The sequence below is a fragment of the Amblyraja radiata genome, chromosome 10, assembly GCF_010909765.2.
Source record: "Amblyraja radiata isolate CabotCenter1 chromosome 10, sAmbRad1.1.pri, whole genome shotgun sequence".
Taxonomy (NCBI): Eukaryota; Metazoa; Chordata; class Chondrichthyes; order Rajiformes; family Rajidae; genus Amblyraja; species Amblyraja radiata.
Window position 1 is genome coordinate 38,654,496 of NC_045965.1, and position 72,089 is coordinate 38,726,584.

General features: G+C 43.5%; 2 protein-coding genes across 2 annotated transcripts in view; one reads left to right on the forward strand and one right to left on the reverse strand.

Annotated features, from left to right (window-relative positions):
• Positions 1-11,479, reverse strand: part of faf1 (Fas associated factor 1) — a 278,615-nt gene extending 267,136 nt beyond the window's left edge. The window contains exons 1-2 of the mRNA XM_033028571.1: positions 11,179-11,479; positions 793-861 (exon numbers count right to left, since the gene is read on the reverse strand). Of these exons, the coding sequence (XP_032884462.1) occupies positions 793-861; positions 11,179-11,220 (111 nt within the window). The 5' untranslated portion in view covers positions 11,221-11,479. The remainder of the gene's footprint in view (positions 1-792; positions 862-11,178) is intronic.
• Positions 11,480-32,841: 21,362 nt separating this feature from the next.
• Positions 32,842-36,992, forward strand: cdkn2c (cyclin dependent kinase inhibitor 2C). Its single transcript, XM_033028572.1, has 2 exons — positions 32,842-33,369; positions 35,678-36,992. Exons 1-2 carry the CDS (start codon positions 33,232-33,234, stop codon positions 36,023-36,025), a joined length of 486 nt encoding a protein of 161 aa, XP_032884463.1. The 5' UTR covers positions 32,842-33,231; the 3' UTR covers positions 36,026-36,992.
• The last annotated feature ends 35,097 nt before the right edge of the window (positions 36,993-72,089 follow it).

A 72,089-nucleotide genomic window follows, 5' to 3' on the forward strand; every position in this document is an offset into this window, starting at 1 on the left:
AGTGTTGATGGAGCTATCATATTATAATATAAGCATTATAGCACAGGAGGCTAATCAACCAATTGATCAAATATTAATAAATTAAGAAAATGAACAGAGGAAAATGTATTTTGATGCATGCAAATGTGAAATCAACCACTTTGAACTTGAAAGGAATGGGACAGTGTGCTTTCCAATGGCAAAAAGTAGTGGGTGTCCTTCCGGACAATATATATAAATCATTAAAAGGACAGGTACAGAAATCAATTACAAAGTCCAATTCAATCCCAAGCTTTACAGTAAAAATATGTGGAGATGCTCAGGGCATCCAAGATCAGGCATAAATTCGAAATATTAGCAAACATGTAGAACAGAACAAATTTCAAATGACAAATGACAAATACCATGAGTGCGGCAATTCAGCATGGTAAACCATCCTTGGGTGCAAAAGAAATAGAAGAGCATTTCTAAAATGGTGAAATATTAAGGTGCAAAAAGCAATTAGCAATGCAAGCTCCACAGTGAATTAATTGAATAGAAGATGTCTCACTGCAGTTAGATAAGGCCCTAGTGTGATCCACATGGAATAGTGTACTGGTTTGGTTCCCTAACCAAGGAGAAATATACTTGCAATAGTGAAAGTGTAACAAAAAGTTCGCCATGGGCAGGTGAGGGAGAGAAAACCAACCTATCAATAAATTAATTATAAATGTCAGAGTTTCAATAATTGAGTGATACACCATTATTTAACATTATGAAAAACTTAAAAATACATGCACAAAGATTTCCTGAAGTTTTTTAAATTTTACTTACCACTAAATCCCAATTATTTTGCTCAAGCAATGTAATAGCTTCATCAATATTTTCAATTCCAGTGCATGCCTAAAGATAAAAAACATTTTTAAAAAAGCACTTAAAATGTTTACATCTACCAAATATTAACTTTGCAATGCACAACTTTTACCAATCTATGGCATTTAAGGAAATACCTCTTTTACAAAGGGTGGCACAATGGTACAGTATCAAAGACCGAGGTTCTGTCTGTGTGGAGTTTGCACATTCCCCTTGTGACCTTGTGGGTTTTCAGCAGGTGCTGCGGGTTCCTCCCACATTCCAAAAATGTGCAGGTTTGTAGGTTGATCGGACCTGTAAATTGCCCCTAATGTAGGATTGAATTGAATTGATGGCCGGCATTGACTTGGTAGGCCGAAGAGCCCATTTCGGCGCTATATCACTAGACTAAACTTATTTTTTTTTAATTTTATTTTATAATTTTATTTTGTAGCCAAAGAGTGAGGAAATGAAAGAAAGAAGAGAGGTATAGAAAAAATAAGAAAAATAAAAGGACAAAAAGAGAAAAAAAGTGATATACCTACCTCACCCAACCCGTAATTAGATTTGAATCCAAAGTTGTGTTGTACCATACTATCCTTGTAATAAATCAATGAATGGTGTCCATGTCTTCGAAAAATGATCTGTTTTTTCTGCCAAGACAAGTCTAATATTTTCAAGATGTAGCGTCTCGGACATGTTTGTAATCCATATCTTAAGAGTAGGGACAGATCTTTGTTTCCAAAATTTGAGTATTCGTTTTTTTGCCGTTATCAGGCCATAATTAAGAAAACGTCTTTGAAATGGCGGCAGGGGGAGGGATTATAAAACCCGGAAGTGTAGTCCCTCACTCAGTCTCTGACAGACCCAGGAAGCGAGAGGGTCACGGCTCTCTGAGCTGCGGATAACACTGAACGCATGTCTACTCCACGGTGAGTCCCCTCAATGCAGCTGTAAAGTGGCTGCTGCCCAATTGTTTGCCTCGCCTTTATAAAAAGTTTGTGTCCACAAAATGAATTTTGGTTGGCGGGTGGTTGCAGCCCAATTGTTTGCCTCGCCTTTATAAAAAGTTTGTGTCCACAAAATGAATTTTGGTTGTCGGGTGGCTGCAGCCAAATTGTTTGCCTTGGCTTGGCTTTTAAAATCGTTGCAACAGATGGCTGCCAGCCTAAGAATCCATTTGGCCCACAATGTCTATACTAGCCCTCTGGAAACCAGTACCTTTGGCCCGCAACACCCATACTAGCGCAACAGAACCCCCCCCCCCCCCCCACACTGGCGAGCAATATTGGAATTGGTGGAGGTGGAATATTACGCTGGTGACCAGCCCTCCTGTGTGATGCTGGGACCCAACGGGTCCCACAGTCTAGTTTCGACTGCAATTCTTGAAATGAGAGAAGAGTTCCCATCTCATAAAGATCTCCGAATTTTTTGATTCCTAATCTTTCCCAATATGCAAACGTTTTGTCTAACATGGCTTGAACAAAGGATTATTGGCAATTGGTGAAAGAAGAGGTACATTTCTCAGTTTACGGGTTGATTTCACTTGTCTCCAGATTCGTAAAGTACTGTGGATAATCGGATTTTTCTCATCTAGTGTTTTCTTCAAATTTATTGGAGAGAAGAATCGCGCCTATATTAAAAGGCGAACAATCCTCTCTCTTCATTATTAACCATTTTACCTGTTGGCCTGTATTGTCCAACCAATAGATTACATTTTTAATATTCGTTGCCCAATAATAGTATAAAAAATTGGGGAGAGCCAATCCACCAGTTTTCAACAATTGCTCAGAAATAATTAATATTCCTTGGTCAAAAGATTCTGGGTTGAAGCCCACAAAAAAAACTGAAGATGCAGCCAGGGACTCCATCCAAACCAGCTGCTTTCCACGGATTCATCCTCAGGAAGGCTGGGCTTGCATCTGCCATAGTAACTGTTGGTATAGGTGCACCCAAGTCTGGCAGAGCAGGTAGCATTCCATCACCAACCTTCTGTTCAAAGTGGGCATAGAATGCACTGAGTTCATCAGGAAGGAATTCATTGTTGCCAGTAATACTGCTCGCCTTCACGTTACAGCCCATTAGAGCTTGCAAGCCTTGCTGCAATCTTCGGGTATCCGTGTCACTGGCTTGAGACTCCAGCTTCGTCCAGAATTTGCTCTTAGCTCTGCTAAGGTCCTACATAGGTTTCATGCACCAATCGGGATCGTTTGACTTTAATGCTGCTGATTTGATCTTCACCTATGTGTGAATGTAGCCCAGTCTATTAAATAGATCAGATTCTCCATCACGGACTCCATCTACACTTCACGCTGCCTTGGGAAAGCAACCAAAGTAATCAAAGCTTTCAATATGTTTCTATAAAATTCTCTCTCATCCTTCTAAATTCCAGTAAATATAAGCCCAGTTGATTCATTCTTTTATCATATGTCAGTCCCGCCATCCCGAGAATTAACCTGGTGAACCTACGCTGCACTCCCTCACTGGCAAGAATGTCCTTCCTCAAACTAGGAGACCAAAACTGCACACAATATTCCAGGTACGTCTCACCAGGACCCTGTACAACTGCAGAAGTACCTCCTTGCTCCTATACTCAAATCCTCTTGCTATGAAGGCCAACAAGCCATTAGCTTTCTTCACTGCGTGCTGTACCTGCATGCTTCCTTTCAGTGACTGATGTGCAAGGACACCCAGGTCTCGTTGCACCTCCCCTTTTCCTAATCTGACATTATTGAGAAAAAAATCTGCCTTCCTGTTCTTGCTACCAAAGTGGATAACCTCACATTTATCCACATTATACTGCATCTGCCCACTCACCCAACCTATCCAAGTCACACAGCATCCTCCTCGCAGTTTACACCGCAAACTTGGAGATGTCACGTTTAATTCCTTTGCCTAAATAGTTTATATTGTAAATAACTGGGGTCCCAGCACTGAGCCTTGCAACACCTCACTAGTCACTGCCTGCCAATCTAAAAAGGACCCGTTAATTCCTACTCTTTGCTTCCTGTCTGCCAATTAGTTCTCTATCCATGTCAATACCCTACCCACAATACCATGTGCTCAAATTTTGCACACTAATCTCTTGTGTGGGACCTCGTCAAAGACTTTTTGAAAGTCCAGATACCCCACCACATCCACTGGCTCTCCCTTATCCATTCTACTTGTTACAACCTCAAAAAACTTCAGAGGATTAGTCAAGCATGATTTCCCCTTCATAAATCCATGCTGACTTTGACCCATCATGTCACTGCCTTCCAAATGCACTGCTAATACACCTTTAATAATCAACTCGAGCATCTTACCCACTACCGATGTCAGGCTAACTGCCTATAATTCCCTGTTTTCTCTCTCCCTCCTTTCTTAAAAAGTGGGGTTACATTAGCTACCCTCCAGTCCACAAGAACTGATCCAGAGTCTATAGAACATTGGAAAATGATCACCAATGCATCCACGATTTCTCGTGCCACCTCCTTGAATACTCTGGGATGTAGACCATCAGCCCCTGGGGATTTATCTGCCTTCAGTCCCAACAGTTTGCCTAACACCATTTCCTGACTAATGTCAATTTCCTGCAGTTCCTCCCTCATGCTAGATCCACAGTCCCCCAGTATTTCTGGGAGACTGTTTGCGTCTTCCTGGGTGAAGACAGACCCAAATAACTTGTTTAACAGGTCTGCCATTTCCTTGTTTCCCCATTATAAATACACATGTTTCTGACTGTAAGGGACCTATGTTTGTCTTCACTCATCGTTTCCTCTTCACATATCTCAAGAAGTGTTTACAATAGTTTTTTATATTCTCCGCAAGCTTTCTTTCATGCTCTATTTCCCCCTCTTAATTAACCCCTTTGTCCTCCTCGGTTGAATTCTAAATTTCTCCCAGTCCTCCGGTTTGCTGCTTCCTCTGGCCAATTTATATGCCTCTTCCTTGGATTTAATGTTATCCCTAATTTCCCTCATTAGCCACGGTTGTGCCGCCTTCCCAGTTTTATTTTTACTCCAGACAGGGGTGAACAACAGGGGCGATCGTTAAATCTTTGCCATTGCATCTCCACCATCAACCCTTTAAGTATCTTTTGCCAGTCTATCCTAGCCAATTCCCATCTCATACCATCAAAGTTACCTTTCTTTAAGTTCCGGATCCTCAACTGAATTAACCGTGTCATCTGTAAAAACTGGTGAGAGTTGTTTGGGACATGCCAAACCTCCTAAGCCTTCTAAGGTAGTAGAAGCATTGGTGTGCTTTCTTGGCCATTGCTTCGATAAGGCTAATCCAGGACAAATTGCCGGTGATATTTACTTCTCGGAACTTGAACTTTAAAAACAAAGCCCACTTGGGTACAGAAGTATAGATGAAGACATTTTTTTTTTCTCATTCCTGTTTTGAATATCCAACCAATTATTTTGTGACTATCTGGTTCTAGACTCCCAACCATGGAAAAAATGAACATGTTTTGCTATTCAGCAAAGATGTCACATGCAAGTTAATAAAAATGACAATTACCAATCTTAAACCGGTTTTCACGTTGCTTATCACACATTTATGCAAATTGCGTTTTGAACAATTGTCACTGTTTCGCAATATGGAATTTGAACAGCTGAAACATAGCTTTGACCCCGGAGTACTCAGCTCAATTGTAACACCTGAACTCTTGCCTTTCTCCTCAGTTTCACACCACTCAGCACAAACGGAGATGTAGACAAAAGGATTTTAATCTGCAAAGTCTGGAATGCACTAGTCATTACAATTTTCTTTTGAACATTTTTGGAACAAATGCTTTTGGCACCAGGGATTTATCTACATCATTTCACAGATGTCATTTACTTGGCCAGATAAACATGGAAACATAAAACATAGAAAATAGGTGCAGGAATAGGCAATTCGGCCCTTCGAGCCTGCACCGCCATTCAATATGATCATAGCTGATCATCTAACTCCGTATCCTGTACCTGCCTTCTCTCCATACCCCTTGATCCCTTTAGCCACAAGGGCCACATCTAACTCCCTCTTAAATATAGGCAACGAACTGGCCTCAACTACTTTCTGTGGCAGAGAATTCCACAGATTCACCACTCTCTGTGTGAAATTTATTTTGCTCATCTCGGTCGTAAAGATTTCCCCCTTATCCTTAAACTGTGACCCGTTGTTCTGGACTTCCCCAACATCGGGAACAATCTTCTTGCATCTAGCCTGTCTAACCCCTTAAGAATTTTGTACGTTTCTATAAGATCCCCCCTCAATCTTCTAAATTCCAGCATGTATAAAGCCAAGTCTATCCAGTCTTTCTTCACATGCAAGTCCTGCCATCCCAGGAATCAGTCTGGTGAACCTTCTCTGTACTCCCTCTATGGCAAGAATGTCTTTCCTCAGATTAGGAGACCAAAACTGTACGCAATACTCCAGGTGTGGTCTCACCAAGGCCCTGTACAACTGCAGTAGAACCTCCCTGCTCCTATACTCAAATCCTTTTGCTATGAATGCTAACATACCATTCACTTTCTTCACTGCCTGCTGCACCTGCATGCCTACTTTCAATGACTGATGTACCATGACACCCAAGTCTCGTTGCATCTCCCCTTTTCCTAATCATCCGCCATTCAGATAATAGTCTACTTTCCTGTTCTTGCCAGTAAAGTGGATAACCTCACATTTATCCACATTATACTGCATCTGCCATGCATTTGTCCACTCACCCAACCTATCCAAGTCACCTTGCAGCCTCCTAGCATCCTCCTCACAGCTAACACTGCCCTCCAGCTTCTTGTCATCTGCAAACTTGGAGATGTTACATTCAATTCCCTCGTCCAAATCATTAATATATATTGTAAATAGCTGGGGTCCCAGCACTGAGCCTTGCAGTACCCCACTAGTTACTGCCTGCCATTCTGAAAAGGACCCATTTACTCCTACTCTTTGCTTCCTGTCTGCCAGCCAGTTCTCTATCCACATCAATACTGAAGCCCCAATACCGTGTGCTTTAAGTTTGCATACTAATCTCTTATGTGGGACCTTGTCGAAAGCCTCTGGAAGTCCAGATATAACACATCCACTGGTTCTCCCTTATCCACTCTACTAGTTACATCCTCGAAAAATTCTATAAGATTCGTCAGACATGATTTACCTTTCATAAATCCATGCTGACTTTGTCCAATGATTTCACCACTTTTCAAATGTGCTGCTATACCATCTTTAATAACTGACTAGCATTTTCCCCACTAACCATGTTAGACTAACTGGTCTGTAATTTCCCGTTTTCTCTCTTCCTCTCTTTTTAAAAAGTGGGGTTACATTAGCTACCCTCCAATCCTCAGGAACGACTCCAGAATCTAAAGAGTTTTGAAAAATTATCACTAATGCATCCACTATTTCTGGGGCTACTTCCTTAAGCACTCTGGGATGCAGCCTATCTGGCCCTGGGGATTTATCGGCCTTTAATCCATTCAATTTACCTAACACCACTTCCCAACTAACCTGGATTTCACTCAGTTCCTCCATCTCATTTGACCCCCGGTCCCCTGCTATTTCTGGCAGATTGTTTATGTCTTCCTTAGTGAAGACAGAACCAAAGTAGTTATTCAATTGGTCTGCCATGTCCTTGTTCCCCATGATCAATTCACCTGTTTCTGACTGCAAGGGACCTAACTAATCTTTTTCTCTTCACATATCTATAAAAGCTTTTGCAGTCAGTTTTTATGTTCCCTGCCAGTTTTCTTTCATAATCTATTTTCCCTTTCCTAATTAATCCCTTTGTCCTCCTCTGCAGGATTCTGAATTTCTCCCAGTCCTCTGGTGGGCTGCTTTTTCTGGCTAATTTGTATGCTTCATCTTTTGTTTTGATACTATCCCTGATTTCCCTTGTTATCCACAGATGCACTACCTTCCCTGATTTATTCTTTTGCCAAACTGGGGTGAACAATTGTTGTAGTTCATACATGCCGTCTTTAAATGCCTTCCATTGCATATCCACCGTCAACCCTTTAAGAATCAGTTGCCAGTCTAGCTTGGCCAATTCACGTCTCATACCGTCAAAGTTACCTTTCTTTAAGTTCAGAACCCTTATTTCTAAATTAACTATGTCACTCTCCATCCTAATGAAGAACTCAACCATATTATGGTCACTCTTGCCCAGGGGGCCACGCACAACAAGACTGCTAACTAACCCTTCCTCATTACTCAATACCCAGTCTAGAATAGCCTGCTCTCTCATTGGTTACTCTACATGTTGGTTTAGAAAACTATTCCAACATACATTCCAAGAAATCCTCTTCCTCAGCACCCCTGCCAATTTGATTCACCCAATCTATATGTAGATTGAAGTCACCCATTATAACTGCTTTACCTTTGTTGCACGCATTTCTAATTTCCAGTTGCCATCCCCAACTCCACTACTACTGTTAGGTGGCCTGTACACAACTCCCACTAGCGTTTTCTGCCCCTGAGTGTTTCGCAGCTCTACCCATATCGATTCCACATCCTCCAAGCTAATGGCCTTCCTTTCTATTGCGTTAATCTCCTCTCCTACCAGCAACGCTACCCCACCTCCTTTTCCTTTCTGTCTATCCCTCCTGAATATTGAATATCCCTGGATGTTCAGCTCCCAGCCTTGGTCACCCTGGAGCCATGTCTCCGTGATTCCAACTATATCATATTCATTAATAACTATCTGCACATTCAACTCATCCACCTTATTACAAATGCTCCTTGCATTGAGACACAAAGCCTAAGGCTTGTTTTTACAACACTCTTACCCCTTATACAATTATGTTGAAAAATGGCCCTTTTTGGTTTTTGCCCTGGATTTGTTTGCCTCCCACTTTTACTTTTCACCTTGCTACTTATTGCTTCTACCCTCGTTTTACACCCTCCGTCTCTCTGCTCATGCTCCCATCCCCGCCACATTAGTTTAAATCCTCCATGACAGCACTAGCAAACACTCCCCCAAGGACATTGATTCCATTCCAGCCCAGAACATTACATAACTCCGTATTTTAAGAAGGTGACTAGTGAAAATCAATCATAAAAAAGCTTCAGCAGAATGAAGCATTCCCTAAAAATGTCAACTCCATATTTTGGAATGTTTAAAAATACACTCCAATAAAAAGTAATTGGCTCAATTCCATGCCATTGCAAATAATGCTTTCAAATATGACCACTAGGAGGTGTATTTCCTCTTCTTTCCATTTTGATGAACACTGCCTCAATTCATCACCAACTTACTCTCCAATATCCTGAAACCAATCTCCATTAAACAACCAGAACAGACATAATGATCCAAATTACTTTTTCTTTCTTTATCTGTAAATTTTTGCTAGCTTCCCCAAGTAATCCCATGAAGTGGTGAGGATATTTTGATTCCTTCTCTGTAAATTATCAAAAGTATTAGTCCACTGGTAAAATCGGTATTATAACGAAACAAAGATATGATACATTAGTCATTACCATTAATTCAGTCTAACGCTACACTCTTTTCTCACAACTATATTTTGTTAAAGTCAAATATTAAGATAAGTGTATTTGACAAGGAATTTCAAAATCCCCAGAAAAAATAATATTGCCAAATATATTTAAGATTTCATTTCTAAAATATAACATTGTTTCTTTAAATAAACTGGTACTACATGTAACTGATTTATAATCAAACTTAAATAATTTTTCATTAAAGAACTTGCACTAGAACAATTGCATAAAGCAGTTTACACTGAACTAAACACCAATCTAGAGACTATGCAATCAAATCATACTGCAGTTCGGTCTAACACAATTAAAACAATGGAATGCCACCATCCCATTCCCTCTCCATTGTTCCCATTTGTTACGGATTCTCCACCTTGACTCCAACACCACTGCGATCTCCTCCTTTCCACCTTCCAAGTCCAATTCCTTTCCCTATAAATATTCCTTACCCTACACTGCTGTCACAAATGACCCGTATCCACCCAAATGATCCCCGATGCACACTTGTCCAAATTACCCGACATTCCACACAACCATCAACTCCCCAATCATGCCCATCACCACATTGATCTCTTAGCTCCTTTACCATTCCTCTCCAACCATTATTGATTGTCCCTCAACTGAACTCCAGTCTCCAGCTCCAAAACCCCTAGCACCCCAATTTACCAGACCCCCAACAATCCCGATGCCCAGGTTCTAACCCTGCCAAGCCCCCGATACCCGGCTCATAAAACCTCCACCACCCCTGATCACAGTTCCAAAACCCCCACCAGCACCAAACCCAGCTGCTATACCCCCATCGCCAGAACACTCTGCTCCTATCCACCTTCATTTTCAATCTCCTGCTACCAGCCACCCTCTATCCTATCCCAAAATACTCAGAACCTCTCTTTCATCCACCCAGTCTCAGAAACCAGCGCCTAACCCCCCCACCAACCCCAACTCCTAATCCCCCCACCCAAACCCCAGCTCTCCACCCTGACCCAAACCCCAGCTCATAACCGCCTCCCCCCAGCTGTATCTCCTTAATCCCCCCCCCCCCCCCCAGCTCCTAAACCCCATCTCCACAACCCAACTCGTAACCCCTCCCACCCAGACCCGAGCTCTAACCCCTCCCAACAGCACCCCAGGCCCTAGTTCCTACCCCCCCCCCAACACACACACACACACAATACCACCCCAGGCCCCTGCTTCTAACCCCCCCATCCCCATAGCAATCCCTGGCCCCAGCTTCTAACACTCCCCTCCTACCCAGACCCTAGCTCTGACCCCTCCCCCTTCCAGCTCCCAACTCCTAACCCCCACCCCACATCCAGACCTCAGCTCTTAACCCACCTCCACTACCCCAGACTCCAGCTTTTAACCCTCCCATTACCCCAGACCCCAGCACCTAACCGCTCCCAACCAACCTCATCACTGTTCATATTCTCCAATACCAGTCCTGCATCAAACTGCCAACACCAGTTCCCCTTTCCTAATTCCCCCCACCCGTCCCTTAATCTACCCTTATCAACCCCAACCAAACAATCGCGTTTTCACGTCTGCAACGGGATCTAGATTCTTTCGCTTGTACATTTTCTGATGCTTGACTGTAACTTCCCGTTAACAAATGACCATATAGTTGCCCTGCATTCAATAAAATAAATCATTTAAGCAAATAAACTAATTTGAAAAAAATTTAAACCAAGTATTAATGTAACAATACAGAGAGCTTCGTGCATGACATAGAACGAAGTCAGGCTCTGCTCCTATTGCACCGAGCTGCGAACATGTGGACAATTATTTACATGACAACTAGGTAACCGGACTGAGACATCCGTCATTCAACGGAAAACATACAATAAAGTTCACCCTACATTCGCAATTCGTAAAATGCAACGCGAGAAGAATCGTTACAAACACGAAACGCACCTGAAAGTCGGCGAGAATCATCTCTCGGTCCATGGCCGCCATTGTGCTGCTTCTTTCCAAAGCGCTCGCCGCCCGGGGCGGAGGGAGACGGGCTCTCGGCAACCTCCCAGCTCTCGCCCGTGGAAACAAGCCGCGTCAGTCAATGGTCCAGCCAGGGAATTGCCTCTTTGTCATACTACTGTTTGAAATGATTGCAGCCAAAACTGGCCGCGATTACTTTCAAACAGAATAAACTTCCACCTGATTTTTCCCCCAAAGAGAATGCGCTTTTCCTCGTTCTTTACGGCACTGTCGTTCACAAAATCTGCTTGTCACGCTGTCGTGAAGGGAAATAAACGCCGTGTTTACGGCAGCATCTCCACGTGATGCAGCTGTCAACCGCTCGCCGTTCCACCAGGTGGCCGCTGCCCCGCGTCAAGAGCGCTGCCCCCGGCTGGTCATCCCCGGCTGGTCATCCCCGGCTGGTCATCCCCGGCTGGTCATCCCCGGCTGGTCATCCCCGGCTCTCCATCCCCCGGCTCTCCATCCCCCGGCTCTCCATCCCCCGGCTCTCCATCCCCGGCTGGTCATCCCCCGGCTGGTCATCCCCCGGCTGGTCATCCCCGGCTCTCCATCCCCCGGCTCTCCATCCCCCGGCTCTCCATCCCCCGGCTCTCCATCCCCCGGCTGGTCACCCCCCGGCTGGTCATCCCCGGCTCTCCATCCCCCGGCTGGTCATCCCCGGCTCTCCATCCCCCGGCTGGTCATCCCCGGCTCTCCATCCCCGGCTGGTCATCCCCGGCTGGTCATCCCCGGCTCTCCATCCCCCGGCTGGTCACCCCCCGGCTGGTCATCCCCGGCTCTCCATCCCCGGCTGGTCATCCCCGGCTGGTCATCCCCGGCTCTCCATCCCCCGGCTGGTCATCCCCGGCGGGTCATCCCCGGCTCTCCATCCCCCGGCTGGTCATCCCCGGCTCTCCATCCCCCGGCTGGTCATCCCCGGCTGGTCATCCCCGGCTCTCCATCCCCCGGCTGGTCATCCCCGGCTGGTCATCCCCGGCTCTCCATCCCCCGGCTGGTCATCCCCGGCTGGTCATCCCCGGCTCTCCATCCCCCGGCTCTCCATCCCCCGGCTGGTCATCCCCGGCTCTCCATCCCCCGGCTGGTCATCCCCGGCTCTCCATCCCCCGGCTCTCCATACCCTGGCTGGTCACCCCCGGCTGGTCATCCCCCGGCTCTCCATCCCCCGGCTGGTCATCCCCGGCTCTCCATCCCCCGGCTCTCCATCCCCTGGCTGGTCATCCCCGGCTCTCCATTCCCGGCTGGTCATCCCCGGCTCTCCATCCCCCGGCTGGTCGTCCCCGGCTGGTCATCCCCGGCTCTCCATCCCCCGGCTCTCCATCCCCTGGCTGGTCATCCCCGGCTCTCCATCCCCCGGCTCTCCATCCCCTGGCTGGTCACCCCCGGCTGGTCATCCCCCGGCTCTCCATCCCCGGCTGGTCATCCCCGGCTCTCCATTCCCGGCTGGTCATCCCCGGCTCTCCATCCCCCGGCTGGTCATCCCCGGCTCTCCATTCCCGGCTGGTCATCCCCGGCTCTCCATCCCCCGGCTGGTCGTCCCCGGCTGGTCATCCCCGGCTCTCCATCCTCCGGCTCTCCATCCCCGGCTGGTCATCCCCGGCTGGTCACCCCCGGCTCTCCATCCCCCGGCTGGTTGTCCCCGGCTCCATGTCAACCATATGAGAGGAAATTGAAAAATATTTGAAAATGGCCATTTTTATCATTATTTAAATATTTACTGAAAGTTTAGTTTAGTTTAATGTCACCTGTACTGAGGTATAGTGAAAAGCTTTTGTTGCATGTTAACCAACACTACCTTAGGCATGGTATTTTGAGGAATTAAGCACTGACAATGTTGATAAATTTCATTTGCTCTACTTACGACAGTGGTGGCAAGTTTGGGATATTGTTAGGTTGTTTACAAATACACAGGACTAGATGTTAAAAGTCCAAAGTGCCAAATATCACTTTACTCCCGGTGGTAATGGGAGCCTTCTGCACTCACCTATGCTCCTCCGATGTTGAGAAAGGCTAGGCAGACACGTCATTGGGGTTATCAAGTGGGCACCTACTTTCATCAACGTTTCGCTGATTGAACCCACGACGTCCCCAGTAGGTTCAGCGGTGCATTCTGGCGTCCCAGAGGTAGTAACAGGAAAATAGTCAAATGTGAGGGTCCAGATGAAACAGTACTGATAGGAGATGGTGGATCCAGCTTACTTGTTTATGAACCACAAGTGAATGAGCATATATAGCTTTTTGCTCTGATTGTAGAATGGGAAGAGATATTTCTGAGAGCAAATTATATCATTGAAGACCCAGGGGAGGAGGACATGCTATTGATGAATATGATGTTCATACAAAGTTTCCAGGTATGAATTCCTGAAATCCATTATGAGCACAGAGACAATTGTGCACTAAGCTGGAGTCACAGATGGATTCTTGACACTAGTAGCAGGGCATGCATGCTATTACCTACTACAAGGAAAATACTAATAGCATAAGTGGCAATGATGCATCTTCCAGATGAACTGAATGTCTTTGCCTTCATGAGCCCCCATTCACCTTGACGACCATATGAACAGTCTGTGAGACCAACGTCAGAGCATAGAGAGTGACTCCATACAAAGCATTCTGCCCCGACCGCATACCTGGCCAAGCGCTAAAGATCTGGCTAGTGTATTCAAGGACATCTTCAACCTCTCACTGCTGTGGTCTGAGGTTCCCATCTACTTCAGCAGGACATGGAATGTACAGGTGCATATTATAACCAACAATGGACAATGTTAGTTATAATACCAGCCTCAGAAATGACCTGGATCCACATCAATTTACCTATCACCACAACAGATCAACAGCAGATGCTATCTCATTGGCTTTCCACTCTGCTCGGGACAGTCTGAATGAGAGGAACATATACATCACGGTGCTCTTCATCAACTTCAACACAATAATCCCCACTAAAATCATCACCATGCTCCATGATCTGCCTTTTACATCCTTATGCAATTGGATCCTTGACTTCTTTATAAACAGATCGCAATCAATGTAGATCAGGAACATTTCCTCCTCACTGACCATCATTTAGAGGTACACCTAAACTGCATGTTTAGGCCTCTCTTTAGAACCATGACTGTGCAGCTAAGTGGTTGGGTGATGCCAAAATCATATCCACTCACTGAATGTCAACAAAAGCAAGGAACTGATCGCTGACTTTAGTAACGGGATGTTGGGAAATCATTGTACTGGTTTTCATCGATGTATTGGCAGTGGAGAGTTATAATTCCTGGGCTTTAACATCTTGTCATGGGCCCAATACATAGAGGTTTAAAGAGATGTGACATGTCACTGAATACTCTAACAGATACACTGTAGAAAGAATCTTAACTGGCTGCATCATGGCCTGGTACAACAATTCCAACATACAGAAACACAAGATGCTGCAGTGTAGTGGTCTCAGCCTGGTCCATCATGGGGACAGCCCTCCCCACTATCAAAAGCATCCACATGAGGCACTGTTTGAAGAAGGCAGCACTTATCATCAATCTGGGCCATGCCAGCTTCTCACAGCTTCCACTGGGCAGAGTACAACGCTGCAGTCCCACACAACTATGTTCAGGAACAGCTACTTTAATACAACTGTACAGTTCTTGAACCAACCTGCACAATCCTTAAAATATCAAAACACAATGGACCACCTCTAGTACTACCACGGGCTTGTTTACAAATTGTGTTTTACACAAAGCAAAAACTTGCTTTATGCAGTCATTTTATTTTCGTTATCTTGGGGAATTTATGAAAAAAAAGTTTTTATGTGTGCCTGAGACTATGTGCCTGTGATGCTGCTGCAAGCAAGATTTTAATTGTACCTGTACTTCACAGTACTTGTGCAAATAATTTGACTTGAAAAGAAAGGGATATGAATAAATTTGCATACATCTTTGGCCTTACTAGTATTAGTGCCAAAATCTTTCATCAATATTTTAAGAATTTTGACATGTTAAACCGCAACATCTGAGATCTTCATGTTACATATTAGGTCTATGCAGTCAGAGAATCCAAGAGGTGGAGAACATGTTTAAATAAAAAATGCTGGCCTGAGGATCCAAACCTAAGACGTTTTTGATAACTAATGGTATACAGAGCGGCAAGGTAGAGAATAAGTGAGTTTGGTGTTCCGAAAAGCGCAAGGAACCATGGGATTTGTCAAGGGTTATTTGCCATAAAGAAAACGCGAACAAAGCGCTGGCTGAAGAAACTGTGTAAATTCTTATTTTTATTCATAATTTATGTGTAAAAATATATTTAATCTGAGGAACGGGGGTGCCAGGTAGCGGGTGTAACAGCGAGAGAGAGGGGGCAGATGCGAGTGGGAGATGGGTGAGCGCGCACACAGACCCGCACCTCATCTGCAGCCAGGACACGAACCTGGGTTCCCGGCGCCGCAAGCGCTGCCAAACCGCCACTGGATCATTCCCCCCCCCCCCGGGTGTCCCGTCCCCGGCTGGGGGGGCGGCCCACAGCTAGCCAGCTCCAGCCCAACCCCGCTCCTACTCCCGAGGAAGTCTCTCCCTGATGGGACAGGGACCACCAACCGCACCCCCCTCCCCACCCAGTGGCCGCCGGCCAACCCCCTGGCGCCGGCGAAAGGCGAGCACCAACCATCAATGGGGACGCACACAAAGTGCTGCAGCAACTCAGCTGGATAGGCAGCATCCCCGGAGAAAAGGAATGGGTGACGTTTCAGGTCGAAACCCTTCTCCAGAGATTTTTGGTGGCGGCAGAGGCCGAGCCACCACAGCACCCCGTGACCGACGTATGGCCACCGCCGCCACCAAACCTCTCCTGAGTCACAACACCCTGCACCAGCAGGGCCTTTAATGCCGGAAGACTACAAGCAGCTCAGTGGAACTGATTGCCTATCCCAGCTACGACTGACTCACTGTTTTGTAATGACTCATGCCCTCCACTGAGGGGGCAACCCAACAGCCACTGGACAAGGTGGGAGGCGCAGCCGACGGCCCGCCAGAGCCGAGCTGCGAGCCCGGCCCGACAGCTGCTGCCGCCTTCGGATAGGGACGGGACACCCAGGAGGGGATGGGGACTGCCCAGCAGCAACTCAACAGCGCCCACAGCGGCAGAGACCCGGCGCCCCACCTAGACCACGGATCCCGATCACATGGAGCAGGACGAAGCATAAAGCACTCACCGAAGCATTCAGCAATAAAAACGACAAAATCAGCGTAGCTTTATACAAAGGAACAATAATACAATTAATTCATAGTTTGAAAGCAGCATTTTCTTACCTAGAAGAATCAAAGCTGGAAAATACGGATGAAACGAAGGTCTGATAACACACAGCAGATCTGCTAACGACAATGTTTATGGCGAGTGACCTATGACCTAGGCATGCGCAGTCGGAAAACCGAACTCGCTTATTCAAGTAAAACCAATTGAAACTCTGGATGTGATGTTTGAAGGAGCGTGCAGAACAGCAATAAAATAGAAAGGACATGGAGGAATGTAAAATAATTTCACTAAGGACATGTTTCTGAGTGACCCCGCAGAAGTGATATTTGTGGTATGGTTTTCTTCACAGCCAACCTATACACAGATATTGTAAGGCAAATATGTTAGATGGAAAAGCTGCTGGTCATATGGGTGGAAGACATTGGACGTTTTGCTATTGGCTATGGATGTGATGGAAAGCAAAATGTCTCAAAATGCCCATTTAGGATGATCCAATGTTTGAATTACCACTCAATAGAGGATATTGACCAAATGTGCAGGCCCCTCGAGAAGCAACAGCTGATTGACTTGATGCAAAAAGAATTATAGAATAGTTTTTAGTAACTATTCACATACTGTAATCAGAGATTGAACTGGGTATGTAAATATAATTTCCTGGATACCTGCAGAGGGCGCAATCAACAGCACATCAGTAGCTTCTTTATCGAATTGAATCCTTTATCAATTGCGTGCATTGATACTGTTCCCAATCTGTTGGTTACAATGCATGGTGTGTACCTGAAATATCTTAATTTCTTTTCACCGAGACATTGTAAATTTCTGTTATAAAACAACGTAAAAACCCTCTCCATATTATTGGAGTAATAGACCATGGATTGCCAGTGGAGATAGTTATTTAAAGTAGTTATGATCCAAGTCCCTGGATCTGAAATTTTGAGATTCAATTTGATTGAATGATTTGAGGTAAGAATATTGTGTTTCAAAAAATTGCATCATTTAGCGGTGACAAAATCCAGGAGCCACTCGTGCTGAGGGGTGTACTAGCCCCATTATTTATGTTTGTGGACAGACAGCAAGAGGTCTACTGCTAGTTGCATCTCTGTCAGGGTGATCAAGACTATGAAAAAAAAATTGTAGCCATGTATACACTCTGTGAGAAGGCAAGATATGTTTGGAGAACAGATTATGGCAAAGTCTATGATGTCATGCTAAAATAATCTCTTATCCCTGCCTATCCAAGAGCTTCTTAAATGCCACTATCATATCTGCCTCCACCATCACCGCTGGCAGCACATTCCACGCAACCACCAATCTTGTGTAAAAAAAAAGCTTGCCTTACACATCTTCTTTAAACCTTCCCTCTCTCAACATTGTAGATGTACTGAGGGATCTTGGAATTTAAATTCGTAGCTCACTCAAAGTGGCAGCACCATTAAATATAGTGGTAAAGAAAGCATGATTTACTTGTATTCAATGGTTGGGGCATTGCGTATAAGAGTCAGGAAGTCATGATGAAGCTTTGGTTAGGCCGCATTTGGCATATTATGTGTATTTCTGGTTGCTCCTTACAGGAAGCATGTGGAGGCTTTGGAGAGAGTGCAGAATAGGTTTACCAGAATGCTGCCTGGATTAAAATGTATTAATAAGCGAGTTCGGTATTCCGAAAAATGCAAGGAATCATGGGATTTGTCAAAGGTCACTCGTGATAAACATTTTCAGCAGCTGTGCTGTGCATGAATACAGACCTGCATTTCATCCGTAGTCAGGATCGAACCCGGGTCTCTGGCGCTGCAAGCGCTGTTGAGTTGCTACTGGACCGTCCACATCCCCTCCCGAGTGTCCCATCTCTGTCCGGTGGCGGCCGGAGATGTCCGGGGTGACCCTGGACTGACGGGACACCGGCCCGGAGCAGTGGTGGCCCAGGCATACAGCCAGCGTGGAGAAGAAGCGCTAACTCCACTGCTCCGGGCCGGTGTCCCGTGAGTCCAGGGCTGTCAGTTAACCCGGTGGGACAGGCAGAGTTGACCTGGAGTTAGCGCTTCTTCTCCGCGCTGGCTGTAAGCCTGGGCCGCCACTGCTCCGGGCCAGTGTCCCATCAGTCCAGGGTCCCCGGACAGGAATGGGACAATCGGGAGAGGAAGGTCCAGTAGCAATTCAACAGCGCATGCAGCGCCGGAGACCCAGGTTCGATCCTGACTACAGATGAAACGCAGGTCTGTGTTCATGCAGCAGCACAGCTGCCGAGAATGTTTATGATCTGGCCATGCGCAGTCGGAATACTGAACTTGCTTATTGTAACAAGAAGTTGGATAAACATGGATTGTTTTCTCTGAGCATTGGAGGATGAGAGGTGATGTGATAGAAGTATATAAAATTATGAGGTAAAGATAGGGTAAACAGAATGTTTTTCCCAGGGTGGATATTTCAAAGACTAGAGAGCATAGCTTCAAGGAGGGGAAAACTTTAATGGATGTTGGGGCAAGATCTTTTACACAGTGGTGGGGGCCAGGATTGGTACCAGAAGTGATAGTGGAGTCAGGCACAATAGTGGCATTCAAGATGCTTCTAGGGGGACACATGGATGCAGGGAATGGAGGGATATAGATCACATGCAGGCAGGGGAAATTAGTTTAACTCGGCATCAAATTTGGCATGGACATTGTGGGCCAAGGGGCTTGTTTCTGTGCTGTACTGTTCTATGTTTTTTAACCAAACTTGCAGTAGAGTGAGGCATGTTTTGTCAAGGTTGCACTGAATATCTAAACAGTTCTTATAATTTTAGATTTGTTGGCATTTGTAAGAAAAAAAAGTCATACATTGGATGTGTACATGCCTTTTTTAAATTATTTGTAGCATGTGGTATTACTTGTGATACTTTTTTTTGTATTAGCCACTGAGTGTTATTCACCTTTAACAAGAATTCTAGGATTAAAGATCTATAGATCTTCAGCATGGAGACATTAGGTTAGACGAACTAGGTACCAATGTCTGACTATGGGAGTGTGTAGGGGGTCACCTGAACTGAATTGAATTGGTAGTCTGCCGGGTACTACCCACTGCGTGTCGACCTGGGGGACCCCCAAGGGGCCAAAATATGGGTGCTAAATAGATGAGTGAGGTACCACTTAAATCAACAACCAAGGTGTGCTCACTGCCATGCCTATATCAAACACAAACAGCAGACATTTTTCCTGCTGCAAAAGGCCCGCCAGATCCCCCACAAAGGGCCTAAAAAATGGGCTAGCATATAGACGAGCAAGGTACCACTCAAAAATAATGCCAACTGAACAAGTTGAGTTCATAGAATACAAAATGGGTTATGCCAACTAGTCCGCTGCACTACAGGTACCAGACATCCCAAAAATGGACACCTTAGACCCTGCTGTCCAACTAGGCTAGCCTAGAAATTGTGGGTACCAGTTAAAACCAAGTTTAAATGATCTATCACACCTTGGGGGATATAACATCACCTATGACAGAACAATTATCCGCTGCCTTGGGTCTACCAGACCCCCTAAATGGACCCTTGGGCCCATCTAGGCTAGCCTAGATATTAAAGGTATCAGCTAAAACCAGGTTTAGATGATCAATCACAACCTAGGAAATACAAAATCACCCATGCCAGAATAATCCATTGCCTTGGTCCGACCAGACTCCCCAAATAGTCCCTTAATTGCCCAACTGGGAGGGGGGGGGGGGTCTGATAGGCACAAGGCAGCAGATAATTGCTCCGGTATCGGTCACTTTGTATTACCCAAGGTATGATTGATCATTTAAAGCAAACATTTAGCCCGATGGCAAGCATGCGGTCCAAGATTGACATTTTGGTCCCAAGCTCATTTGTATATGGCCCAATGTATTTTTAAAGTTTACTAGACCAAGTGCAGACCCGTTGGGTCTGCTCCCCCAACACAGCCGTTCCCTACCCGTAGCCCCCACGGGAGACGTGGTCCGCCAACTCAAGCGGCTCAGGAATCAGCAGTGCGGCTGTTTTTAAATGGCGTCTTTGAGGCGAGATGCGGACGCCAGCAGCCGTTATGGTCGCTGGCCAGCAGGGGGCTACAAAATGAGTGAGTGCGGGGGGGGGGGGGGGGGGGGGGGGGGGGGGGGGAGAAGGATTTTATTAAAAATGTGTACATAAACACGAAGAAATTTAATGAGGAGTGGACACTTGGAATGAAAAGTGAAATGTCTACCGAAATGGAAAAAAATCTCGGCGTTTGTGGGTCTGACATTGGCGTAGCAACGAATCAAAGGCTGGCAACCACAGGCTGGCAACCACAAGTCAGGCAGAAAGCCAGCAGCCACACAGTTTTAATATTATATAGATTATTAATGTACTTGTGTAAGGAGTGATTCATTAAAGAATAACAGACTCAAATTTTAACCCTACCCCTAAGGAAAATTTACTTTGTTATATTACATAGTTACATTAAACCTTTAAACCTTTAAATTCAAAAGATATTAACTCCAAAGGACACTACAAAGAAATGAAATTAAAAAATGATCTGCGCTTGGTTCTTGCAAACAGTTGCAATTATTATAGTGTCCTTAAAAAGGTTCTTCTATATCGCTATTTAGCAAGTAAGTAACAAGATAGATCTTTAATCCTAATTTCACTTTATAAGATGACTGTAGAATCAGTTTTAATGATATATTATGAAATAAATCTATAGACAATATATTAAACTCTGGATAAAAAGATCATAAAAATTGAGGACACAGATTAGGCTGTGAATGTTTTACTTATAATATCAACATTGATCATATGATTTTGAGGTAATAGTGTTCGGAAACATGGTGACCATTTTACACATACCATGATCACATAAACATTAAATAAAATTAATGGTAATTTCCCCCCTGACACCCCTTTGTGATGCAGAATGGTCAGTGCTCAGCATATACTCCAATTCCTTTGTACTCCACGCACCCATCTCAATAAGTTCCGAGCCCGCCATGATATTCAGCTCTTCCTCTGTAACCTCCGCCTCCAGGCCTTTTACTCTGGTAAGGCGTCCTCGGCTCCCGTCTTCAACATTCTTCCTCCTCGTGTACATTCCCAACTGCCGACATATCAATCGTCTTGACTTCTTCACTTCCCTTACCCAGTCCAATCTCACCCCCTGTGAATGCATAGCCCTCCGTTCACTCAGCATCAATCCCAACATTGTTATTAAACCCACCAACAAGGGAGGTGCTGGTGTAGTCTGACAAGCTGACCTCCATCATGCTGAGGCCAGGTACCAACTCTTGAACACCTCATACCTACCCTTGACCATGAGCCCACAGACGAACACCAGGCCATTATCTCCCAGAGTGTTACCGATCCCATAATCTCCCCTCCCGTCTCCAACCTTATAGTTCCCCCGGCCCCACAGCCCATTTCTACCTCCTTCCCAAAATCCAAACAGGACTGCTCTGGCAGACCCATTGTTTGACTGGCCCTGCCACATAGAATTAATCTCCAAATACCTTGATTCCATCCTATCCCCACCTTGTCCAGTCCCTTCAAAGGCACCTCACACAGCATTCAACTTTTTAATAACTTTCAGCTTCTGGGCCCCCATTCACTCATCCTTACCATGAGCGTCCAATCCCTCTACCCCTCCAACCCTCACCAGGAAGGCTTCAAAACCCTGTTTTTTGCTTGACAGAGACCCAATCAGTTGCCCTCTACTGACACTCTCCTCCAGAGGGCGGAACTTGTCCTCACCCTCAACGTCTCTTTTATCTCCCCTCTCTTTCTTCAAGTTAGAGGTATAGCCATTGGCGCTCGCATGGGCCCCAGCTACTCCTGCCTTTTTGTTGATTATGTCGAACAGTCCTTTTTCCAAATGTTCTCTTTTACCATCCCCCAACTCTTTATCTATTACATCGACACATGCATTGGGGCTGCCTCCTGCATCCATGCAGAACTCATTGATTTCATTAACGTTATGACTAACTTACACCCTCCACTTGGACTATCTCACCTCTCTCCTCTTGATCTCTCTCCATTACTGGGGACAAACTATTGACTGACATCTACTACAAACCTAAGACTCCCAGTTACCTGGACTACACTTCCTCCCACACTGCCGCTCGCAGATATCTCCAACTCTCACTCTCTGCCGCATCTGCTCCCAAGATGATACTTTGTTATCATAAACGTGATTTCCCCCCACTGTCATACATGGATCCCTCACCAGCTTCTCCTCTGTGCCCTCTAATTCAGATCTTGTTCCCCTTCATCCCTATTGAAGGATATTCTCGTCCTCGCCTTTCACTCCACCAGACTCCGCATCCAACACATCATTCTCCAACATTTCCGCCAACTTAAATATGATTCCACGTCATATCTTCCCTTTTTCACCACTATCTGCCTTCTGCAGAGACCGCTCCATCCACAACTCCTCAGTTCACTTATCCCTTCCCACCCAAACCACTCCTCTCCAGGTACTTTCCTCTGTAACTGTAGATGTAACACCCGTCCCTGTACCTCCTCCCTCACATACATCCAAGGATCCCAACAATCTCTCCAGGTAAGACAGAGGTTCACATTCACCTCATCTACTGCATTCGATGGGTTGGGAGATTGCAACCTTCATGTGGTCCACCCCGTTTCGACGAATGCAATCAACCTGGCGTGCACAAACAGAAGATCGAACAGAACAAGTTGTCTTACAACTTTAGGCTGTGCATGCCAAACTCAAGAAGAAGACTGCATCCGATGTGGCCTCGTTTACATTGGTGAGACCAAGTGTAGGCTAGGTGAACGTAATGCCTATCACGTGCGCTCGGGCTGCGAAAGTTGACTGGATCTCCCGGTAGCTAAACATTTCACCTGTATTCCTCCTTCGGTCTTCACAATATGTTCTTCTATCCTTAACTCACACCTGTTGCCTTCTAATTTCTTGCCTTGTTCAACTATCTGCATACCAGACCCCCCCCCCCCAATTGTATCAACCGATAACACACCAGTCTTTCGCTCCCCATCATAATAAATCTTTCATCAAACTGAACAAGGGTCCCAACCCGAATTGTCGCCTATCAGTGTTTTCCAGAGATGCTGCCTGTGCCACTTAGTTGCTCCAGCATTTTGAGTCTTTTTTTGTAAACCATCATCTGCAGTTCCTTGTTTCTTCATTCTCAGTCATTTTTATTTGCCTGGGTCAGTTAAGAAAAGTACTGGCTAGCACATTGGAAAGATTTTTTTTAATATATAATTTCCAGAGCCAACTGAACAAGAACATATACAATCCTTCAGTTTTGTTAAACTCCATTTGATGTATTGTATTTAGAAAATCTTTATTACAGGCCAGCACTGTTGTCTATTAAAGCAAAGGTAGTTGAGCACGAACAGTGTGTCTCTGGTTTCTTTGTCCAGCCTTGAAACAACATTGCAAGGGACACACTGCTCATGAACTTGTCCCATGAAAAATTATCTAAATTATCAAAGTATGATATTATGTTGGATTTACACATTTTGCAGTCTAGAGAGATTGCTATTATATTAGTAGTCTCTCTTAGGAAACAAGAGAATGTTGCAAATGCCTTGCTGGTAGTGAGTTCACCAGGCAACGTAGGGTGGTCTCCAGGACCTGGTTGGGAATCTCCGACTGACCATTAGATTGTGGATGGAACCCAGATGTGAGGCTGGCAGAGGAGCCAACCAGGAAAATTGAGGTGAACTGCGGACCTGTCAGAGACTATGTCTCGAGGGAAACCATGGAGTCTGATGACCTGGTTTACGATGAGGTGAGTGAGTTCTACAGCAGATGGGAGCTTAGGAAGAGGAAGGAAATGAGCAGCCTTGGAGAAACGGTCCACAATGGTTAGAATGACCATATTACCCTTGGACGGAGGCAAACCGGTGATGAAGTCCAGGGCGATGTGGGACCAGGGACAGTGCGGAGCAGGCAAGGTATGAAGGAGACCAGAGGGACATCTTATTCTGTGCACAGGCCAAGCAGGCGGAGACGAAAGACCGGGTGTCAGCCTCCACGGTGGGCCGCCAGAACCGCTGGCGCAGCAGGTAGAGGATGCGGCCGACGCCAGGATGACAGGCGAGATTAGAGGAATGGGCCCACTGGAGTACTTCAGAGCAGGCGGACACTGGGACAAATAACATTGGGGGGGATCCAGAACCAGGATCAGGGTGATGATGCTGGGCATTGCGAACTGTGGTCTCGATCTCCCAGGTGACGGAGCCTACCAGGCAAGTGGGAGGCAGAATGGGTTTGTGGGAATGGTTGTCCTGGTTGGAACTGAACTGGTGGGAGAGGGAGTCGAGCTTGACATTCTTGGACCCTGAATGGTATGACAAGGTGAATTTAAACCGGGTGAAAAACAGGGCCCACCGGGCTTGCTTCGCCGAACGCAGGTACTCCAAGTTCTTGTAGTCCGTCCAGACTTGGAATGGCAGCTCAGTGCCCTCGAACCAATGCCTCCACTCCTCCAAATGCCAGCTTCACTGCCAGCAGCTCTCTGTTGCCAATGTCATAATTCCTCTCAGCCGAAATGTATCTCTCCAGGCATCGGTCTCAGGAGCAGAGAGAGAGTACAGACGACCGTGGGGTAGAGAAGTACCGGATAATAAGTCAATGGCACAATCATAAGGGCAGTGAGGAGGTAAAGAGATGGCTCGGAACTTGCAGGTCATGATACTCGGATGGTACTTTGGACAGGTCAGGATTGTCACTAGGAGCAACAGACACAGAGATGAGGGGAAGACAAGCGGAACAATCTTCCCTCCAAGTGGAGATCTTGCCAGTGAACCAGTTTACAGTGGGGTTGTGACTAGTCAGCCAAGGTCGACCCAGAACGACAGGAACATGAGGTGAATTTAGCAGGAGCAACTGAATTCGCTCCTGGTGCTTTCCATTAACACAAAGTTCCAGAGGGAGGGTAGAGAGTGAAGCCATACCAATTATTCTTCCATCAAGTGCACTAGCTTGGCGGGGCTCTTCTACTTTAACAGTGGGAATCAAAAATTTCCGAGAAACAGTGATATCAACGAAGCTATCATCTGCCCCTGAGTCAGAGCATTAAGTTTCAATAGCGTGTCTCCAAAGCGTACCCTAATCAGAGTGACTATGGTGGAGATAGGAGGGAAATAAACCTTGCTCACCCATAATCCCTCTCTTGCTGGGGAGCATTGGCCGCACCAGGCCTGGCTCAGCCTGGTGCGGCCAATCTGCATAGGCTCCCCCTCCACTGGATCAGGACTGGGATGCGTGGGGCTTCTTCTCGAGGGAAGTGAGACAATTGGATCATTATGACGAGAGGAGTGTGATGAATAAGGACACTGTTTGAGAGCTGCTGATAGCTTGTCTCGCTTTCGCTCTCAGAGCCGGTTATTTATCCGGATGGTTAAATCAATTAGCGCATCCAGATCAGAGGTTAGGTCCCAAGAGACCAACTCATCCTTCAGGTTCTCGTTGAGGCCATGAATGAAGATACTGAGCAGCAGTATCACACCAACCGCTCTCTAAAGCAGTGGTTCAAAAATCAATAGCGTAATCAGCAGCAGAACGGTGGAGATGCAGCATCCTCTGGGCTGCCTCACTTCCGATTAAAAGGTGGTCGAAAATCTTTCTCAGCTCTGCCAAAAAACAGCCAAAGTCCTGGCAGAAGTCTAGCCGTCTCTCCCAGGCAGCTGTACCCCAGGCTGAAGCATGTCCTGACAGCAGGGAGATGGCATAGTCTACTTTTGAGCGTTCTGCACTGAAGCGGGACGGTTGTAGCTCAAAAACCAAGGAGCACTGGGATAGGAATGACCTGCACGTAGAGGAATCGCAATGGTACCTCTCCGGGGAGGGAAGAACTGGTTCCAGAATGGGCTGGATACGGCTTGAAGTGGACAGAGGCTGAGAGGCATCAATCAATCAATCAATCTTTATTGTCATCTTGCAAGCAACAGTTGTACAGTGCAAAATGAAAAGACGTTTCCCAGGGAATACCGGAGCATTGCACATGAAATTTAAAACATTTCACACATAATAACACTAGAAACAATCCAGTCCCTGATAGAACAGTATAAATAGTTAAAAGCAGGTAAAACAACAACGTTAAAATACAGTAAAACCAATCATAAAAATGTCCGGGGCAGCTGATTTGAGTGGCCAGTGCCAGTTATTAAAGTGTCCGTGCCAAGCCGCAGAATCAGGTGACTGTGAGTACAGAGTGACTGTTTAGCAGCCTCACAGCCTGTGGCAGGAAGCTGTTCAGCAGTCTTGTAGTCCGGGCTTTGATGCTGCGATATCTCTTGCCTGATGGCAGGAGATCCAGGTGTATGTGGAGGGGGTGCAGTTTGTCCTTAGCAATTCTCTGAGCTTTTTTCAGACAGCGGCTCTGGAACAGTTCTTGTACCGAGGGTAGGGAGACGCCAATGATCCTCTCTGCTCCCCTCACTACCCTCTGCAGAGCCTTCCTGTCCGAGCAGTTGCAGGTGGAGTACCACGTATTTATGCAGTACGTGAGTACAGACTCCACCGTACCCCTGTAGAAAGTCCTGAGGATGTTGGTGGGGAGTGAGGCCTGTTTTAGTTTCCTCAGGAAGTGCAGTCGCTGATGGGGCCCGTTTGACGGTTCCAGTGGTGTTCCTGGACCAGGTGAGGCTGTCTGTAATTTGCACACCGAGGAACTTTATGCTCTCCACTCTCTCCGCAGAGACGGGAGGAATTGGCGGCGGTGCGAGGTGTGACTGGACCTAGCTGACAGTGTTTGCCAACTGCTGGTTGGTCACTACAAGTTGGTCTATTCGAGCCTCATGGGCGCCAAGAGTGGAGCCTTGAAGTTGAACAGCCCTGCACAGCCGAGCCAGTAAATCCTCAGGTTCGAAACTGGGAGCACCAAGACCAGAAGGTCCAGAAGACCAAGGTCAGGCTGATTGGAATTGCCTGCCAAGTCCATACTGGCCAACTAATTTATCAGAAGGCCACAAAATGGAAAGGACTCATATGCAGGCTCACCGAGAAGTACTGAAGAAAACCCAAAATCCAGACGCAAATGGAATCGAAAGATATCGACCTGGAACCAAAAGATATAGACCTGGAATTGAAAGATATAGAACTGCTATCAAACCGACAGAATGCAGAACTGATTAGTCAGAACCCAATTGCTGATGATCTCAGGTATTTATACCAAGTGATAGATTAGGGGAGCAGATTAAATGCAGGTGTAACTCCTAATAGCTCAGGGGAAGAGTGTGGAAAGAGTCTCAAGTGTCTGGAGGCGTGGCAAATGTGACAGAAGTAAAGGTTAAACTGAACCACCCAATATGCTCCTCACAATCACAATAATACTTTATTAGCCAAGTATGCTTTGCAACATACGAGGAATTTAATTTGCCAAGTCAGTCTTACAAATAAAAAGCAACAGAGCACACAAAATACATTTTAACATAAACATCCACCACAGTGACTCCTCCGCATTCCTCACTGTGATGGAAGGCGAAAAAAAGTTCAAACCTCTTCCCTACTATACTCTCCTCTGGTCGGGGGCCTCGAGTCCTCCGTTGACAGGACGATCTTGATTCCCGTAGCGTTTGCGCCATCCGCATCGGGGCGATCAGCTCCTGCATCGGGGCAACTCCCCCGCACCGGCGATCGGACCCTGGATCGGGGCTGGTCGAACCTCTGCGTCATTGGAGCTCCCGACTAGCCTCTCCCGAGACTGCGAGCCCTTGATGGAGCATTCCCAGGCAAGGGATCAGCTACGATGTTAAGTTCACGCCCAGTGATGGGGCTCAAATCACTCCATCGATGGTAGGCCGCAGAATTAAAAGAGATGCAACCCAGAAACCAATTGCATCTCCAGCAAGGTAAGAAACTGAAAAAAAAGTTTCCCCCGGCCCCCTCCCCCCACATAAAACAAACGAGAACATTTACACAACTTTTAACACGCAGTAAAAAAGTTTAAAAGACGAAAAAACAGACAAGACTATTGGCGGGGCTGCCAATCGTGCAGCGCCCCTTTATATTTTTCATTAGATAGGGGTTTCAAACTTTCATATCATCATTGATAATTTATTTCAGGTTAGAACAAAGATGAAGATGGATCACCTTGGTTTTGACTGAACAAAATGTGCTCACAGCATGAAAATGAATGTGCTTCATCTTGGCTATATTATCAGGTAATCATAGTGATTCGTATTAAGAGAAACTGAGTAATGTCTGAAGAGTCTCAACCCGAAACGTTGCCTATTTCCTTCGCTCCATAGATGCTGCCTCACCTGCTGAGTTTCTCCAGCGTTTTTATCTACCTTCGATTTTCCAGCATCTCCAGTTCCTTCTTAAACATGCAAGCAAGTTATTTAAGACTGCTTGTCAAAGAGTTGTACATCACAGAAATTGGCCCTTTAGCCATTCACATCCATGAGAAGTAGACACAAATAACTGAGTTGCTGGAATCCTAAGTGAAAAAACACAAAATGCTGGAGTAATTCACCAGGCCAGGCAGCATTTCTAGGGAAAATGGATAAGTTTCTGGTCGGACCCTTCTTCAGACTGATTGTAGTTGTGTAGAGAAATCTGGAAGAGAGGTAGGGCAGGACAAAGCCAGGCAAATGATGGCAGTTTGTTTTGCAGATGGAAGGACAAAGGCCAGGAATGAAAATGAAACAAAAGGCTGTGAGATAAGGAGAGAAGATGCATGAATTGAGTCCAGAGAAAGGGATGTATGTGGAAGAGGACATGGGGTGCGGGGGATGGAAACAAGATGAGGCGGATATTAGGAGAATTGGTGTGCGCTTCCAGCTGGGGTACAGGAAAGAGGGTAGACAGATAGTGGAGTTCTGAAAATCCTTTGAAGCATTATAGGTTTCCATAGATGGAGTATTTTAAGAAGTCTTCACTTTTTAAAGCTACATTCATCCTGCTGAATTTAGCACTTGGGTTTCTGTCTGCCCCTTAGAGATTAACACCAGTTGAATTAGCAGGAAGGCACTGTGTAAGAATTATACAGCATACCCACTTTTTAACTTATTTTATTATGGAAAAATTTAAATTTGAGTACACCCATAACCAGAATTAATACTGGTTTTGTTTTTAATGAAACAGTATTTTTGCAAATGTCCAAGATGAGCTACAAACACTCTCAGAGAATCATTGCAATGGCAAACACGAACAATTTTGTCAAATGGACTAATTTTGACTAATGCCATGTCACAGCAAACAGTTACTATTTCCAAAAAGCAGCAACCAGCAGTGTACTGGCGATGTAAAGCGCCTTGAGTATTAGAAAGGCGCTATATAAATCCCATCCATTATTATTATTATTATTATTATTACTGGCCATGTTGGTAATCCAGCTGCAAAGGTTGATGCTTTATAGTTTCTTAATTGGTTCTAAGTTTTAAAATAACAGCCCATGTAAAATCCATATTAATCTTATGTTCCATGCACAATCTATCAGCCTAACAAGCTGTAATTGTAAAATCACTGGTGCAAAATTGTAAAAATGGGAATCACGTTTTAAACATGTACAGTGAAATAGCACATTATATGGTCTTTCTTTACTTAACCCAGTGTCCAGTCTGAAATTGAATGTTACACGATAGATTGTGTCCAAATGTATTCTCCAATCTACATTTATTGATGGATTTTTGTTGGGTTAAAAGTATAGTGTTCTTCAATGCATAGATACATAGACAATAGGGTGATTTCACGAAAGGTCACTGGATCATAGATCCTCACCCACGTGGACGCAAAATTTAACTGGGGTACAAACGTCATTATGTTTTATCTTTATTAATTTGTTATATAAAAAGTTTTAAAAGTGAAAAATCCATCATTAAAATTGCAAAATCTTCCATGGTTCTCAGGTAGGTTTTAACATGCAAAAAGAAAATGCTTCTGAAGCTACATTTACCATTTAAATAATCGTAAACCATAAATGCGTTTTGAAATGAATTTTACTCAGATGCAAGCTAAGGAATGGGATAATTGTCAGCTGTTATTTGGATAATAATAATAAAATGTCCTGATTTTGTCCAATTAACAGCTGACAATTATCCCATTCCTTAGCTTGTATCTGAGTAAAACTCATTTCAAAACGCATTTATGGTTTACGATTATTTATATGGTAAATGTAGCTTCAGAAGCATTTTCTTTTTGCATGTTAAAACCCACCTGAGAACCATGGAAGATTTTGCAATTTTAATGATGGATTTTTATATAACAAATTAATAAAGATAAAACATAATGCTTTACTTTTGATGAAATGCAGCGAGCAAACGCGATAATTCCCGATATTTTCTATCTTTATATCTCCACGGCCAATGTTTGCTAACCACTTCCGCTGTTGTTGCCCCTTCAGCTCCCTCTTGTCTTTACCTTCGTTTTTCTTTATCTTCTGGACTCTAAAGTAAGATAACGGTGCCTCACGGTCACCCCGACTGGCACAGTTATTTACAGCTCAAAAACGGGCCGTTTTCGCGGTTTTTAACGGGTGTGAAAGTGCGCGTTTCCAGCATCAATAACATGTACCGGAAGTGACGTTTGTACCCCAGTTAAATTTTGCGTCCACGTGGGTGAGGATCTATGATCCAGTGACCTTTCGTGAAATCACCCTATAGGTGCAGGAGCAGGCCATTCGGCCCTTCGTGCCAGCACCGCCATTCAATGCGATTATGGCTGATCATCCCCAATCAGTACCCCGTTCCTGCCTTCTCCCCATACCCCTTGATTCCGCTAGCCCTAAGAGCTCTATCTAACTCAATAGAAAACAGCTAGTATTTCTCCCCGTGATAAATTGACACTTTCAAGGCCATGCCTTGCTAAATTGTAATGCTTCATGCAACTGATGACGTGCTGGTAAATTCATACCTTAAACAAAGGCCCAGAGGTGCATCGCTGAATATAGAAGGATGTCAAGGGAAGCTACATTGCCTTCGGGATAACGTAGAAACAAGGAACTGCAGATTCTGGTTACAAACGACAGTGAGTGCTGGATAGCGCTTATCCATGTTCTCCCGAGATGCTGCCTGGCCCGCTGAGCTGCTCCAGCACTCTGCCTCCGGGATATTAAGAAAGATACTTGAAGATAAGGCAAGTTTAAAAAAAATCAGAGACTGCTGTATGACGTCTCCATGATGTGATGTGGAAGCTGATAATATTTGACATAACATAACCATCTATTGATCTGCTTGAGCTACATTAGCGAATCCATCTCCAGGGATTTGGTGCCGATGTTCTGGGTCCGCTCTGATACTGGCCACGTCGTGTTTCATCTAACTTTTAAGATATAACACTCACAATTTATTTTTAAAGTAGTGTTTTGTTTTAATGTTAAATGCTTGTGGCTTCACATCAGCCTGTGCCTGCTACATATAGATCGCGATTTGCAGGATGCCACATTGAATAATAATCAAGTTCCCTAACCCTTCAGTCGCGGCCGTATGGAGCGGGTGGTGGCCGTGTGTAGGGGATAGCATGGACCACGTCCATTTAGACAACCTGTCAGTCCGAGCAGACCATGTCCAACAAAAGATGGCACCTGGATCAAAGAAGGTGCGCCTTGGACAGGTAGCCAAAAACACGGCAACTTTTACTGGAGCCGTACAACCTAGCCGCACCCATGTAAACGCTCGGCTTCAGAAGTGAAAAGCCCCAACACCCCCGAGCTCCGAGAGAGCAGCAAAAACCTTTAGTTTGACCTTTGCGTACAAAATGCAAATCAGTAGATTAATAAATGGAGTGGGAATGGGGATTGGCTCATTCGAGTTACTTTGCACAATTTTAAATTCCTCCGCGTCCGTTACTGGCATTGCATCAGTGAGAAATATAACGGATTGCTTGGCGGAGATGAAGGTGCGAGCGGAGCGCCGCTCTGTTCTGCGCTCCCGCCGGCTCCCAGCCTTACACCGCAGCTGCTGCTTCCGTTGCGACGCAGTGTGGGCGGCACTCGCTGCGCCCGGGGAGCGCTCATTTTTAAAATTTGATGATGTCAATAAGTTTTTTTCCCCGCAAAACAGTAATCGGAGATCAGCACTTACGGAACCGCTAGTTTTTCTCATAAGGCTGGACGGGAGGGCGGTTCGCGGCGGCACCGGATCGAAGGGCGACTCTCGCCGGTCAGCGCTTGCACTTTTCGCCGAGGCTGCAAACGAGTTCTGCATTTGAAATACGAGCACGGAATGGCAATGAGCTGCCTTCCCTGCCCGCGGCTGCAGATGTCAAAGCTGGCGGACTCGGTGTCTTCTGAAAGCGGCGGCTTTGTGGCATTTTTGTGGAATCTCATTTGACAGAAAGCGGAGGTGGAGAACTCGCCCCCCAAAGCCCGCGGTCCCGAGACAAGCCCGAGTCCGCTGCCCGCCGCAGCCTTTCCTCACACTGGAGCAGCAGTTGCAAAATGGGCGGGAAAACGGCGAAATATTCAAATATTGTATCTGTGCCGGGGTTACAGTAACTGATTCAACTGGTATCTGCGCTGATGTTATTTCGCAATATTTCACAACTGTGGAGGTGAAATACTAGATTTTCCACACGGCGACTGGCAAGGTTAATCGCATTTTGATATTTTATTAACGTCTCTGAAATAACATAGGACGAATTACTGGAAAATGTTAACTTTGAGATAGCTGCCTATCCTTGTGCTGGCATCACGTGTATTATATTGATGAGAGAAAGGGGGCGGATCGGGCAACGTCATTACAAGGGATCGCACATCAATTACTGGAAGGTTAGTAAATAGTATTCACGGAGCGGGGCCGGATTCCTCGTCTCACCATACCTGCTGGCGTTGGAGCCTTTGGGATTTCGACTTTTTGCAGTGTGAAGAATGGAAACAACTGATGGGTCAGTCGGTGACAAATTAACCAGCGCCGCAGCCAAGGGAGACTCGAAAGAAGTTAATAGTTTGCTGGAAAACGGGGTGCAAGCAGACGCGATCAATAAGTTTGGCAGAACTGCTCTCCAGGTTCGTGTTACTGTTCCTATCTTCTTTACTGCGCACTACACTTCCATTCATGAGAAACAAATGCGTGCTGCGTTCCTAGCATTATATTTTTTTAAACAACGTCCATTAGATTTTGTGTCAGTGTGGTCCAGACGGCAGTAAATACAGCAATGACGCATTGCTGAAATAGCTACAAGATATTTGGAAGGTGGGGGGAAACCAAACGCATTTGCTGCGATGACAATACAATCTGATCATTGAATTATCGTCAAACTATAAAAGTTCCCCAATTTTAAATGTGAAATTCCAAAGTAATAAAGTCGCAATTTTAATTTTATGATGCCAGCAATCACATCGTCTCGAAAGATACTTGCATATATTCAAACTATTATTCAACAGTATTGATTTTATTACGTCGGATATACCAGACTAATAACTGCTTTTCTATCAGTATCACGGCTGCTCTTAAGCGCAGATTGTCGAATAGAAAATGTTTGAGTTTTGCAACGTGGACTCTCACCAACAGCACCTTTATTTATTTGTAGACGACATCAGTTAGTTGCAACTAACCTATATTTCCCAGGTTATCATGGTTAATTTATCTGTTTTCAAGTACTGTAACTGCAGCATAGGCAAAAATACAACACTGTAGATGCGATTGTGATGCGGAGCTTTTTGAACATAAATAACACCTTTCTCATATCATCGAAAAAATGATTTTTGCAATAAGTTATAAGTAAGTACATTTTAGCGATTACATTTTAGCCTCTGTTGTAGTGTAATGAAGTGCCGTCGACTTTATAGCATGATAAATATTTAGAAATGTGAAGGCAGTTTATTTTTACGTTAGAATGCACAGTATGCAAAAAAATCGCTTTCCAGATCTCCATCTACCTCTATAAAGTAACACATTTTGTATTTCCATAACACTAACAGGCATTTTAGTCACTGAGGGCAGTGTTAAATAATCTACACCAATATAAAAGATTGAAGGATTTCTCCCCCAAAATTCCAAGCATTTTAGGCATCAGTATTGTTTATATTTTCAATATTAAGATCCATAGTAAATTCAACTTATGTTACTTTACATAAAATATTTAACTAACCTTCAATAAGCCACAATGTTTTGCTTGAATCAAAAATATATTTTATATCATGATTTTGCATTGAGTTAGTTCCATTATAAACAAAATATGCTTACATGCAGCTTTGATCTTCAATTTGTTAGTCCAATACGTTACAATTAAAAACAGTCAAAAAACACTTTGAGCTGTCTTCATAGCTTTCAAGGTGATGAGATCTTCCCCCTTCTAAAAAATGAAATTCAACAGCAATAAAGTTTGTACCTTCAGTTGCATGATAATAATGAACCATATTTTTCATTTAATTTAAGACGCCCGATTACCCCATGTGACATTTCATTTTAAATAGAATTGTAATATTTCAAACCAATCATTGTAAAATTAAATCCGTAAAAATAAAATTGTGCCTCTAACATTATTTTGTCAACACTTGTAAAATTACAGTAAAGGACCGGGATTAGAGTCACAGTTAATATATTTTGTATTGTTCATATTTAAACTATTATGTAATAACGTTTATTGTCCCAGCTTCTAATTCTATTCTACATCGCAACAGTCTAGAAGTCGTGGTATACTCATATTTTAAAACAACTTGCCTTTTGAATAATATCATGGTTATTTGTTTACCCTTTTTCTGTTCACTTTCTACATACACAAACCTAAATGTAATGAACTTAAGAGCTAATGGTGTGTTTATATATCACTGTTTTTCTTCTTGAAACACTTGTTAACAAGTCCTGTTTTAACTATGTGGACATAATATCAAAGCTATAACAACATTTTCTAATTGAAATTGTCAAAGAATTGCTGTAATTGCAGATAATTACATTTGATATGTTTAAAAAAAACACTTTGATTTATCTTTGTGGTCATGGGGAATATTTTCTTTTGAAATATGTTCAGAAAAAAGATGGACATAACGTTGTTCAATATTTCATTATTAAACAAATTTTGTAAAGAAGTGTCAGCACAAACTTTCTTAAATCAGAATTAGTTTGAAGTGTTGAAGCTGGACTATGCGAATCTGGAGGATTTTCTGTTATTCATACAGTGAAAATGATAAAATAACATTAAAAACGGATGATTGTCACTAACTTTATGTTAGTTTATAGACTTATGCCTGCACTAAGATTTTATTGTTGCAGAGAGAATTCTCATCGCCATTAATCCTGTTATGTGCTATTTTTAGGTGTGCACTGTGGTACAATCTCACATTTTTAAAATAATTATTGCCCTCTAACTTCCAGGTCATGCAGATGGGCCATTCTATAATAGCCAAATCGTTGCTAAAAGCAGGAGCTAAACCAAACCAACAAGATCATGGGGGATTCACGCCAGCTCATGATGCGGCCAGGGAAGGCTTTCTGGACACTTTGAAAACCTTGGTGGACTTTGGAGCTAATGTTAATATTGAAAATTCTGAGGGCAATCTACCCATCCATCTTGCTGCACAAGAAGGTCACACCGACGTGGTTACATTTTTGGCAAAGGAATCAAACCTCACATTTAAAAACGAAAATGGACAGACTCCATATGAGCTAGCCCAGATATACAAGAGGACAGAGACTATGCAATGGATGGAACAAAATTTATAGGAAAAACAAAATAAGCAAGAGCAACCTTGTCATATTTATTTTATTTGTTGGCCACCACAGACATGAGTTCACTGATTTTCATTATTTGAAATTCCATTTTTTTAATACTTGTGGAGAGAGGATGTTGTTGCATTCATGCCTTTTTAAAATGATTCCATGTCATCATGCTAAATTTTATTTGTTGTAAATCAGTATTAATATAGAATCAGGTAAACTTTGTTGATGTTGTCTTTAATCATATGATAAAGTTTATTAATGTCAAGGTTTAACATGGCTAGTGTAGCTTTTGACTTAAAACAATCAAGCTAATGGGGAATAATTTATGATGGTTGCAGTAGGCAGATTATGCAAATGTCCTCTGCCTTCCTTCAGCTGTTGAAGGTTGGTCTCTTTGGAACATTGTGGTTTTCATATTTTCATAAATGATCACGTTTCTACATTGTTTTAAACGCTGAACACTGTGTTTGTTTCATTTATGTAGCTTTAATATTCATTGGATGGCCATTGAAGTATTGCTTGATATCATGAGTGAATGCAGAGAAATGTAGTTGTTAAACATTATTTAATGTACTTATTTTTGTTTAATGAAAATTAAATTATAAGCTTTCTATTTACTCAATGTAAATATTGCATTGCTTTCATGGCCTTGAATTGTATCAAGTATTGTCTTCATAAGTTATAAAAGATTAAACCGCTCTTTCGTTCCAATAAATACTTGTGAGTGTAAAGGTTATGTATTTTTAATGTTGTGAATGGAGTACCATTACCTGAATTAATTTATTTAATTACTGTGACAGATAACATAAAGCATTAAAATTTAATGAGACCTTGCTTCCTCTACAAATCCATATGTAGCGGGACATACATGCAATAAAATGATTTATAAAAGTTCTGAATAAGTTAGTAGAGGTTGTCTTTGAAAAGGATTTACGTATGGAATAAAAACATTTTGATTGACTTTTGGTAATTTAGTAACTGTCGAGTTACTTTATTTTGCATTTGATTCATATTGTTTTAATTGGTAAAATTATGTCGTGCAAGCTCAATGATGAACGGCAATCTCAAGAAAGAAACCACGGGTAATAAATGCTAATCTTTTCCACACCAAAACCTCACAATGCCTGGCATTGTAGTTTTAAAACATGGGTATTTTAAAACAAGTGATTTCACTTAATTACACCTTTGTCGAAAGTTAAAATGTTTTAAAACATCACATCAATTTTACGTATTTTAACGAAAATCCTGGAAGATTTAGTTTTACTAAAGTAGGACGGTATCGCTTATATACGCAACCCTCTAAACACATGATGGAAATGCTTGCCGAAGATAGGCTAATATGCCATTCAAGTATATGTATATGCACATAAACTATTCAACCAATATATGAATTGCGAAAAACTATATACGTAATATACAAGACAGTTAGAAGACAAACGTCCTTATCGCAATTTAATCAAAATACAAGCTCTTGCAGTTGCAACATTATATTATTTAAATCATGTCTATAAGAAAGCAAAATCGGAATTTCGCAGCAAATATAGGCGAAAGCGAAACTTTTAGCACCAAAAATTACTTGATAAATTAATTATCGCAAAGTATAAATGAAAGCGATACGAATGTGGTACGGTGCGTAACAATGTGAATAGGACATATTTACATGCCCACGGTGAAAGTGGAGATACTGTTGTAGGCCGACACTATTGCAAGATAAAACAAAGACATAATTAAGGACCATGTCTTGGTACATGCCTCGATTGTTTCAACGTATTATGTTAAAAGAATCTGGTGTCTTTATTGAAACAGCATTAGCCATAATTGTAAAATAAAAATCATCACATGTCTGAAGAAGCGTTTCGACCCGAAACGATGCCTATTTCCTTCGATCCATAGATGCTGCCTCACCCCCGGAGTTTTTCCAGCATTTTTGTCTGCCTTCGATTCTCCAGCATCTGCAGTTCCTTCTTAAAGATCATCACATATTTGCCGAGTTTTTCCTCTTTTTTTCACCCCGGTTAAATATTTTCACTTCGCCCTCTGTTCCCTGACTTTCCACTTCAGGTGTACGGCTTTTTCAGTGTATATTTTGATATTTCAATTCGAAATATTGAAAACAATGCCTTGGAAAACAAAGTTGTAGTTCACCACACCTCCCAGCGTCATACGTTAGACGTTGTGCATCCTGTTGTAAAAGTGCCCACTGATAAAGAAGCAAGTTAAAAACGTTTAAAAAAAAATATTATGAATTAAAGATGCTTTTGCCAATATTACTACAGTGTTGATTTTTTTCCCGTTCAGAAACTGCTCGACTGAGTTATTGGGCATATGGTGGAGACACAAGAGACTATAGATGCAGGAATCTTGAGCAAAGAAACAATATGTTGGAGTAATTCAGCTGGCCAGGCATCACCTGTGGAGCGAAATTGACTGACGATATTTCAGGTTGGGACTCTTCTTCAGAGGACTGATGATCTTCCCTGTACTCCCATCAGTCTGAATAAAGACCCCGACCAGAAATGTCGTCTCTTTCCCTGCACACATGCTGTCTGCCTGGACCTCCAGCAGTTAGTTTTTTTTTGATATTGGGCACATGGTCTCGTGTTGGATGCACAGGTTCATACTGAAACTCAATTCTCGCCTTCTCAAGTGAAGTGCTTGAATATTAGTTTCAGAACCTAGATGTCGTGGGTCGAAAACGGCAGTGTCTACTGGCAGCCGATAGTTTCAGATACATTCAGGGGGGGGAATAACGTATTTGGCATATCTCCTTTCTCACTGCTTGTGGAGTTCAGGGAGCCAAACAAAAATGCAAGTTTGTCAGCAATCGCGTGATCAGTAAATAAAATGAGCCTCGCAGTTCTGAAGTCAATGACCAGAAACGTTCCTGATAGCCGGAGGTTATTACAAGATGGTTACATTAACTGAAGTACGGTGTCGTCTTACAGTTAGCCTCGAGTAACAAGTGACGAATTAACAATCCCGATTTTGGTAATCATATTTTGATTGGTAAATTCAAAATGACTAGATGTGCGATCTCAGTACTTGTATTTGTCAGGTGTATGCCTACGGTACTGTATACATCCTTTTTTTCGGTGAGTTTTACTTGATGAAGGACAAAACAAGAGCACTCTCTTGGTTGTTTGTATTTTTATTTCCTTGATTACTGCATCTTGGTCAACTGCCAAATACCGCGTTGTACGTCTCAAAATCCCAGTCTGCAGCATTGTGGAAACACAACCTTTGCATGAAGAGGGGGAACTGTCACCGGGTCAGTTTGACATGTAAATGGTTGCGCCAGGTCGGCAAAATGAGCACGCCCAAACAACAACGAGCAGTTTGACGAGGACAGCCTGGCAAAGGGCAAGAGACACTCAAGATGGTGAATCTCCTGCAAATCTTCGTACTCCTTCATTACATTAATGAAGCTCATCCAATCCGTGAGAAAAAGCATGGAAACTGCACTAACATTTTGAATTTGATAGGTTTATGTAAGAATTCAAAAAAATAATTAAAACGTTGTAAATATTTCGATTGAATTTATAGTATTTAGCAAGTGAGCAAATGATCTATCCAATCATAAGTTATTTTCTGCTAAAAGTAGTACATTTGACTCAAACAATTTCGTCATAGCCAAACCTATTGCCCACTAACATACAATTTTTGTCAACATTCCTGCAGGATATTTTACCGGAACTGCATACGGAGGTCTACTCATACAATGCAAATTCAGGTAAATTTTAATAATTTATCGCACTATATAGCATTGGTTAAGATTAGATGAGAAGCAACATTGCACATTTTGTATAGATTAGACTGAGAGGAACACCTTACCAGCTGGCAGGACTGGAAGGGCAGGAATTTTGGAGCCTGGGAGCTCAGGATTAAGTTACATATTTTAGTGTTTCTATAAGGGAAAGAAATTGCACCTTCCCCATTCACAAATATTATATGCATACACAGGAATAGGCCAAAAGCGTCTTGACCTTAAGGTACTTGTGACATGGATATGTAGTCCAAAACTCAACCGGGGGGGGGGGGGGGGGGGGTTAAATATGCCACCAATATTGTGGATAATCTACTTCAGTCCCAGACAATGATTGGGGAGAGAAAGGTGAGATTAAGGGATCAAGGAGAGGGCTGGTAAAGTAAAAATAGGAATTGCCTGTATATATGTGGAAATTGATGTGTTTCAGGATGAGTAGCAGAAACATGAAGGAACCAAGGATAGATCATTGGTGGTTACCTGGGGCAATGGCAATAAACCCTACAATTACAGAGACAATCCTGCATTCTAATTTGTACTTTGCTGCATCTGCAAATTATTACAAATTTTGTGAGTAATCATGCTGCAGAATTTTAAAGCAATGCAAAACTTGATAAAGTAATAATAGTTAATGTAAAATGCAAGACCTTAAGATGATTGATTTGGTGGTAAGACCCCTGTCTGATCAGCTTTATCCCAAGGTGTCAAGACGCTAGTCCAGTAACATACAGTAACTTGTGCTATGACATCCTTCACCCATACAATGGTTGCCAGCTTCTTTGGGTCTTTTGAAGGAGTAGATATAACCATATGAAGCTCAATCAGTACACATGGAACTCTGACCTGTCACACTCTACTGCTCCATATCTTTGCATGTTTAATTTGCTTCAAGTCAAATAATATTAGATCAATATATTTTTTTAACTTTTGAATCATATGTAATATCTGGCCCTGGTTAAATCATTAATCTGACTTTAATAAGGAATATTTGCAATTTAAATATTTGAGTATATGCATTTAAAGCTGATGAAATATTATAAGTATTAGACCTGTGCCATTGCAAACAGATACTTTCACAATTAAAAAGTTTTTAAAGGTCATGGGGAGTCTAATTTGTTCCTTGGTGCATCAGCAGATTACTAACTTTGTGAGTAATCATGCTGTAGATGTATACACCAGAAATTTGTGAAACAACAGTTATTGAAGCAATGAATTACATAGTTGGCACAAACTAAATAGCAACTCATATTTCCAATTCTGAAAAGAGATTATTAAAATATTTTTCCGAGAACACATTGTCATTGGCCTTTTATTAGCTATTCATATTTTTTGCTGATCACTATGTCTGCCATGTCAATCAGACATTGTTGGTCTGGATTCTCATTGTTGATCTGGATACTCAGGTCTCAATCCTATTGTTTATGATTTACTTTACAGATGGGATTTTAACTCCCGTCTCTGATTTTAACTCCCGTCTCCATTAGCCCAGAACTCTGGATTATTATCCAGAACATAACTAGAATACTATCATATCCCATATACATATAACAATTTCACACATTGCTTTTGGATTCTGGTGGATTGCTTGTATAATGATAGCAAACATGATCAGACAAAAATAGGGACGGTACCAATATTTTCTCACAATGGAGAAATTGGTGCAGGCATTTCTTCTGATGTGTGGGTGGACGTAGTTGACTCAGTTAGCTCGATGCTTGATATAATAAAAGGAGTTGAGCTGGGAGGATGGGAACCTTTAGTCTGTCTCCAATGATCACAATTGATTTAATATTGCCAGAATACAATCGTACCACAAGTTCAGAGGTTTGTCCCTGGTTGGGTTCATGGCCAAGACTATCCAGGGGTAAAGGTCTCCTCTCTGTAAGATAAGCCCTTCAACATTGTGTCTGATTACATCTTGATAGTAGTTTACACTTGCAGAGTTAGTTGATTTTAGTTGCATAATATTTGGAAATGTTTGCAATCTTAGTTGTGTAAATTGTTAACAAAAGTATTTTCAGTACTTGCACTCAAGTACATTTCAAGCTCTGCTCCATGGGATACATTGTTCCTCTGTCTAGAATAATGATACAGGATGGGGGACAGGTAATGGGGTACAGGGAAGTGTGGGTACCTGTAATCAACAATCTGCAGTTTGTTGGAATAGATTAATAGAAACCAAGGCTGGAACAGTGGTTAAGCATGCTTGATTGATGCTTAATTTTTCTCTTACAAAGGTAATCACAAATCAAAATGAAACACAGTCAGATGGCACAGCAGTGCAATGGTTAGCATTGCTGCCTTGCAGCTTCAACTAATTTCACCCTGACCTTAGGTGCTGTCTGTATTGAGTTTGCATGATCTTTCTGTCACTACACGGGTGCCTCAATTTCCTCCTATATGTCAAAGGCGTGTTAACTGGTAGGTAAATTGGCTACTGTAAATCATGCAAGTAGATGACAGGAAGATATAGCAAGAGTTAATGAGGATGTAAGAGGAATATTGAGATTTGTTGGTTGGTTATTTGAAGGTTGGTGGAGATAAGGTGGGGCCCATGGCCTACTTCTATGGTGCTTAACTTTTGAGAATATTAAGGCTTTAATCAAACAAAAGAGTTGGGGTCTGGAGTCTGATAGGTAGTGGAAAATACAGAAGTAGAGCAGTTCATCTGCGGCTTCTTTACAGACCCTGTTATTATCTTGTGCTTATGGGTATGGGATCAATTGCATAACATGATTTTTGTTCACTAGTTTGAAAGAGGGTGGGGATTACAGGATGTGCAAATTGTCCTTGGCATGATGGCCATACAGGTGATGGAGCCAAGAAAAAAATGTACTGGCGTAGGAGACCCAAAGTTAGGGAAGTACACTCTGTTTTCTGCAGCAAAGTCAACTGTCCCTAACTATGTTGCCCGCCCAGTATCAAGGTTAAAGACATCTGGACTGGAGATGAACGTGTAATGTGAGGAGGATGATCTAGGTATTGTGGTACAAATAGGCATTACACCATAAGTAGAAAAAGATGGGTTTTGCTGTAGGATGATGAGCAGTTTTGGGCAAAAACAGAACTTAAAGGTAAAATTCTCCAAATTATAATTTGCCACATTCAAATTATTAGAGAGCAAATGATATTCGAGAAGTAAATGCATGGCTTAAGGATTAATTCTTCTAATCCTTGGTATTGGTACTTGTATAGGTTTATTATAGTCACGTACCAATAAATCAGATCATACTATACAATCATGCCATGGCCAAGTACAACAGGTAGTGCAATAGAGAAAGATACCAGCGTAGTGCCAGAGAAAAGTCCAGTGTCCTTGAGGAAGGTTGGGAGTTCAGGGCTGCATCTTAGTTCATGGGAGGACTGTTTAGTAATCTGATAAAAGAGGAAAAGCAGCTGTTCCCAACTCTGGTGGTACACACTTTCAAGTTTTTGTATCTTCTGCCCAACAGCAGAAGAAGAAACTAATCCTTTAATGAAAGAGGGTAAAAAAGGTATTTGATTAGGTATGGCTTAGGTAAGGCAATGTGAAATGTAAATGGAGTTGATGGTGGGGTGTCTGGTCTGTATGATGAACTGGACTATAACTCTGCAACTTCTTTTAACACAATGGCATGCATTCTACAATGCATCAGTAAAAGTTAGTGAGAGTCATTGGAGACCTGCTGAACTTCCTTCATCTCCATGAAGCACTAACCCAAGTATTGAGGGGTAAAAAAAAAGCTTTTCCATTGTAATGGGCTTCACTTGAACTGTGATGTGATCGGCAACCAGGTGAATCACATAACTAGGGTTTAAACCAATTGGATGAAAGTAAGGAATTTGGCTGTGTAGAACAGACAAAGAGGGTTTGAGGCCTAGAGTAAATTACCCATAATCACAGTGAATAGTACAATCAGTTTTAATGCCAAGTGGCCCACTCCTACCCTTGCATACTTGGGCATGCTTAGGTGTGGTAGCAGATATTGTGAGAACTCATATGATGTTTTCAATTCCAATGTTTAATGTGCAAGTTAAAGGTTGTTTTAGCAAGACCTTGGGAGCTGTAAACACAGGAGAAATATTCTCAAAATGGAATAGAGACAATCAAAAGTCGCATTCTCCTTTACTGATCCCCTACCTGATGTGGGCGCCTGGGACTAGAGGGAGAATTCTAATTACCAGTAACAAGAGGGCAGCACAGTGGCACAACAGTAGAGCTGCTGCTTTACAGTGCCAGAGATCCAGGTCCGATCCTGACTACGGATACTGTCTGTACGGAGTTTGTACATTCTTCCTGTGATCGCGTATGTTTTCTCTGGGTGCTCCGGTTTCCTCCCACACTCCAAGGACATACAGGTTTGTAAGATAATTGGCTTTGGTAAAATTGTAAATTGTCCCTAGTACGTAGTATAGTATTAGTGTACGGAGTGATCGCTGGTCGGCATAGACTCAGTGGCCCGAAGGGCCTGGTTCCGCACTGTATCTCCAAAGTCTGAAGTAAAGAGGATAAAAACATACTGCTGAACAAAAGGCATGGCTGGAAGTATCTCAGATGGTCAGCTGCAGAACTTCTGTAACATTTTCCTGGATACAGTGCACAAAATATTTTAATGATCCAATTAATTCACACTCGCGTATGAACTTGAGTATATTCTTGTATGTTTATAACATTGCCCCCTAGCTCCATCAAACATCAGCTAACATGTCATTAGAGTTGATGCACCTAGGAGTCAGCAACCCCCTCTGCCACTGAATCCTCAACTTTCTGACCAATAGACTACATCAGTGAGAATAGCGACAATACATCCTCCACAATAATTCTTAACACTGGTGCACATTAAGGATGTGATTTCAGCACCTTCTATCCCTATAGACTCATGGCAGTGCAGCCAAATTTTGCTCTCACACCATCTACAAGTTTGCAGATAATACCATCGCCACCATTTGCAGTTTGCAGTGGGTTGGAATTCTAGCAGTGACGGGATGGAGTACAACAACGTGATAAAGAGCAAAGTAACATGGTGTCAGGTCAACAACCTCTCCCTCAATGTTAGCAAGATAAATGAGCTAGTTATTGACTTCAGGAAGAATGGTGGAGTACATGCTCCATTCAATGGTGCTGAAGTGGAAATGGTTTGGAGCTTCAGGTTCCTCGGCATAAATATTACCAACAATCTGTTCTGGACCAACTACACTGAAGCTGCGGCCACAAAGCACAGCAACGTCTCTACTTCCTTGGGGGACCAAGGAAATTCAGCATGTTTCCAATAACTCTTGCCAACTTCTACAGATGCACGGTAGAAAGCATTCTATCAGGTTTCATCATAGCTTGATTTTGGTACAGCACTGTGTAAAACCACAAGAAGCTGTAGATAATTGTGGATTTGAATTGTGAATTGTGTCCATCACAGACCAGACTTCCAACCATTGTCTGCATCTAGACTTTACACTGCCTTAGGAAAATGGACCAAATAATCAAGAGCCATTTATAACCCGGTCATTCCCAGGAGAATGCATCAAAGGTTGGATTAAAGATCAGCTGCCAGAAGACTAAGACCATGCAGACTGGAGACCAGCAGCCAATAGACCAACTGATAATCAATGGGGAACCTACGGAAAACGCCACAAGATTTACCTATCTTGGCAGCATGTTCACAGCAGATGGAAATGTAGAGGTCAACATCAACTCCCGAATTGGTAAAGCTGCATCAGTCTTCAGAAGAATGCAGCCAATATAGTCTAGTGGCGGGATATCCAAGATGCTAAAAGTCAAGCTCTTCCAGTCCGTAGTCCTCCCTACAGCCCTCTATGCCAGTGAGACATGGAAAATCAATGTGAAGATGAAAAAGAAATTGGATGCATTCCAACAACGCTGCTTGAGTAAGATCCTGAAGACTAGCTACAGAGACCAAATCACAAACGAGGAGATCTACAGGGAAACTGCAACAAAGCCTCTCAGCCAGGACATAGAGGTACGCAGGATGAAATTTGCAGGACATGTACTCAGAATGTCACCTGAACGTGTACCTAAGATATCAATTACATGGCAACCTGACGGAAGAAGAAAAAGAGGCCGACCAAAACTCACATGGAGGCGAACATTCCAGAAGGATTTGGAATCCCGGGACGCTAACTTATCGAGGGTGGAAGACATCGCACGTGATCGAACACAATGGCAAAAGCCTGCTGCCCAATGCACTCAACAGTGTGAGAGGAACTACAGGGCCTGTCCCACTTGGGCGTCATTTGCGCGTCACGCGGGTGGCACGCGAGGATTTTGAGAATCCCCAAATCCTGGGGCACCGCGCACTACTGCGCGCCATTACCTATGGCACCACGCCTCATTATGCGCCATGCGCGCACAATGCACGTGTCACGACATGACGCGTGTGTAAATGACGCGCAAATGACGCCCAAGTGGGACAGGCCCTTAAGTCTAAGTAAGTCATTCCCACTTTTACCCTCTCCGTCATGCAGAAGATACAAATGCTTGAAAGCATAAACCACCAATTCATGAACAGCTCCTTTCCCTCTGTTACCACACTTTTGTGGTACTCTCATAAACTAAGGTGTAGTTCCAATGCTCCAATATATCTAATTCCAGACATCTGACCTTTTTTCTGGAACTGTAATGCCTCAATGCTGAAAACTATATTCTGCACTCTGGGATTTTTCTCTTTGCTCAACCTATTGTATTAGTGTTTGGCTTTATTGTATTCATGTATTAAATTATCTGATTAAAGAGAATAGGATCTGAATAACAGCGAAAAACAAAAGCTTTTCACTGTATCTCGGTGCAGGTGCTAATAATAAACCAAGACCCACTCTCTTCATTCCTGTTAAATTACATCTTCTTACTCATCAACAAAAACATTGGACAACTATACAGCATAAACCTACAATTATCTTTTCTTGAACTAATTTGGTTTTAGTTTCAAATTTAATCATAAACTCAATGTGAAATCCTATAATGTGTGATCTCTTTTCATAGCATATTTCTTATACCGAAATTAGTAATTAACTGAAATACATTGTTGATTCCATATGTAGTCCTCTGGATCACTGCCCAGAATGCATCCAATGAATTCTTCTAAATTCTCTAATCTACTTTTGCTAATTTGTCAGTCTACTTGAAGGCTCCATAGCAGAAGCGTCCATGTCACGGGGCTGGAAACTGGAAGTATCCTGAGCTAATTCTGCTACCACCATCATCTATTGCAACAAGTGATGGCTCCCACTGATTGGCGCCGGAAGCCTGCGTCCTTTCAGGACGGACGATGACAGCGATGTCAAAATTTGAAACATGGAAGAAGGATACGAAAGGAGAAGTCTACTAGAAGATTGAAGACCCCCTACAATAACTGTTACACCATTGCTAAACAATCCTCTGATTTATACTATAACAGAAAATCTGCTGTTGATGAGCCTGCCAATTTTTTTAATTGTCTCACAAATTCTCATATCTCCTCTTATTGGAATTCTACTTCCTGATTTTCTGTTCCAAGATAATTTCTTACTACCTCAATTGTATCATTATTAAAGATAAAGTGTGCTCCATACATATGAAATTATGGTAAAAATTTACAAATAATATAAATACAGAATTAAATATAATTATTTTGGGGATTAATCTTAAATTAACTTGACAGGGACAGAATGGTAGTTTAACAGTAATTATTACCTATTATGTCATTATACTCAATTCAAAATGTTCATGTATTTTGCAGCAAAGATTGTATGTAAAATGTTAAATGTCTGGCCAATTAAGGAGCTGAATAAAATGCACCCATCCATGAGGACTTCAATAGTGCAGCATGTGGAGGAGCAGAGTATCACTCACAGTACTCATGTCAGCATTATTGTATTCAACTATGGGTATTCAGCTAAGAATTTTGCTAATTTAACAAGATAATCTTGGCAATTGAAGATAGTTTTGCTTTCATCGCAACAATAAAACCTGGGCCCTAATCCAGTTAAAAAAAATACAGTTTACACATTTATTCACATCACAATCATCAGGGTTTTAGTATAAAGAGTATTCATCAGCTGTATGAGAAATTAAAATGGCAGCTGGAATCATATTGTAAAGGTAAAAGTAAATTCAAATTATAGCATCTGATTTGGTTGCTTTTCAGTTAGCTGCTTGCTTGTTTAGAAAAAAAATCAAGATGTTCTCATTTCTTATTGTTTCTGCAATAGATTTTATTTCAGAGTTTAGAAATTTAACACAATAAAGCTGCCACAGCCAGACATAAAAACAGCTTTTTTTCCACGAGTAGTAGCTCAACTCAATAATCAACAATCTGTAGTCTCCTTTTGCTCTAGTATTTTATTTAATTCACATGTTTAATCAATAATGTTTTATTATTAATGTTTAATGTTTTGCGTGTCATTCCTAACTGTCATTGTATGTCATGTTGTCAATTGCGGGCAGAGCACCAAGGCAAATTCCTTGTATGTGAATACTTGGCCAATAAACTTATTCATTCATTCATTCATTAAATGCAGTCAAATGTTCACCGTTTACGCTGCAAAATGCAGTCAAATGTTCACCGTTTACGATGGAGTTGAGTACGCTTCAAATTCATTGAGTGTCAGCAAAGTAAGTGTATTTGTACAGTACACACTAGACTGGTTGGTTGACCATTTCAGAAGGACTCACTTTAATTGCAGACACACCTTGAGTGAAGAAGGCATGGCAGTATCCAGAGAATTTTGTGCCATGTGCTAATTTGTTTGAAGTACTTACTGTAGATTGAAACTGCCTCAACAAAGAGAAATAATATCTTCAAAAACTGTACTGTTTTTGATGTGCAATTGCAAGTCCCTGTGACCTTTGTGAGAGCTGCATCTCATGCCAGCAGCAGTCAACTATGAACCAGGTCCCTGTTCAAAAGAACAGCAGATGTTGACAAATGACACCTCACTGCTGTTACTGCTTGCAGGAGTGAAACTGTAATCGAGAAGATAACATAATAATTAGTGTTGAACAGTGCCAATTCTTCACTATATCATAAAGTTTGTTGGAGAAACTTAATTTTTTATGTTCAATATCTTAATATTGAATGTAAAGATGACATACTTTATTGTGCAGCGAACTCAGTTCAAAATTGGTCCCAGCTTCTGCTTGGGAGAGTTGTCAAACCAATATTGTATGATCTCTAGACAGGCAAAAAAACTCTGCATAAAAGCATATGCCTGCATGAACACATTGTCATTCTCAGAGACTAGTTAGTTAATAATAGCTAATATTAGGCATACAAGATTAGAATGGAATATTTGAGCTATTGGGATATTTAGTCTATTTTGCATAGGCAATAATTAATCTGCCAGAATATGATGCACCAAGTCCTGTATCAATACAATGAACTATAAATGATAAATTGCACTCGTGCAAAAAGCATTGTTAAAGACTTGTCCATAGATGGATTTTACAAATTTCCTTATTTCATTTAATCAAGGAATAAAAGTGCTTACATTTAGCATGCACCTATTGTATGTCACCACATCCTCATTCAAAATGTCCATGACGCAGTATACACCTATCACACCACATCCTCCTTAAATATGCCCCTGATACAGTATATAACATAGTTCAATTACATGCAGGAAATGTGCGTTTGTGTACATTATTTCTAGTTGAGCCATTCAGACAAATTAAGAATTTGGTCGTGGAATGCCAGGACTTAAGGACCTAATAGCTAAAGCCGTATCGAGCAGAGGTGGAAACTTTAAGATCGGGATATAGAAAAAGTCAAGGATATTTGTGTGAGTTGTTATGGATAAAACAAGTGTGTGCAAAAAGCACAATTATGAATATTCACTAAATTTGAATTTCAATCTTTCAAGTTGTAATTTAGTTTTAGAAGCAGCCTAAGCAGGTTTTCAATTTAAAAATTAACTAAGGATTTTATTCTAAACTAGTTCAATCTCTGGGATCAGGCTTCGAGATTAAGTTCAAATTCAAATATCAGAATTACAAACTTTGTGTCAATATTAGAGGGTGGGAATTTCTGACTACTGTAGAAGTATGCTATATCCATGTGCAAAAGGTAAACGTATCTTTAATTCTGTTCTTACGGAACTGTTATGGATAAAGTTAACTAAACCAACAAAAGGGGACCAAATCAAGTAATGTGTAGGAAGGAATTGCAGGTGATGGTTTAAACCGAAGATAGACACAGAAAGCTGGAGTAATTCAGCGGGACAGGCAGCATCTCTGGAGGAAAGGAATAGGCGACATTTGGGGCAAAAACGTCTTGACCCGAAACGTCACCTGTAGATGTTCTTTTCTCCAGATATGCTGTCTGACCTGCTGAGTTACTCCAGCTTTTTGTGTCTTATCTTCAAATCAAGGAATGTGTGTGTTAAGAATAGTTTTTTGCTGAAAATGACAATTCATAAAAAGAAGAAATCATCTTTGAAAGATAATGAAATGCTATCAGAGGGAGTAGCCATGCAAAAGACGAATAGCAATATTTAGGGAAACAGCTTCCCAATGTTACCATAAAAGAAGTAATATATGTATCCATGGCAGGGTTCACAGTCATCTTCAGTGGTAGATCTTCCTACAGCAGCTCAGGTAAAGCACAGGCTCCCAGTTGTGGTCACCACACTTTCCAAAAGACGGGAAGTACCTTGAGAGGAGAAGATGACATTTACAAGAATGCTTCCAGAGTGACACGGGTTACAGTATAAACTGAGAATAGAAAAGTTGTGGTTGACCTCCTTGGAGAAGTGGGTTCAGAAAGAAGTCAGAAATATAATATTGTAATAATATTGAGCAGCCCATTGAGTCTGTGCTGACCATCAATCATTATTTTACAATAATCCTACATTAATCCGAGTTTTTAAATTCCCGTCACTGCCACCAGATTCTACCACTCAAGGATAATTAACAGTGACCAATTAACCTATTAATGGGCATATCATTGGGAGGATACGAGAGGATACCAGAGCACCTGGAAGGAACGGACATGATCACAGGGAGAACTTGCAAGCTCGAAACAGGCAGCATCAAGTTAAGGACAAACCCTGGATCACAGGCTGTTAAGCAGTAGCCTCTATGAGTCATGAAGAATTTAGAAAAAGTGAGCAGAGGTAAAAAAAAAAGGGGGAGAGCTGCAAGTGGAACTCAGTAGGTCAGGCAGCATCTGGAAAGAAATGGACAATGAATGTTGCGAATTTCAGCATTGCAAACTTTATTTCCCTCACCATCAAATCACATATTATATGGGCTGTTTTGCTCCCTACTGATATAAATGGAGAGATACTTTTAAATGCATAGAAAATAAAATAAGATTGTTTAATAATATTACTAACAGATAGCAGTGTAGTTTAGAGCTACAGCGCGGAAACAGGCCCTTCGGCCCACGCACACTAACGCTGTCCAACACACACTAGGGACAATTTATAAATTTACTAAGCCAATTAGTCTGCAATCCTGTATGTCTTTCGAGTGTGGGAGGAAACCAGAGCACCCAGAGAAAACTCACGCAGGTCACGAGGAAACTCCATACAGACAGCATCCGTGTACAGGATCGAACCCGGGCCTTTGGCGCTGTAAGGCAGAAACTCTACCGCTGTGCCACCGTGCAGCCCCTTTGGTGTACAAAAATACTTAGTTATCTGAAAGGAGGTGGTGTCGGGAGTTGTTTATTATTTGCAGCACACCTTCTCCTTATATATTTCCTTGTAACAATTCGTGACGTCATGCGGTAATCGTCCAATCTTCAGACTATTTTCTTAATTTAGATCATTAGCACGAAGGATAACCACAAACTGATTAATGAATGTTAAAACATATGGTAGGCAGTTTGTCATTAGTTGGATTAGGTTTTTAATTTCATTGGCCTCTTGCTCATCCTGGCTCCAACATAAGATTTATTATAGGGAACAAGGAAATTGCAGATGAGTTGAACAGGTACTTTGGATCCAGCTTCACTAAGGAGGACACAAACTATCTTCCTGATATACTAGTGGCCAAAGGATCTGGGATGACGGAGGACCTGAAGGAAATCCACATTAGGCAGGAAATGGTGTTGGGTAGACTGATAGGAGTGAAGGCTGATAAATCCCCAGGGCCTGATGGTCTGCATCCCAGGGTGCTTAAGGAAGTGGCTCTAGAAATCGTGGACACATTGGTGATCATTTTCCAATGTTCTATAGATTCAGGATCAGTTTCTGTGGATTGGAGAGTAGCTAATGTTATCGAACTTTTTAAGAAAGGCGGGAGAGAGAAAACAGGGAATTATAGACCAGTTAGCCTGACATCGGTGGTGGGGAAGATGCTGGAGTCAATTATAAAAGATGAAATAGCGGCACATTTGGATAACAGTAACAGGATCGGTCCGAGTCAGCATGGATTTACGAAGAGGGAAATCATGCTTGACTAATCTTCTGGAATTTTTTGAAGATGTAACTAGGAAAATGGACAAGGGAGAGCCAGTGGATGTAGTGTACCTGGACTTTCAGAAAGCATTTGATAAGGTCCCACATAGGAGATTAGGGGGCAAAATTAGGGCACATGGTATTGGGGGTAGAGTGCTGACATGGATAGAAAATTGGTTGGCAGACAGGAAACAAAGAGTAGAGATTAATGGGTCCCTTTCAGAATGGCAGGCAGTGACTAGTGGGGTACTGCAAGGCTCGGTGCTGGGACCACAGCATTTACAATATACATCAATGATTTAGATGAAGGGATTCAAAGTAACATTAGCAAATTTGCAGATGACACAAAGCTGGATGGCAGTGTGAACTGTGAGGAGAATGTTATGAGAATGCAGGGTAACTTGGACAGGTTGGGTGAGTGGGCAGATGCATGGCAGATGCAGTTTAATGTGGATAAATGTGAGGTTATCCACTTTGGTAGCAAAAACAGGAAGTTAGATTACTATCTAAATTGTGTCACGTTGGGAAAAGGGGAAGAACAACAAGATCTGGGGGTTGTGTTCAAGAAGGAACTGCAGATGCTGGAAGATCGAAGGTACACAAAAATGCTGGAGAAACTCAGCGGGTGCAGCAGCATCTACACAGAGATCTGGGGGTCCTTGTTCATCAGTCAATGAAAGTAAGCATGCGGGTACAGAGGGCAGTGAAGAAAGCGAATGGCATGTTGGCCTTCATAACAAGAGGAGTTGAGTATAGGAGCAAAGAGATCCTTCTGCAGTTGTATAGGGCCCTAGTGAGACCACACCTGGAGTATTGTGTGCAGTTTTGGTCCCCTAATTTGAGGAAGGGCATTCTTGCTATTGAGGGAGTGCAGCGTAGGTTTACAAGGTTAATTCCCGGGATGGTGGGACTGTCCTACGCTGAGAGACTGGATCGGCTGGGCTTGTATATGCTGGATTTTAGAAGGATGAGAGGGTATCTTATTGAAACATATAAGATTATTAAGGGTTTAGACACGCTAGAGGCAGCAAACATGTTCCCGATGTTGGGGGAGTCCAGAACCAGGGGCCACAGTTTAAGAATAAGGGGTAAGCCATTTAGAACGGAGTCAAGGAAACATTTTTTCTCATAGAGAGTTGTGAGTCTGTGGAATTCTCTGCCTCAGAGGGCGGTGGAGGCCAGTTCTCTGGATACTTTCAAGAGAGAGCTCGATAGGGCTCTTAAAGATAGCAGAGTCAGGGGATATGGGGAGAAGGCAGGAACGGGGTACTGATTGGGGATGATCAGCCAAGATCACATTGAATGGCGGTGCTGGCTTGAAGGGCCGAATGGCCAACCACTGCATCAATTGTCTATAAGATCTCCATTCGACAAATTTTCACAAGATTCCAGCATCTAAATCACATCTTCTCTGATGATGTCTTAAAACCCAGCATCAGTTGGAAGTGAGATCTCTATCTCACCACTCTGCTGCATTCATGTTAAAGCATCCACATTTCTTGAAACAAAGTATCTGGAGTAGCTCAGTGGGTTAGGCAACATCTATATCCTCCAGAGATGCTGCATGACCAGCTAGGTTACTCAAGCACTTTGTGCCTTTTTTTTGTAAACCAACATCTGCAGTTACTTGCCTCTGTAGATTTCCTAAACTACTGGTTTTCATTCTCCATGAGTTGCACTGATCAATTACATAAAAGGTGTTGTTAAATATCTTGAAATTTGCAATTATGCCTTTGGCTGTAATACGGCTGTTGTGTTCTTGGGCAAGTCATCAACTTTCACGTTATTGGAAAAATTGATTAAATTCAGTGGGTGCCTTATCTGGAATGAGCAATGTTTTGTTGGATATGTTACATTTGGCACAGTACTTTTCCATAGCAAAGCAGAAATAGTTGATGAAGCAGACTTGAAAAATATTCAATCATCCACATTTCCTGTTTGAGTGCCAAGTTACAGGTAAGTTAAGTTTTGCATAACCTTTGATAAATCTGGGATTTTCAAAGCTCTACATAAGAACAGATTTTAACTTAAAATCACCAACAGAACTGCCTATCACAAGTAGCAACAGATGATATGTGAAAGCTTTAAAACATGGTGCAGTCTTCTCTTGAATGTTCTGTTCTGTCAGGACATGTGTTTCCAAAAAAGGTGGGAGAAACCCCAGCTAATCAAATGCACATTACAATAAACACATGTTCTGGCATGTATCCTTCTTCATCAATGATCATCAAATCACTAGGATAATTCACCACAGCTTTGACATGAAAACTGGCAAGTTCGCTACTTAGTTTAATATTATGCAAGTTAAATTGCTGTCAAACCAACCCTTACTTGCCAGGAAAGGTTTTCATTTTGTACTTTCACTAAAATCATACAAGCTCTTGATCTTAGCTTGAAGAACCATTTTATTTAATGGCACATTGTTCTGTCCAACCTTCTGTCCATACACTTGGCAGTCTTCCATATTAAGTATTACTTCACTACGATGAAAATAAAATGCCCAAGCACCTGATTGGGCAACTTGAGAACTTGCTTTAATATTGTCTCTGGTATCCTTATTTCACACAGCAAGTCCCATACATTCATCAAACACATTATGCTTTTCTCCAGCATCAAATCTCGTAAAATACAGTTTGATGTCCAGTAAAATTCCTTTACATAGTCATTAAGTTTTCAGACAATTTCTGGGTAAATAATATAGACAATTCAAAGAAATAACTATGAGACAGCAAACTGGACCTTTCATCTGGTACAAAAAACAGTTACATCATCTGTACATGGATCGAGAAACGGCAGTTCAAAAATTAAAAGATAAAATTTGCTTCTTTAGCATATTGTATTTATTTATTTTCACAAATTTGGAGAGCAAATTTTTATTCTTAGATTTTTGGGTAGTGATATGAATTTTATAAGGGTCAATTTCCATTACCTGTTGATTTAAGACATGATTGATTAATATAGATTTGAAGTAATTAATAATATTCAGGAGATGAAATAAACTAACTAATGAACTGTACACAAAACCCTACTTTTTACAAATATAAATACATGGAGAAAAATACCGGCTCTTAAAATATGGTAGGGAGATAGGACAGCTTTTGCAAAAAAATATTGGTTAAAGTGCTCACTCAAAAATATTAACCGACAATGTATGTGAAATAAAAGTAATTTCAGATTTCCATTCTAAAAATAAGCAGTATTCTAAAAGTATTTAGTATAAAGATCACCCCATAATGTCTATGTTAATTCATTCAAAGGATTTGCAAACAGTTTTAAGTTGCGGCAATATAGATAGCATTGCTTAATTCTATGTAAAGTCGCTACTGCCTGCTTCCTCATCTTGCTGTTGTTGGGAAGTAAGGATTTAGATGTTTTCATCAAGGCAGGGAAATTAACTGCTCAATTAGCTGAGATGCAATTATATATTGTCATTGTTTTAAAAAAGACAATAGATGCACGAGAAGGCAAATTTAAATGCTAAATTTTCTTAACCTTGTATGAAGTAGCCAAATGCCAAGTAATGTGTGATGTTTAAAAAACAAAAAGGTGACAGTAAATTGTTCCTCTTTCTTATATGCTTAGATGACTTAGATACTTTTCTATAACATTAAGTAAATTTCCAGACATGATGGTCAAATATCTCGGGAGGCAATTTCCCAGTGGCTCATGGTGAATTACAATGTGTGGATATCTCATCATTCAGATGCCCTGATCTGTGCCTGATTTCTTATAATGACTAATTAAAGATATGGTGGTATGGTGTCAGCATGTGCTGGGACATGCTAGTGGGTGGAGTTGTGAAGGCATTACAAATTGCAACATTGCTGCGATATTAACAGCCTAGTGAATGATGGATAATTAAACCAATAGGGGGCTCCCCAAACTCAAGCATAGATTACTCAGCAATTGAAAGCTAAATACAAGTCTTAGCCATGCCCAGCGATATTCACGCAGATGAGGATGAATGGATGATGCATCTCTGTTTCCCTGGGGATTCCAAGCATCATTAAAGTTATTTTTAAGCCAATTCAATTCACGCTACATGATATCAAGATGCTGTTGAAAGCATGGCATAGAACAAAAGTCATGGGACAAGACACCATCCCAGCTGTGTGAGTCTGAAGACTTGTGCTCCAAAATTACTGCACCGCTAGTTAAAATGTAACATCTATCCAAGCGTGTGAAAATTGTCCAGGTATCCTCTGCCCAGGATCTAATCAGGCTAAGGTTACTTTCATAATGTAGTCAATGTGATTCTTTTTTGTGTGGCTGTACGAAGATGTTTATGAATCTGGAGTATCCAAACATCAAGTATCACTATGTAGACACAAAATGCTGGAGTAACTCAGCGGGACAGGCAGCATCACTGGAGAGAAGGAATGGGTGACGTTTCGGGTCGAGACCCTTCTTCAGACTGATGTCAGAGGAGTGGACGGGACAGAGATAGAATGTAGTCGGAGACAGTAATACTGGTCAGAGAACTGGGAAGGTGGAGGGGATGAAGAGAGAGGGAAAGCAAGGGCTATTTGAAGTTAGAGAAGCCAATGTGAGGCAGAGGTTCACTTGCACCTCCTCCAACCTCATCTACTGTATCCTCAGTTCCAGGTGTCAATTTCTGTACACCGGCGAGACCAAGCGCAGGCTCGGCGATCATTTCGCTGAACACCTCAGCTCAGTCCACCTTAACCTACTTGATCTCCCAGTTGCTCAGTACTTTATCTCCTCCTCCCATTCCCAATCTGACCTTTCTGTCCTGAGCCTCCTCAATTAGCAGAGCGAGGCCCAGCGCAAATTGGACGAACACATCTCATATTTTGCTTGGGTAGCTTACACCCTAGCGGTATGAACGACTGTCAGGATCCTTGGATGGAGTCGAGGGGGGAGGTAAAGGGACAGGTGTTGCATCTCCTGTGGTTGCAGGAGAAAGTTGCTGGGGAGGGGGTGGTTTGGGTGGGAAAGGACAAGTTGACAAGGGACTTGCGGAATAACAAAATGTTACAAGGCATTCTGCACTGTGTGTGCAACCAGGATGACCTCCTGATATTCACAGAGGGCATAATAGAACATCTGGAAATCCTCAAGCAAGTTCTCACACGACTCAACTGCCACAATGTCAAACTGCGACAAAGTAAATGTGCATTTGCGCAGTCAGAGGTGGTCTACCTTGAACTCAAAGTAAACGCCAACAGACTTTGCCCTGTGAAGCCAAAAGTGGAAGCAATAGTGAATGCTCCCAAACACAGTAATGTGTCAGAGCTACAATCATTCCTTGGGATGGTGCAGTTCTATGCATGATTCCTTCCAGATTTATCAACTGTGCTAAAACCACTACATCATCTGCTATAAAAAGATGTGGAATGGACATGGGGAAAGGAACAGCAACGTGCATATGACATCTCCAAGGAAAACTTGACACGTGACAAACTCCTTGTTCACTACGACACGATACGCGAGATGAAACTTGCTTGTGATGCTTCCAGTTATGGTGTAGGTGCAGTGATCTGCCATGTGAGCAAATGTAGCGTCTGCCAAAATTGACGGAGTAAACCACCAAAAATACCACTGCAACCCTGGTCATGGCCAAGCAGACCTTTTCAGAGTTCATGCAGATTTTTATGAAAAGGGTAATGATCACTTTCTGGTACTAGTAGATAGTCATTCCAAATGAATTGAGGTTAAGCATATGGGGTCAAGCACTACTACTGAGTGTACCATAGATGAGTTGAGATCAATTTTTGCATGCCATGGTTTACTTGAATAGCTTGTTTCTGATAACGGCCCTCAGTTTAGTTCAGAACGGTTCAAAGAGTTCATGCAGCGGAATAGTGTGAAACACACACTTGTTCCCCCATACCATCCAGCCTTCAACAGGGCAGTGGAAAGGTCTGTTAGAGTTGTCAAAAATGCTCTCAAGAAACTGGTTTTGCAGGGTAGTTCAAAGCTCAGCATGAAACATCATTTGGCTAGTTTCTTGCTGAAGTACAGAACCACACAACACACAACGGGCTACTCATCTGCAGAACTGTTGATGAAGGGAAGTCTAAAAATACGCCTAAGTCTAATTCAACCCAATTTGGCCTTGAGAGTTGAGCAAAAACAGTTAAGTTAAAATGCCATTTTGACTCCCATAAAAAGGAGAGGAACTTCAAGCCAGTTGTGCAAGTTCGTGTTCTCAGTCCTCCCAACAAGTCCAATCGAGACGAATGGGATGTTGGGAAAATAGTGGAAGTGTGTGGAACAAAAAGATACTTAGTTGAAGTTGGAGATTGGATTAAAAGTGTTCATGTTAATCAAATGATTCCAGCCAAAGATGAACCAAAAACTGAGCTTGAAGTTCTAATCCCTGAGATTTTATCTGAAAGTGAGTTGGAAGAGACCACTGTGATTGAAACAAAGTTCAGTTAGTACAGACAAAGAAACAGATTCCTCTGGCCAAAGTCAGGGTACTAAAACAGCCAAACAAGCCTACAGTTGAGTCAACACCTAAACCTGTTACAGTTAGACGATCAGGCAGGATCCGCAAAACCAGTAGTTAGGTTAGGTTTGTAAGTTAAATAACTCACTGCACAAGTAAAACAAAAATTTGTAGATATGTAAAATAAATAAATTATGTTTATCATTTAAAATTTCATAAATATTGGTTTCAATCAAGTATCACAACAACTTGTAACTGAGTAAGATTAAATACTTTAAAAAAAGGAGAGCAGTGTAATGTATTCATAAATATTCATGTGTATGTTAATAAGTTGGTGTTCAATATAAGCAGGGAATGCTGGGTAAAAAATCTCTCTTTCGTGACCCAGACAACCGGTGTGTAAGTCTTGTTCTTCATTCTGGCGCCCAAATATAATAGTTACCTGTACAAGACACAACCTCAAGGCACCTTCATGCCAAAGGATGATGAATTGATCATGTTAAGACCAGTATATATTTCTGATGGAAAGGAAGACAGGGCTCTCGCTTAACTTTTTTTCCCTGTTGCCAGCTGGGCAACCTCGGCAGCTTTTTAAGTTGCCAAATGACAGTTTAGGTGGTCATTTAAGACGGCTTACATTCACATATTATTTCTGCTTCAAATAAAGTCACAAACTAAACATTTTCACCAATCAAGACATGATATATACCACAATGAGATGCAGCAAAATTACAATACAGTATCTCATCTCTTTTTACATGTTGCAATGAATGCAATTTCTATTATCTCTTTCCACTTCCAAACAAAAATATGGTTATTCAACGTATGATCAAGCAAGGAGAGACCAAGCGCAGGCTTGGCGATTGCTTTGCACAACACCTCCACTCAGTTCGCAATAACCAACCTGATCTCCCGGTGGTACACAAAATTGCTGGAGGAACTCAGCGGGTGCAGCAGCATCTATGGAGCGAAGGAAATAGGCGACGTTTCGGGCCGAAACCCTTCTTCAGACTGATCTCCCGGTGGTTCAGCACTTCAACTTCCCCTCCCATTCCGAATCCAACCATTCTGTCCTGGGCCTCCTCCATGGCCAGAGTAAGGCCCACCTTATATTGGAGGAGCAGCACCTCATATTTTGCTTGGGTAGTTTACACCCCAGCGGTATGAGCATTGTCTTCTCCAATTTCAGGTAGTCCTTGCTTTCTCCCTCCTTCCCCTCCCATTCCCAGCTCTCCCACAGCCTACTGTCTCCGCCTCTTTCTTTATTTTTCCCGCCCCCCACCCCTCCCGACATCAGTCTGAAGAAGGGTCTCGACTCGAAACGTCGCCTATTTCCTTCGCTCCATAGATGCTGCCTCACCTGCTGAGTTTCTCCAGCATTTTTGTCTACCCATTCACACAAGTTCTATTATCCCACTTTCCTCACCCACCCCCTGCACATTAGGGGCAATTTTACAGAGACAAGTTAACCTACAAAGCCAATGCGTCTTTAGGATGTGGGAGGAAACCCACATGCTTGCAGTGAGAATGTGCAAATTCAATACAGACAGTGCCCGAGGACAGGATCGAACACAGATCTCTGGCGTGTGAGGCAGCAAGTCCACCAGCTGAGCCACTATATTTTATTTTCCAACACTCAAAAAATTATACGTTGATAACTTTGGTTACTAAAATAAAAGCAACTATCCATTTTCAGTCTTAAATCTCTAAGTGACGCTATGTCCCCCTTTACAGCTACTGTATGTTTTAATTCAGTTCAAGGCTATTGGGGCAGTACATTGGCCATAAATTTGCTGCCTAAAATTGCCAGAGACCCGGAATTGATCCTGAATATGGGTGCTATCTGTGTGGAGTTTTGTTTTCTCTTTTATAACATTGTTTACAGAGTACTATGTTTACATATTCTGTTGTGCTGCTGCAAGTAAGGATTTCATTGATCTAACTGGGACGTGAGAGAATAAAACACTCTTGACTTACGTCGCTGATATGTGGGATAGAACTGGAGTACGGGTGATCGGTGGTCGGCGTGGACTTGGTGGGCCGAAGGACCTGTTTCCACGCTGTATCTTTAAATTAAACTAAAAACACTAAAACCAGAGGAAATGTAAAGAAATGTTTCTACCCGAAACATCACCCAATGTTTTCTATCCAGAGATGCTGGCTGCTCCATGGAGTTCCCCCGCACAATTAAAGCATGGAATAGTCTTCATCCTACCATAGGTACCAACCAGACGCAACTAAATTTAAGGTAGCTTTTTTTTCCCCAAGAACCTTTTTTGCTTAAGTCCAAGTCAAGAGAGTTTTATTGTCATGTGTCCCAGATAGGGCAATGAAATTCTTGCTTGCTGCAGCACAACAGAATATGTAAACATAATACAGAACAGGAGATAACAGTTCAGTGTGTCTATATACTATAGACCATATATATACACAATAAATAAACAGATAAAATGCAATAGGCTGTTATTTTTCAGAGTTTGGAGTTTGGTGGTGGTGGGTCCACCAGTTTAAATTCCATTTGGAATATTTTTGGAGGACCAGGAAACCAAGAAGCAAGAGTTACTCCAGCAAGTTACTGCAGCTCCAGGGAGTGATTCTGTGTTGGTTTTCAGCGGTGAGGCAGCGACCGGATAGCAATGGCGGCCAGAACTCCCGCAATGCAAAAGGAGGGAGAAAGTGGCCGATGCCGACCAGTTGCCGTGGCAGTGCGCATGTGCCAAGAGCGCATGTGCCGAGACCCGAGCCGAGAGCTAGAGTCGAGAGCCGACCCGACAGCTGAAGGCCGAGAGCTAGCGCCGAGTGGAGACCCGAGAGCCGAGCGCCGACCCGAGAGCTAGCGCCGACCCGAGAGCTAGCGCCGACCCGAGAGCTAGCGCCGACCCGAGAGCTAGCGCCGACCCGAGAGCTAGCGCCGACCCGAGAGCTAGCGCCGACCCGAGAGCTAGCGCCGACCCGAGAGCTAGCGCCGACCCGAGAGCTAGCGCCGACCCGAGAGCTAGCGCCGACCCGAGAGCTAGCGCCGACCCGAGAGCTAGCGCCGAGCCGAGAGCTAGCGCCGAGCGCCGAAACCCGGACACGGATGGCGGGCGGGTGTCCCGGTTGCTTGCCAAGCCGGGTAAAATGGCATGGCTTTTAGGTTGCCCGGCGGGACTGTAAGTTGCCATTGGCACCCGGGCAACTGCTAATTTCGGGCCCTGGAAGACATGTCACAGAGATCATAGAATCATAGAATCATAGAAAGTAGGTGCGAGAGTAGACCACCAGGTCCGTCGAGCCCGCACCGCCATTCGCTCATGGCTGAACACTAAACAGACACACTTACCCACAAACAGTAGACACAAGACACAGAACACAAGACACTACCCTCCCCTCTATACCGCTATCACCCCTCTCCACCCCAAGAACCGCGTGATCTCCTGGGGGAGGCAAAAAACCGGATAAAAACCCAGGTCCAATTCGGGAAAAAAATCCGGGAAATTCCTCTCCGACCCCAATCCAGGCGATCGACACTTGTCCAGGAGATCACTCAGGTCTACTATACTAACCATACCTAGGTCCATATCCCTGCCCTCTCCCCGTAGCCCCTTATCCCCTTGGCAGCTAAAAAACCATCTATTTTTGACTTAAATAAATTTAACGTTTCTGCTTCCACTGCTCCCTGGGGCAGTGAACTCCACAAACTAACCACCCTCTGGGTGAAGAAGTTCTTCCTCATCTCAGTTTTAAAAGAGCCCCCCCTCACTCTGCAACTATGTCCCCTAGTTCTAGATCTCCTTCAACAACTTGAAAACATCTGTTCCCAATAAAATTGAAAACAATGGTTACTTGCAAAGTAACATTCAGAGCCTTTCTATCAGGAGCAGAGCTGGAAAAGTGCCACATAGGTGATAAATGGCCACATTGAAAAACTGTGCCTATCAAACATCCTCTTATAGAACTCATGTTGCCCTCAGATAAATCATGGATGGTCGTAGTTGTAGGCTTGATGTCTCCTGTTAGGTTGTCCTAATCTTGTCTATTAATAATTGCTAATCTGCTCTCTTAGAAGTTTTGCAACGAAAGTACCTTATAACAAGATCATGGCAGGAGGTGAGCAGTACACCATTCATTTTTAATTCCCTTTCAAATACACACAAGGGCATAAACATTTGGTGTCATTTGATTGTATTAAGCCATTATAAGTTAGCTGATCTCCACCGAGGGTAATAATCACACCTCTACTTTCACCAGAGTATTCTACGATGCAAGTGTTTTAAAAAACTATGATAAAAGATTGGTGAACCACTGCATAATGTGAAATACCCCTGAATTATGGAATAATTGTTATATTCTGGAGCCATGTGGTGCTCCTGTTTTGTCTGTGCCTACCTGCCTTATATACTCAAATCATTTTTGTTTAAGAATCTGGAAAGCAGCAAATAAAGAAATTTCTCTCTCCTTACAGCGAATATATATTGTTAAAGTTAAATAATTGTTCCTTATTTACTCTGAGCAAAATCCACTGCAATTTTAAAAGTGTCAGTTAAATCTTCTCAATTTCTCCTAGTCCTTTCTATCCCATTGTGTATATCTAGTCTTTTCATATAACCAAAATGTTTTATCTTTGCATCAGGTTTGATTGTTAGATTTTTAGATCAAGGAACAGGAAATCATGCAGGAAAGAGGTACCAAGGTAAAAGATCAGCCACAAACTGACAGCAGGCACAATTGGTCCTGATTTTATCTCTTATATCTTTATATACATGTTGGTGAATCTATACTATTTAGGCTCAGTCTAGAAATAACAGGAAGCCAAAATTGGCTTATTGGATGTGAGGAGAACATCATGCTTTGAAAGAATGGATCTAACTAGTTGTATGTAATCCTGTGTCACCTCTATAGAACCAGAAAATGGATGCAAAATGTCTTTGGTAAAACCAAATCTCCATGGCATTTCTGTGCTCGTCATCCAAAAACCCCACAAAAATACTACATGGAAACCATGTAACTTTAGAAACATCAACGTAGAAAATAGGCGCAGGATTAGGCCATTCAGCCCTTCGAGCCAGCACCTCCATTCAATATGATCATGGCTGATCATCCACAATCAGTACCCTGTTCCTGCTTTCTCCCCATATCCTTTGATTCTGCTTGACCTAAGAGATATATCTAACTCTCTCTTGAATACATCCAGTGAATTGGCCTCCACTGCCTGATACAGAGAATTCCACAGATTCACAACACTCTGGCTGAAAAAGTTTTTTCTCATCTCAGTCCTAAACTGTGACCCATGGTTCTGGACTCCCCCAACAAGAGGAACATTTTTCCTGCATATAGTCTGTCCAATCCCCTAAGAATTGTATGTTTCTTTCTGATCACCTTATCCCTCTAAATTCCAGTGAATAAGAACCCAATCGATCCATTCTTTCATCATATGTCAGTCATCCCGGGAATTAACTTGGTAAACCTACGCTGCATTCCTTCAATAGCAAGAATGTCCTTCCTCAAATTAGGAGACCAAAACTGCACACAATACCCTAGGTGCAGTCTCACCATGGCCCTCCTTGCTCCTATACTCAAATTCTCTCGCTATGAAGGCAAATATGACATTAGCTTTCTTCACTGCCTGCTGTACCTGCATGCTTACTTTCAGTGACTGATGTACAAGGACAGCTAGGTCTCCCCTTTTCCAAATCTGACTCGATTCAGATAATTATCTGCCTTCTTGTTCTTGCCACCAAAGTGGATAACCTCACATTTATCCACATTACACTGCATCTGCCCACTCACCCAACCTATCCAAGTCACCCTTTAGCCTCATAGCATCCTCCTCGCAACTCACACAGTCATCCAGCTTTGTGTCATCCCCAAACTTGGAGACGTTAGCAATTAATGTGGAAAACGTATCCACAACAAAAATGGGTATATAGTCTAACATAATTGAATGGCAATCACAAGATAAAATCCCTACAAAAACAATTAAAAACTTAAAACAAAAATTAAAATATCCACGCATTAATGAGTTGAAGATAAACAGTCTACATATTACTGCATACGTGGCACATATTTTTTCCAGAATACTTTAGTCAAATAAAGAAAGCTCCCAATCAACTTCCCCAAATGCACAATAGATTTTTCTTGCCGTGTGCAGGGAATACAAAAAAGACTTCCTATGCAGTTTAATTTTCTTTGTTCAAGAATCCCGTAAACTTTTTTTCCATCAACTGAAAGTCATTTAAATGCACAGTTGTCGTGTACACATGGGAGTGAAGCGATTTTGTGCATATTGCAGGTTCCCTTTCCCTTTGTTCGTTCTGAATGCATGATTGAATTTAGTTTGTAGGACTCAAATGTCTTTATTATTTAATACTGGCAATTCTAGATCTTACAACAAAGTTTAGTTATATTTTCTCCATTAAGTATATACTTAGCATGTTTGTTTGTGAATTGTTAATTACAATGTGATCGGATTATTCAACACCTACAATTCACATTACAAACTAATGAATAATCAAACTATATTGATTTAACTACTTGTATTTAAAATTATAGATGTAATCTATCATATATTAAAAATCTGACTTTGTACGTGTTATATATGTGTGTACATGTGGTTGTCTTCACATCTTCGCAAAAACACTACGCGGTAACATTTTTACATATTCTAATTGATCTTTTTCCCCTCGAGGCAGAGTCACCTTCACTGAACATTTTATGCTTTATTTCTCGACTTACTACTGATACTTTTAATTACATCAAATTAAAAAACATCAAAAGACTTTGAAGTTAAAACGACCAGCTTTCACTGATGATGTCACAATGGCTCAGCTTGCAGTGATCAGCTTCACTGAAGATTTCATCCTATATTTTACGTTATTTGCGATTAAAGCATTAAAAATGCCAACGTTCACAATTTTTACATATTCTGATTCACATTTTCCCCCTCTAGGCAGAGACCACCTTCACTGAACATTTTATGCTTTATTTCTCAATTTATTACTGATTAATTAAAAAAAAAAGAAAATACTTTGAATTTAAAATGACCAGCTTCAACTGATGATGTCATAATGGCTTGGCTAGCAGTGACAGCTTTACTGAAGATTTCATGCTATATTCAGCGCTGCCAAGTTTTGTCAGAGCATTTCAGTATTCTAGCACCTGAAAATCAGTATTTTGCTGGGGAAATCATTATTTTTAGGCGGTGCCATTTTGCTGATTTAAAAAAAAAATTTATGTGCAGTATTATCATGTAAGAGTGCAAGAATGCATAACTTTGCTATCAATTGACATGTCTTCTTCTAAGTTATGCATTCATTGCCATTTCTTTGTATACTGCAGTTTGAATGGCTGCTTCCTGCTTTTAGCACCAGGTGACGATGGAGAAGCCATTTTCGAAGCCTCTCTCTCCCTCCCTCCCTCTCTCCATCTTTCCCTCCCACCCTCCCTCTCTCTTTTTTCTCCCTCCCTTATTCCCTCCCTCTCTCTCCCCTCGCCATCCTCTCCCTCTCTCCACCCCTCCCTCTCTCCACCCTCCCTCTCTCCACCCCTCCCTCTCTCCACCCCTCCCTCTCTCCCCCTTAATAAAACCCTTTTTTATCTCAGTCTGAATGGCAAAGAGCTCAGATGTAGACCGACCTATAGAATGGGGGCAGACAAGTGATCAAGGAGGGATTTATAATGGTAATAAATTAGCGAACAGCCAAATTGACTAGGTCGTGAAGCTCTATGGTAAATCATATGGAAGGCTTTGGTCAGGCCGAAGGCCGCTACCCATGCTACTAGGTGTTCTCAACTTCAAGGATCTGCGAAAATCAATTTGGTGAAGCCGCACTAAGAATCTCAGAACAATTTACAAGGGAGAGCAGGCTATTTTAACAATAATTTGTTCTGCAAAGAAGAGGCTAATACTTCATTAATTATCATAACTGGCTCTATTATCCCTGTACAGGTGAGTAATTTTGTTATTGAAGGCGCGAATTTTATGGAAGTACATGCTATACACATTTAAAAACAAACATTTTTGGTATTTTACGAAATAAAATTAGCCTTTATCCATAACTTTATAGAAAACGTTTACATCATCTTTAACCACAACTCACATATTTTAAATGAAGATCCCACCTACAGTGCATTCAGAAAGTATTCCGACCTTTTCACATTTTCCACATTTTGTTACGTTACAGCCTTATTTTAAAATGGATTATATTCTTTTTTATCATCAATCTACACACAATTCCCCAGAATGAAGAAGTGAAAACAGGTGTTTAGAAATATTTGCAAAGTAATTAAAAAGAAATAACTGAAATATCACATTCACATAAGTATTCAGACACTTTGCTACGACACTCAAAATTGAGCTTAGGTTCACCCTGTTTGATTATCCTTGAGATGTACCTTCAACTTGATTTAGTCCACCAGTGGTAAAGTAAATTGATTGGATATGATTTGCAAAGACACACAACTGTCTATATAAGATCCCACAATTGACAGTGCATGTCAGAGCAAAAACCAAGCCACGAAGACGTAGACCTCCGAGATGGGATTGTGTCAAGACACAGATCTGGGGAAAGGTATAAAACAATTTCTGCAGCATTGTAGGTCCCGAAGAGCACAGTGGCCTCCGTCATTCTTAAATGAAAGAAATTTGGAACCAATTATCTATCTATAAAACTCTGTGGCTGCCGCCGTCCGGCCGTCCGTCCGTCCGGCTGCCTGCCGGTCGCATTTCTACCTTTGATTCGTTGCTACGCCGACACCAGGCACATAATCGCCGAGATTTTTTCCATTTCGGTAGGGATTTCACTTTTCATTCTAAGTATCCACTCCTGATTAAATTTCGTCGTGTTTATGTACACATTTTTAATCAAATCCATCCCCCCCACCCCAATATTTCAAAAGAAAACTGGCTTCTCACCCATAGAAGCAGCCCCAGCCCCAGCCCCAGCCCCTGGTGAATGTTCCATCGTGTGATGTCACAATGCCCAATGCTCACAGATGTCCAATCGGAATGGATTCATTTACATCAGCCTTTGCACCAGCCCCAGCCCAAGCCTCAGCCCCACCCCCGCAGCCTGTGTCATCATGTGTGTGGGAATAGAGAAAGAGGATTGGGGGTGAAAGGGAATGGGGAACAGATGGACTGTCCATTCCCCTCGCCCTTCCACTCTCCCTCCCCACTATTTCCCCTCTCCCCCCACCCCTCTCCCTCTCCCTCCACACTCTTACCCCTCTCTCCCCTACCCCATCCCTCCCCCCCTCCCCCACACCTCTCTCCCCCTCCCCCATCCCTCTCTCCCACTCCCCATCACTCTCTCTCCCTCTCCATCTCCCTCTGCTCACCCCTCTCCATCTCCCTGTCCTCACCCCTCCCTCTCCTCCCCCTCCTCCTCCCACCCCCATCCCTCTCTCCCCCACCCCCCTTCCCTCTCCCCTTTCCCTCTCCCCCCGTCCCTCTCTCGCCCACCCCCTTCCCTCCCCCACCCCTTTCCCTCTCTCCCCCACCTCCTTCCCCCACCCCTCTCCCCCTCCCTCCCCCACCCCTTTCCCTCTCTCCCCACCTCCTTCCCCCACCCCTCTCCCCCTCCCTCCACACTCTTACCCCTCCCTCCCCTACCCCATCTCCCTCCTCCCCTCCCTCCCTCCCTCCCCCACACCTCTCTCCCCCCTCCCCATCCCTCTCTCCCCCTCCCCATCCCTCCCTCCCCCTCCCCCATCCCACTCTCCATCTCCCTCTCCTCACCCCTCTCCCTCTCCTCCCCCTCCTCCTCCCACCCCTATCCCTCTCCCCCCCACCCCCCTTCCCTCTCCCCCCCACCCCCTTTCCCTCTCCCCCTTCCCTCTCTCGCCCACCCACTTCCCTCCCAAAACCAATTTCCCTCTCTCCCCCACCTCCTTCCCCCACCCCTCTCCCCCTCCCTCCACACTCTTACCCCTCCCTCCCCTACCCCATCTCCCTCCACCCCTCCCCCTTTTAGGACCGAGACAGAGAGTGGTGAATCTCTGGAATTCACTGGCACAGAAGGTAGTTGAGGCCTGTTCATTGGCTATATTTAAGACGACGTTAGATGTGGCCCTTGTGGCTAAAGGGATCAGGGGGTGTGGAGAGAAGGCAGGTACAGGATACTGAGTTGGACGATCAGCCATGATCATATTGACTGGAGGTGCAGGCTCGAAGGGCTGAATGGGCTACTCCTGCACCTAATTTCTATGTTTCTAAGTTTCCCTCTCGTCACCCCTCTCCCTCTCCCACCCATCCCTCTCTCCCCCACCCCCCTTCACTCTCTACCCCACCCCCTTCCCTCTCGCCCCCGCCCCCTTCCCCTACCCCTCTTCCACCACTCCCCCTACCCCTCCCTCCCCACTCCTCCACTTCTCTCCCTCACCCCACTCCATCCCCTACCCCTCTCTCTCCCCCTCCCTTCCCCCTCCCTCCCCCCTCCCTCCCCTCTCTCCCCCCACCACTTCCCCTACCCCTCTGACCCTCCCCACTCTTCCACCTCTCCCCCCCTCCCATTATCCCTCCCCACTCTTTCCCCCCTCTCCCCCACCCTCCACACTCTTGACCCTCCCTCCACACTCTTCCCCCTCCCTCCCCCACCCGCTCCCTCCTCCTCTCCGTCCCCATCCCTCCCCCCCACATCTCTCCCCTCCCCATCCCTCTCTCCTCCCCCTCTCCCTCTTCACCTCTCTCCCTCTCCTCCCCCATCCCATCCCGCTCTCTCCCACTCACCTTCCTTCTCCCCCACCCCTCTACCCATCCCCCTCCTCCCCTCCCCCACACCTCTCTCCCCCTCCCCATCCCTCTCTCCTCCCCCTCCCCCTCCTCTCTGCTCTCCCTCTCCTCACCCCTCTCCTCCTCCCACTCCCATCCCTTTCTTCCCCCACCCCCATTCCCCCTCTCCCACCCCTTCCCCCCTCCACACTTTCCCCTCCCTCCACACTCTTCCTCCTCTCTCCCCTACCCCCACACATCTCTCCCCCGCCCATCTCTCCTCCCCTCACCCTTCTCCCCTCCTCCTCCCACGCCATCCCTCTCTCCCCCACTCCCTTCCCTCTCTCCCACCCCCTTACCTCTCTTCCCCAGCCCCGTTCCCCCTACCCCTCTGTACCTCTTCCACCACTCCCCCTTACCCCACCCCTCTCCATCTCACTGCCCTACCCCTCACTCTCCCCCTCCCTCCCCTCTCTCCCCCCACCCCTTCCCCCTACCCCTCTGTCCTTCTTCCATCACTCCCCCTACCCCTCTCCCCCTCCCTCCCCACTCTTCCACTTCTCTCCCCCCTTCCCCCTTCCCCCTCCACTCTCCCTCCCCACTCTTTCCCCTCTCTCCACCCATCCCTCTCCCCTTCCCTCCCTCCTCCCCTCCCTCCCCATCCCCCCCTCCCCCATATCTCTCTCCCCATCCCCCTCTCTCACCCCCTACCCCGCTCTCCTTTCCCTCCCAAATCTGTCCCGTTTCCTCCTCCTTCTCTCCCCTCCCTCCCCTCTTCTCACCCCCCCCTCCCCCCACCTGTGTGTTTGGGGGGTGGTTAATGTGAATGTGATGCCGCAGCCCCACCCCCCCTCCCCCCCGCAAACGCCGTTGGGGAAACAGACCCAATGGGTCTGCACTTGGTCTAGTATACTTTTAATACTGTGTGTGTGTGTGTGTGTGTGTGTGTGTGTGTGGGGGTGTGGGGGTGTGTGGGTGTGGGTGGGTGTCATTTTGCCTTTGAAACATATTTCCTTGAAAACCATTCGCAAAAACACGGAGATTTTTACATATTTCGGTGGGGATTTAATTTATGATTTCAGAAATCCACTCCTCTCTAGATTTGGTCAATTATTTCCCCAGATTTTGAGTAAAATTGTTCACAAAACATCAACATTATTAAAAATCAAACTGCTGCATGAGTCACAATGCCACCTCACAGATGTCCAATCACAATGGATCTCATTTACATATGATATGACATCACAATGGGACTGGGGTGGGAGATTGGAACCTTCACGTGGGCCCACTAAAATCAAACAGCTGCATGAGTCACAGTGCCATCTCATGCCACCGCTGCCCAGCTGCAGAAGTTACGATAACAGTTAAATTTTTACATCTTCTGGTAAATTTATAACCAAACTGACATGTTTTTAAAATATTAATGTTGCCCAGCTGCTGACCTCACAATGCCTTTGCACCTGACCCAGCCTGCCTGCTGGCCCCGCCCCGCTGACCTCACAAGGCCTTTGCACCTGACCCAACTGCTTTCTGGCCCCGCCCAGCCCTGCCCCCCAGCCTGTCTGCTGGCCCCGCCCCCCAGGTTGTTGATTCCATTGTTTTTCATTGAATTTAATTTAATTATTTCTCACTTAACATCACTAATTCTTAACATTAACTTTTAATTTCAAAGACAGTTAAAAAAATTAAAAAATTGCCATCTTCATTGACAGCTTAGATCGAACCCGCTGTGTGTGGGGGGGGGGGAGGGGGGAGAGTGGGGGAGGGGGGAGAGTGGGGGAGGGGGAGGTTAGTGTGTGTGTGTGACGCGGCAGGCTTCTCCCCTGAATTCCATAGGGCTGCCGACAGCTTTCGTGCATGAGACACGCATGCTTCATTTCCAGAAAATTCTGAACGTGTAACGCAGTTGCATTTCGCTCTTTCCCCCTCTCTCTCCCTCCCCATCTCTCTCTCCCCCCTTCCTCTCCCCCACCCCCCCCTGCCCTCCCTCCCCAAAACCCTCTTCCCCTCCCCTACCTCCTCCCCTCCGCCCCATCCCCACCCTCCCTTCCCCCCCACCCTTCCCCCCTCTCCCCTTCTCTCCTCCTCTCTCTCCTCCCCTCTCTCATCCCTCCTCCCCCACCCTCCCCCCTCACTCTCCTCCACCCCCCTCTCTCTCTGTCTCTTGTCCTTCTGTCTCTGCCCCTTTCTCTGTCTCTCCCCATTCTCTCTCTGCCCTCACTGTGTGTGTGTGTGTGTGTGTGTGTGTGCGCGTGTGTGCACGTGTGTGCGCGTGTGTGCACGTGTGTGCGCGTGTGTGCTTTAGCCTTTGAAACGTATTTCCTCGAAAACCAGACGCAAAAACGCGGAGATTTGTACATATTTCGGGACAATGAGACAGGGGTGGGAGATCTCTCCCCCTCCCTCCCACCCCCGTGCCTTTCCCCACTCTCCCCTTCTCTCTCCCCCCCTTCCTCTCTCTCCCCCTCCACTCTCCCTTCCCCCTCTCCTCTCTCTTCCCCTTCCCCCACCCCTCTCTTCTCTTCTCCTCTCCCCTTCCCCCACCCCTCTCTACCCGTCCCCCCTCTACCACCCCCTTCCCCCTACCCATCTCCCCTTCACCCTCCCCGCATCCCCCTCTCTCCCTTCCCCCTCCCCATTCCGTCCCCTCTCCTCCCCCTCCACACTCTCTTCCCATCTTCCCCTCCCCACTCTCTCCCCACCTCTCCATTTCCCCCTCTCCTCCTCCCTCCCTCACCCCCCCTCTCTCCGCCCCTCCCCCATCCCTCCCTTCCCCCCTCCCCTTCCCCACTCTCTCCCCATCCCCCTCACCCCAACCCCCCCTCTC

Bases quoted from the DNA above. Each gene is read 5' to 3' on its own strand.
- cdkn2c (XM_033028572.1), top strand. From the start codon at position 33,232: ATGGAAACAACTGATGGGTCAGTCGGTGACAAATTAACCAGCGCCGCA. The intron at 33,370-35,677 runs GTTCGTGTTACT...TCTAACTTCCAG, and splicing joins TTGGCAGAACTGCTCTCCAG to GTCATGCAGATGGGCCATTC.